At 40.9% G+C, this 72,089-nt stretch overlaps 1 protein-coding gene and 1 pseudogene across 1 annotated transcript; both read left to right on the top strand.

Annotated features, from left to right (window-relative positions):
* The first annotated feature begins 18,455 nt into the window (after positions 1-18,455).
* LOC143433967 (uncharacterized) lies at positions 18,456-30,670 on the top strand (annotated as a pseudogene).
* Positions 30,671-47,034: 16,364 nt separating this feature from the next.
* On the top strand, positions 47,035-50,364 carry LOC143433978 (uncharacterized). Its single transcript, XM_076928140.1, has 4 exons — positions 47,035-47,083; positions 47,282-47,342; positions 48,479-49,590; positions 49,670-50,364. The coding sequence occupies exons 1-4, from the start codon at positions 47,050-47,052 to the stop codon at positions 49,798-49,800; spliced, it is 1,338 nt and encodes a 445-aa protein (XP_076784255.1). The 5' UTR covers positions 47,035-47,049; the 3' UTR covers positions 49,801-50,364.
* Positions 50,365-72,089: the final 21,725 nt, after the last annotated feature.

Below are 72,089 nucleotides of genomic sequence, written 5' to 3'. Positions count from 1 at the left end.
ACTGGTGGGGGGAAGGGAGAGAGAACCACCTTTTGTTCTTTGCCTCTTGCTCCCGATGACAGTCCCTTCACATCACATCACCTGTGCCAGGTTGAACCTGGTTTTCCAAACAAGGATATACAAAAGTTCCAAGGGTTGTAGAGCGTAGTGAGAACACAATGAAAATAACCCAGAGCCCCTGTCTTGAAAACCAGCCATGCCCCTTGCTTAGCTGGGTGTCCTCCACTGGTCAGGGGCCTGAGAATGAACTCTACTACTTGTTCCAGACTCTGTTATGAGCTTTGGCATAGTGCCACTCAAGAGGTACTATGATCTCTTCACACCTAGTACAGGTAGAAACAGGGTGAAATTACCCCTCCTTGCACCCAGGGGATTCAAAGCTACTTAACACTTAGTGTATCCAATAGGAAGAATCTAGCTACTAATGAGGGCAGGAGTCATTCAAGCTTCACTACTCACAACTGACCAGGCTTCAGTTCCTCTCCTCCTTTGTGGATTGAGGGGTAGAAGGGGGAGCATTGTATGTCAACAATTGTTGCTTAGTCTTGTACTCAGAAGCACATAGCTCACTCCTACCTAACCCATTTATTTTTTTAACATCAGATCCCTGCTTGTTCCTGGGAAGAAGCTAGTTTAGAAGTGCCACTACTGGTCAGATCATAAAATAAAACATACTTGGGCTTTCTTACGTGAGTCATTTTAGAAACTGCAAGCTCTCCTTCCTCCCAAGCGCTTTCACACCTGTGACACATGCTCATCTGCCTCTGCCTCCCAAGTGCTGGGATTAAAGGCGTGCACCACCACTGCCCAGTTTACTATTACATTTTAAATATGTTGTTTTTTTATTGACTGCACTAGGGATGGAAACTATGCGTGCTAGATAAGTGATCTAAGGGTGAGTAACATCTCTAGAGACTGTAGGTTATTTCACCAAAAGTTTCGGGGCATTTTCTACATAGTGGTGGAAGTTTGAGTCCTGGATGGAATCCAGTAAACTTTGAAAAAGAAGCTAAAGGAGAAAATATCAGCAGCAGATTGCAAGGAAGCCAGAATAAAGGAGAGCTAAAACCAACAAGCTAAAATCAAAATGTTTTGCTATTTGAACCATGCCTAAAGTAGCAAGAAGTACATACAGCATGAGTCCACTGGCCTAGTGAGGGGGATGCAGCTCTAGGCCACTCCTTGTATCCATTTCCTCTTCCACTCGGTATCCTCCTGCTCCTTCATCTGTTAGAGACAACTGCCCATAGTTAGTTAATGAGCTGTGCGGGCACCCAACCCTCCTGCAGTACTTTGGTACTAGTTATTTGTTTTGGCAATAGGATCTCATTATGCAGGCCATATTGGCCTCAAACTCTGGAATCTCTTGCCCCAGCCTCTTGAGTGTTGTTTTGGGATTACCATGTTGGGACACTATTCTCCAGGTTTCATTCAGAGCTTCATCCAGGAATTTCCACTGTGTGATTCTAGGATGCAAATACTAGTCCTCATTCTCAGTTAAAACCCTGGGATTTTACTTGTTGCTGTTTGTCGGTTAGCTGGTTGGTTTTGTTGGTTGGGGGTTGGTTTTGGTTTTTTGAGAGACAGTTTCTCTGTGTAGCCTTGGCTGTCCTGGAACCTACTCTGTAGACCAGGCTGGCCTGGAATATAGAGATTCATCTGCCTCTGTCTGCCAAGTGCTGGAATTAAAGGTGTGCACAACCACTACCTATTGGGTATTGATTTGATTTTGTTTTGAGACAGTCTTGCATATCCCCAAATAGCCTTAAACTCACTGTGTAGGTGGAACAATAGGTTCAAACAACAGGGCCTTCTACCACCACCCAAGTGCTAAGATTATAATCGTGTACTACCAACCCTCCAAAAAATAATAAGCCCTGGAAATGATGCAGCCTAAGAAAAATTATCTTTTCTACCACTGCAAACCCAACCATCTTTTCTTTCTTTTTCCTCTTCTTCCTCTTCTTCTTCTAGATTTATTTCATGTGAGTACATTGTCACTATCTTCAGACACACCAGAAGAGGGCATTGGATCCCAATACTGATGGTTGTGAGCCACCATGTGGTTGCTGGGAATTGAACTCAGGACCTCTGAAAGAGCAGTCAGTGCTCCAGCCCCCCCCCCATCTTTTTAATCACAGATATACAAAGCCACTTCTGGATTAAGTCTGAAGCCATTCTTCCCTCAGATTTGATACAAACACTCACCACCTACCACAAACATGACAGCCTGTCAGCCTCAATGCCAATTTGGGGCTTCTCCTTGTGTCCTTGGAGATCACTTGTCTTAGTCATCAGATCAACTCCTTGAAGAATGGAACCTTATTGGTCTTGCTTAATAGTGCCTGACAAGAAAGTACAATTCACAATTCTGCAAACAGCTAAGTGAAGGGCTCTTTGATGGCTTGATGACTCAGACCTGAGCAAGGGGTGGAGTGGAAGCAAAGTTGTTTCAAGTTGCATAGCAAGAAAGGTTAAGGAAAGAGATGGGGGTACTAAGAGGAGAAGCTAAGGTGGGAGGAGAAAAGAGAAAAGCAGCTAAGAAGAGGAAAAGGAATGGTAGGAGCTAAGACAGAGATGGAGAACAAGAGAGGGGAGATGGAGGCTGATGTTTGATTGTCTGTGGCAGTCAAAGTTAGTTGGTATATCTAGTTGGATATGGGTTATACCTCTGATTGTAAGAGTATCTTGTTATTGGACATTACTAAATATATAAGCCTTTGGATAATCTAAGCATTAGAGTCTCATCTGTACCGAGCCCATGTAGTTGGCAGGATGGTTTGGACACTGCCCAGCATTGCAGAGACAGTGTGGAAGATTGGCAGAGCCATCTCCCACTTTGGCATCTTGTGGGTGGCAAGGCTAGTGTCTCTAGCTGGCCGTTTCTCTGCCTCTGGCCACGTGACTGAGCTAGGCAGACATGCTGCAGCCTAGATAGTTGGCTTCACTGGAGGCCACTTTTTAAATACTTACTACAACATACTGGCTGGTTTTCTATGACAACTTGACACAAACTGGAGTTATCATAGAGAAAGGAGCGGGGAAATACCTCCATGAGATCCAGCTGTAAGGCATTTTCTCAATTAACAATCAAGGGTATGGGAGGGCCCATTGTGGGTGGTGCCATCCTTGGGCTGGTAGTCCTGGGTTCTATAAGAAAGCAAGCTGAGAAAGTCAAGGGAAGCAAGCCAGTAAGTAACATCCCTCCATGGCCTCTCCATCAGCTCCTGCTTCCTGACCTGCTCGAGTTCCAGGCCTGACTTCCTTGGTGATGAACAGCAATGTGGAAATGGAGGCTGAATAAACCTTTTCCTCCCGAACTTGCTTCTTGGTCATGATGTTTTGTTCAAGAATAGAAACCCTGACTAAGACAGGAATCAAAGTGGCCAGCCATAGGTGAGTTAATGGACCAGTAGCTTTGTTTTGGTTGGTTGATATCTGGAGCCCTTTCTTAGCTGGATATGAAATATGACTGAACAAATGAAAAACAATATGTTCCCCCTCTTTAGGTAAGTATTCTTCCAGGTGGTGACATCACTGTCCAAGCTGTTCTCCTCACTTGGACTCCCACCACTCTCTTCCTTCACCAGATGCCATGTCTATCTTTATACAAACGACTGTTTAAACCTCTTCTCCCCACCGATACCCTCAATCCACATGAGATAAGGCCTCCCCATTTTGAAGCTCGGGCTGTCCTGGAGCTCACTATGCAGACCAGCCTTGTCTTGAACTTAGAGATATCTGTCTATATCTGTCTCAGGAGTACTGGGACTAAAGGCATGCACCACCATATTTTGTCCTGCTAGACTTCTTAAGAACAAGGAGTGAGCTGGGCAGTTGTGGCACACGCCTTTAGTCCCAGCACTTGAGAGGCAGAGGCAGGCAGGTTTCTGAGTTCGAGGCCAGCTTGGTCTACAGAGTGAGTTCCAGGACAGCCAGGATTACACAGAGAAACCCTGTCTAGAGAAAAAAAGAAGAAGAAAGAGTGTATGTCTTTGTCTTCCATTTTTGCATCATAAAGACCAGACCCGATGTTCCAACCCCAGCAAACAGCATAACTGAGTTAGCTCCAGTTAAGAAATTTGTGGTGATTAAGACAAGCATCGGAGATCAGAGATCAGATCGGGTCTGGGCCAGAGCACTGATCAGGATCACCAGCAGCAGCTCTGCACCCAACCTCACAAAACCTAGATAAAGCGGGGCTACCAGAAGCGCTAACCTGGGCAGTATCTAAGGTAAGGATTCAGCAACGCTCTCCCCAAAGATGGACTGACTGGGATACACAGGGACCCAGGAATTCACTCCTGGCCCAGAGCACTGGTACCTTCCGGTCTGGGCCTGAGCGCTCAGCAGATCCATGGAGATAGCTCTGCACCCAATCTCACAGCGCCCAGAGGAAATGAAGTTCTCAGGAGCTCTAACCTGGGCAGTGTCTTGGGTAAGGAGGCAGCAACACTCACACCAAATAGAAAGTAACTGGGACTCACTGAGACCCAGGAATTCACTCCTGGCCCAGAGCACTGGTTCCTTCCTGTTTCTGCCTGAGCACGGAGCAGATCTTGGACCTCAGCTCTAACCCCAGCAGCAACACCCATCCCAAACAGTTCTGACACAACCAAGATAATAGGAAAAACAAGTCTCCAGCCAGAGACAGCTCAGGTATCACCAAGAAGATCCAGATGGCTAAAGGCAAGCGCAAGAACACAAGCATAAGCAACCCAGGGTATTTGGTTTCATCAGAACCAAGTTCTCTCACATTAGAAAGTCCTGAATTACCCACATCACCAGGAAAGCAAGAGTCAGATCTAAAATCACTTCTAATGATGATGATAGAAAACTTTAAGAAAGACATAAATAACACCCTCAAAGAAATTGAGGAGAACACAGATAAACAGGTGAAAGCCCTTAAAGAAGAAACACAAAAAAATCCCTTAAAGAATTACAAGAGAACACAACCAAACAGGTGAAGGAATTGAACAAAACCATCCAGGACATAAAAATGGAAGTAGAGACAATCAAGAAATTATGAAGGGAGATTACCAGGGATATAGAAAACCTGGGAAAGAAATCAGGAGTCATAGATACAAGCACCACCAATAAAATACAAGAGATAGAAGAGAGAATCTCAGGTGTAATACCATAGAATATTTTAACACAACTGTCAAAGAAAACACAAAATGCATAAAGTTCTTAACACAAAACACCCAGGCAATTCAGGACACAATGAGAAGACAGAACTTAAGGATAATAGGTATAGAAGAAAGTGAAGATTCCCATCTTAAAGGGCCAATAAATATCTTCAACAAAATTATAGAAGAAAACTTCCCTAATCTAAAGAATGAGTTGCCTATAATCATACAAGAAGCCTACAGAACGCCAAATAGACTAGACCAGAAAAGAAATACCTCCCGTCACATAATAATCAAAACACAAAATGCGCAAGACCAGACACACTGGCATAAAATTTTTGTTTTGTTTTGTTTTATCTTTGAGACAGGGGTTTCTCCAAGTAACCCTGGCTGTCTTAGAAATTGCTTTGTGTACCTGACTGGCCACGAACTCCCGGATCCACCTGCCTTTGCCTCTTAAGTGCTGGGATTAAAGATGTGTGCCACTACTGCCCAGACTGACATGCAAAATATTGTTGAAGCCAGGTGTGAAAATGCACTCCTTTAATTCCAGAGACAGAGCCAAGGAGACTTCTGTGAGTTCTGGGCCAGCCAGAGCGTCATATGAAAAATAATAATCATAATTTTTGAATAAGTAAATGGGTGTATGAAAGACTAAATGTACACATGTTTCTGGCATCTGTTTTAAGATTCTACTTCCTTAGGCTATCAGTCATTCTTACCCCACTAAACCCTTTGCTCTGCGCTGTGCTTGACAAATCTTCTCTCCCTCTGGTGACTACCTAATTCATCCCAGACAGCAGCAGCCTGGGCAACAACTTCTCTATGCACGGACTGTAAGTTCCAGGCGACAGAAACTCTGTTCCAATTCACAAAATCAACAAGGAAAGGAGAGGAGACAGAGAGAATAGAGGAAAGGAGGAAAAGAAGGAAGGCAGGAAGGAAAGAAGGAAGGAAGGAAGGAAGGAAGGAAGGAAGGAAGGAAGGAAGGAAGGAAAGAAGAAGGTTTCCTCAAAGGTAGGCTCCAAAATATGCTGCATCAGTTACTCCTTGGCATGGAGAATTTGATGATTCACATGCTTTGCCTATAAAATACAGATTTGTGGGCCTGGTGGTGCAGACTCCCAGCTACTCTACTTGGGAGGCTGAGTTACACAGACTCCATATTCAAAGTCTGTCAGGACAACAGGGTGAGTGCTGGGGAAGCCTGCACAAATTAGTAAAACTTTCTAGAAATTAAAGCATTAAAAAAACAAACTAAGGTCCAGGGAACTGGGGAGATGGATCTGTGGTTAAGAGCACTTGCTGCTCTGCATAGGACCCAGGTTCAGTTCCTAGAACCCAGGTAGTAGCTTGCAACTTCAATTCTGGCCCCCTTTTCTGACCTTCTCAGGACCAGGTATGCACACCGTGCACATGTATACATGTTAGCAAAATACTCATACACATAAAATTAAAAGTAAAGCTTTGAGGGAAAACTGGCCTGGAATATAGCTCAGGGATAGAGTGTTTATATGGGATGCTAGCAGCCCTGATTTCCATTTTTAGTCCAGAAAGACAAATAAATCAGAAGTCTCTTTGAAGGGCTGAAGAGATGGCTCAGAGGTTAAGAGCATTGGCTGCTCTTCCACAGGACTCAGGTTCAATTACTAGAACCCTGTTCCAGGGGGATCTGACACTATCACACAGAGACTGTTCTTATTATCTGCACATGGCACAATCACATGCATGTCATCATTTCACATGTCGGGATTCTGAGATTGAGAGTCAGTGGGTAGGGCTGGAGAGATGGCACAGCGGTTAAGATCACTGACTGCTCTTCCAGTAGGTCCTGAGTTCAATTCCATGCATTCACATCCATCTGTAATGGGATCAGATGCCGTCTTCTGGTGTGTCTGAAGACAGCTACAGAACTCACATACATAAAATAAATAAATAAATCTTAAAAAGAGAGAGAGAGAGAGAGAGAGAGAGAGAGAGAGAGAGAGAGAGTGAGAGAGAGAGAGTAACTTTCTCAAATTCAACTAAGCAGGGCAGTTAGTTACCAGGGATGGAATCTGGATTCGTCCTCACTGCTCCCAGCTTCTCCACTTCCTGTTGCCTCTCTACAACTGCACCATATTGAAATTCTTCCCTCTCTTGCTTCCGCATTGAAACTGAGGCTTAATCTACCTGACCTGATTAGCTCTTATCAGATGAATGACTTGCTCTAATGCAATCTAATGACATCTCCAATGTTTAGCAAGACAGGATATAAAGTTAAATGAGTGTTAAATGAATCAGATTCTCCTATACCAGGGAGTGAGCTGAGCAGGCATATTTTGGAGACTACTTCTTTACACGTATAGTCAGAAGAGTCTGCACATAATCTATTCAAAGCAATTTTATCTGCCATTCTCATGAATATTGAGGCAAAGATCATGTTACATACAACTGTGCTGATCTTTGCCTCTGTGTTTGAAGTCTCTAGAAAAGCAGCAGTCTTCCTAGGAATATGATTAAGCAGTAGAACGCTCACATAATTCCATGAGGCTAACATATAGCTCTTCAGAGATCAGTCTATTTATTTATAGCACAATTGTTTTAAGACATAAAGTATTCCAGGAGATAAGAATTGTTCTCTTGCCTTCCTCAGAATAATCTCTTAAACCACAAGTAATTGGCACTGAGATGGATCTTCCAAACTGATCCAGAGCTACAAGATCTTGTCTTCACATCCAAGAAATCTCTAGTCAATGGTTTTTTGGGGAATTTCTTATGCACACAGACATCAGTGTGGAATAACCATACTCCAGCACGTAGCAGACAGGGCATACACTGTATTTACACAAACAATTAACCAGATTATTTTCAGGATACAATTTAGCAAAGTAAAGATTGCAGTATTGCACAAGCATCTGATAGCATCACGGTTTAGAGAAAGTTCTCTCAGCCAGAATATCGAGGATGGTTATGAAGAAAGCATCTCAATATCTTGAGGCCCTGCTATGAGAGAGAATGAAACTTTCTAGGGGAACTGAAAGCATACAAGGGTGTAAAGCATTGGAAGAGCAAAAGGACTTCTACCCTTGGATGTGACACAGGGTGATCCAATACCAGGTGACCCAAGGGTTTGCTGCAGGGACTCAGGCTCAGTGGCTATGATGGCAACCTACTCACAGTCATAAGTATGATGCAGTGGGAAGCCATAGTACTGGAAACCAGTACACTAGATTGCCTGTGCTGCTGGTACCTCCTGTAGCCGCCTGCAGCCACAAGTCAAGTGGATTCACCTGAAAGGGGGGCTGGAAATGAAAGGGGACGAAGGGTGAGAAGAGATGAAGCCAAGACAAAGTTCTCTGATCAAGGCTTGAAATTTAATAATTGGCTTTCACATATAAAGGAAAAGGGGAAGCCCCACCCCCAGAATCTCTTCTCGGTTCAGCCCAGGGGTTGGGCAAGGAGATAGCAGTCTGGGAGGTGTCAAGGATAGCTCAGCCGCGAGGGTGAGGGGTGTGCATCCTTAATCAGGGGCCAGAGGTGTAGGGAGCAAGCTCAGCAGGCAATCCATTCAGCTCAACTCTTGTGGCAGACTGCAGGTCTCCAATGGAGGCAGCTTCCCAGATCTTTTGTTATCTCTAGTGGTAAACTGCATGTTCCGGCCTGTTCAACCTAGGGGCTGCTCAACCTAGACAGGTTGGCAGCATGGGGGAAGGGCACAACCTCCATCAAATGAGGGTCAGGAAGCTCAAGTAGGATAATCACAAAGACTGAGGAGTTCCAAGAGGAGTACAACCATGAAAAATAAGTGTTGACATTTGCAGAATGTTTATGTTGCTAATGTTGTGCTGAGTGCTTCACCTGAATTTTCTCACCAATTCTCCTTCTCCCTCCTCCTCCTCCTCCTCACCCTCCTCCTCCTCCTCCTCCTCCTCCTTCTCTTCTTCTTCTTCTTCTTCTTCTTCTTCTTCTTCTTCTTCTTCTTCTTCTTCTTCTTCTTCTTCTTCTTCTTCTTCTTCTTCCCAAGGATTCATGTATATCAGAGGATTCTCAAATTCTCTATAAGTCAAGGATGGCCTTGTACTACTGTTCTTCCTGCCTCATCTAGTGAGTACCAGGGATACAGGTCAGCACTGGTATTGTAGGCACATACCATCTTTTCTGCAGTGCTGAACTTTGTATGGTATACGTAAGCACCCTACCAACTGAACTCTGTGCCTAGTCCTTCCTTTTGACATTTCCTCCTGCTCAGAGAGAGTGGGCTGGGGCAGCCTGAGAAAGCACCATGCTCTCCTTTAACGAGGAGTTAGTTGTCCAGTAGATGACAAGCTGACATGGATCTTCACTAGGGTGACTGAGTGCTGAGGGTGTTCCTCAATGTAGCAAGCTGTAGGTTCTGGATTCAAATCTCAACATTACAAAAAAAGCAAAAGTGTCCCTGGAGTGAGCCACAAGCCGTCCAAGCACATCCTTTCTGGTGGGTCCCTGGAGACATTAAGTTGTGTGGCACTCTGTAACATCTGGCTATACCCACTCCAAGCCTGTTTCTCCCTAGTTCTAGAAGCCACCAGTGCTTGTGAACAAACTTCTCCCAGTACTGAATGAGCCAAGAGGACCTTCTCTGTTCATTCTGACTGAAAATCCCTAAATGAGGTGGAACATTTCTCATAGTGTCTTGCTGTCTTGCTCTGGGGGCTAGACAAATTCTTTGACAAAGGCAGGTATTTTAAAGGTCACAGCAAAGCGCCACACATGGGTTCCTGGTCCAAGGCTTGTTTTCAGCTGGTGTTGTCCCTTAGCTGCACATTTTGTTCTTGGACTGTCTTCAGTTAGGTTAGTGTGTCCTGAGGGTCCTCCCACGGCTATAGCTGATGGTGGGTGGTCTGGGCTGTGTAGTGTCTTCTCCTGCAGATCTTCTGCTCCCACTGTCTAGAAGTTTACTTCAAGCCCAAATAAGCTTTGAACAGTTCAAGCACAATTCATAGAACTTTTTAGACTAGTGCTTGAGAAATCTGTGACTTGTGGCCAATATTGTGCTAAGGCACTTTTTGTTTCTTGGTTTGTTTGGTTTTGAGGACTTGAGGGAGTTTGCATGTATCACCATTGTCTCACCAATTCTATATATTAGACAATACAATTATTTTAATTGCATTCATGAGGGGAAAATGGTTATCACAAATGGAGTGGTTGTTCATTAGATGCCAAGGTTACATTGCTAATGTGACCTAGTTTTCCTCAGCTACAATCCCAGCCTTGTCTTACACCAGAGATCTACTTTCAAATCCCTAGCCTACACACACAGCCTGAAAATGTCTCAGTGACAACCAGTTTGGGTGGTTCTCAAATCACAGATCACTGTTCAGATGGAAAGTCTGAGTAGCTAAATCTTTGGGGGAAATTTTTCTTTGAAATATATAGTAAACATGATATAATTTCAACTCCAAAAAGTAACAAGTTGCCGGGCGGTGGTGGTGCACACCTTTAATCCCAGCACTTGGGAGGCAGAGGCAGGTCGATTTCTGAGTTCGAGGGCAACCTGGTCTACAGAGTGAGTTCCAGGACAGCCAGGGCTACACAGAGAATCCCTGTCTCAAAAAACCACAAAAAAGTAACAAGTAAAATACAATCTCACCTATGTTTGCTACAAATCAGAACACCTTTGAAAGTGCAAGAGGTGTGCTGGGCAGTGGTGGTGTACTCCTTTAATCCCAGCACTTGGGAGGCAGAGGCAGGCGGGTTTCTGAGTTCACAGCCAGCCTGGTCTACAGAGTGAGTTCCAGGACAGCCATGACTACACAGAGAAACCCTGTCTTGAAAAAAAAAGAAAAGAAAAGAAAAGAAAGAAAGAAAGAAAGAAGAAAAAAAGTGAAAGAGGTAATTGTAAACAATTAGGTCTTCATCTTCCTAGATTAACCAGGGTTTACATTCACTGATCCATAGGGTAAGGGACATGGGCTCAGGAATAAGCAAACCACACAGCAAGCACATGGAAGGTACTGACACCATAATAATTGTAGTAGTCACCCAATGTGACTTTTCTGACATTTAAATCTTTTAAAACCTTATTAAAGTTCATTTATAGTATGAATCTACCTTTTGAGTAACCATGGTCACCTTTATATCTGCTAAGTGGTTTTTGTGTGGTTTTGTTTTTTGTTTTTTGTTTTTTTCCAAGACAGGGTTTCTCTGTGTAGCCCTGGCTGTCCTGGAACTCACTCTGAAGATCAGGGTGGCCTCGAACTCAGAAATCTGCCTGCCTCTGCCTCCCAAGTGCTGGGATTAAAGGCATGTGCCACCACTGCCCATCGCATGTATGTTTTCTATACACATACAGGCCAGAGGACAGGCTCGGGTCATCCTCAGGAATGGCATCCACCTCATTTAAGACAGAATTGTTCCTTGGCTGGAGATCATCAATTAGGGTACAGTGCCTGGCTAGAAAGCTCCAGGGATCCTCCTATTTGTTCCTCCCAGTGCTGAGTTAGAAATTTATGGTAAGACACCTGACATTTTCACACATCTTGGGCATAGGAGTCAAGTCCTCATGGTGTAAAGTGTCAAGTACTTTACTTACTGAGCCATAGGATTTCCCTAGCTGAGACCCTCTCTTTTTACTGCAAGGACCCCAGTCATCAGACTTAATATCTGCCCTTATCCAACATGACCCCATTTGAATACTTACATCTGCAAAGATATGATTTCTTACAATGTAGTATTTTGAAGTTCCTAATAACCATAATTTGCAGTGAACAAATTCAGTCTTGTGTAGATGGCAGGGGCCCTGGGGCATACATTGGAGCTTAGAAGAACTCCATGATCAACTCTTAATGAGGAAATGCACATAATAGGTGTTCAGTAATCCAGGTTGGAAGCTGGAAATGCACACACACACACACAAACACACACACACACACACACAAACACCTATAATTCTCCCATTTAGAAGCTGGAAGCAAGAGAATTGCTGGGAGTTCAAGATCACCTAGGTTACAAAGTAAGTACCAAGCAGTTGGAACTTTGTAGCAAGACTCTGGATCCCAAGCAAATCATCATTGCCATCATCACCATCGTCACCATCGTTGTCGTCATCATCATCGTCGTCGTCATCATCATCATCTAGATTAGACTTCTTCATGAGGATAAATGAGCTCAGATTATTGGAAGAAGTTTTCTTCCTGCTTGAGGTCCTTTGTACATTAAACCACACCCAAGCTCCTTTCCTTCCCTTTTTGTCTTACCTTTCTCTTCCCACTCTCTACCCACCACCAACAACCCTTCTTTTGGTTCCTCCTAGTAGCCATGAATGTCAGGGCTTGACAACAGCTCAGGGAGCTCCACACTCCCATCCCCTGTGGTGTGTGTGTGTGTGTGTGTGTGTGTGTGTGTGTGTGTGTACATCCCAGCAGCTGGTATGTATACTTTTTCAACTTTCCCTAGCTCATTGCTCTGTGCTTTCAGGGTCTGCAACCCTTAGTCAAATATCTAAGCCACATACAGTTTAGATTGTGTTCTCCACAAGTCTCAAGTGCAAAGCTTCCTCATCTCAACTCCCTCTTGAGCCTTCCTCTTTTTTTAATTTAGCTTTTGGATGCCTGTTTACTTCTGATAAACAATTGACTTTCACAGATAGGATTCTCCAAGCATCTATGTCCCATATTCTTCTCACAACAATGTCTCTCTCTCTTTCTAGGATTCTCTTCAAAGGTCCCACGACTAATTCAAGGGGAAGTGAGGCATCAAAGCTGGGACCATCTGATTCTAGCCTTCACTCCCATCCCTCTGCCTCAGTGTTAAGAAATGGAGCCTCCAGACTTTTGGTTCTTCTACAGGCTCCCTGGTCAATCTTTCCCAAAACATGTAAGACTACTGAGTATGTTCTGCTTTTTTGTTTTGAAAAAAACATGTTTTTACAGGATTTCACTGTGGACTACATTCTGGTTTTGTATACCGGGTCTTTTGCCTGTCTCAGCTTCTCAAACTCAAGAAATCCTTGGGGTGGGTATATATAGGAACTGCTGGGAGAGAGCAAAGTATTATTGACCTACCAATCACTCAACAGATCACATTGGAATCTTTTTTTGCCCCCCTTCATGGTACCTTCTTTGAATTTCTAGCTGTAATAATTTAAGTTTGAAAATGCAAACTACTCAAAATTGCAAAATGCTCTTCGCTGGCAGATTTCCATGAAGCTTGATTCAGCATGTTTTGCATGGGGTGTGAGGAGGACAGGCTGCACAATATCCTCTGAGTGGAGCCGCTAGACACCCTCACTTACTGACCCTACTCATGGCAAACTTCTTGAACTTTCATCAACAAACCTGTTCTTCTCTGCTTCTTTGAAGCTGCTCCTTCTGCCAGACACCTCCTCTTGACCCCAAATCTTGGCCTAGTAGCTCATTCTCTAAAATATCACAACATCGAGGAAGGCACTGTATCCTACTCTGTCCCAGAGGGGCCCATCTGAACCCTAATGCAGTACTGGATAGCTCACATAAAAGCAAGGGAGGAACAGTAAAACTTGGGCCTTGCCCCAAATCTACTAGGTCAAATTCTCTAGAGTGGGGCCTGGGAAAGGCTCATCTTAACAAGTTCCCCAGGTGCTTGGGAAGATCCTGGGCTGAGCTTCCCAGAATTGAGTCATCGCTTCATCTTTACAACTTTTATCCTGCACTCAAAGCCAAGTGAACAAACACTTCAGGCATGCTTACTATATGCTCGACCCTTCGAGAGTGTCACACAATCAGCTCCTGCAGTGGTCATTGTAACTCGGACAATGTGGTGACTCTCCAACTATCCCTATCACTATGCTGTTGAAGGGGAAACTGAGGCATGGAAAGACTAAGAAAGTGGCACAAGGTCACTCATCAAATAAGAGCCGGCTCCAGATTATCATTGATATTTCTCTGCTTTGTGATGTTTGTGGCTTTCTTTTTTAAAATTGCTCTGCTTTAGCATGTATATAAATTATTTGAATCTAATTCAATATTTGTGAGAACAGAGACTTTGGGCTGACTATTTGCCCTGTATTGGATAGCCAGGAGCTAAAACAATGTGAGGCTGGGTCACAGCCAATATATATCTGTGAAATGAATAAACGGACAAATGAACATTCAACATAGATTTTTGATATTGGGTCTATTTATCCCCCCCACACACACACACTCACTAAAATTACACTGACATTAATATTTAAATCTGTGTGCTACCTGGTACCTGTATAACCCAGTTATGAAAACCTCTGAGCTGGACTTGGCATCTCATTGTGCTAACCATGATTAATTAGAAAGAAATTTTCTAGCAACAGTGTTAAGTTCTTGAGAACAGGGACTAGATGAATTCCTCTTGCCATTGGGTAAAAGCCAACTGAGTAGCATTGTTGGGGTCCACACTAGCCCAACGTTGGGGTGGCCAAAAAATATCACGACCCAAGCAAAATGTTGAGGCCCTGGCCGACCCACATTTGGGGGCCACTGTACTCCAGTCCAAGCTGCCGCTCTGGTCCGTGGGTAGGGGTTCAGCAAGAAAGAGAGAGTGAGGTCGGACTCGAAGAATGGAGACCAGACTGTGTGTAATTCAATCCCGTTTATTCTTTAGTCTAAGTCCTAAGTCTTGAGTTCCTAATGCCTAGTCCCTAGCTCCTAGTCCCTCCAAGTTCCAACTTACTCCCTCCAAGTTCTCTTCCAAGTGCCTACTACCTGTCTTCTCTCTGCTGTGTCTGGTCCTCTCCTCTGTGTCTCCATAATGTATCATTTAACTGACTCCAAGTTGTACTCCAAGTTGTACTCTCTGAAGTGTCTGATTCTCTCTAGAACCAAGTGTCTTCTACCTAATGTCTGATGTGTCTGATTCTCTCTGTTCTGTCTCTGCCTTTTATATGTCTCACTTCTAAGTCACACCTTTAAGTTACACCTTTAATCATGCCCTTAGGTCTTGTCTCTAAATCTGATCTCTACACTTCTAAGTCATACTCTTAAGTCACACACCTTTAATCTCACACACCTTTAATCTCAAGGTATCTAAACCAAGATTATCGGAGTGTGCTCAGCTGTTGTAGGCTATTGTAATCCAAGTCACATGTCAGGGTATATGGCTCAAGATGGCTGCAAAGCTGATAGCCGCTTTCTGCTAAAAGTCGGCCCCCAACAGGTCCCCCTTTTAAAATTTTTTTTCAAAAGGGAAGGCTGGGAAAATTTACGGAAACCGTGCCTGTCCTAGGTTGGAGCAAAGGACCCCAGCCTCCCTTTCCCATCCTTGGATACTCAACAGCCATTGGTTGAGCTCCTGTCTTAGGATGGTGAGGCCTCCCTTCTTTTAGGGGCAAGGGTCTCGGTATGCTCTCTTACCCGTCTTTGACTATCCAGCTTAGCGAGTAAGTTAGGGGATATACCTCATTAGTCTTGATGACAGAGGCTTTACAATCCCCTACTTCCAGCCTGTAATAATGGACCTGTATGCGTTGCCATACAAAAGCCATCAGCTTGTTGAACCACATGGACCCAACAGACAAGAGACTTAACAACGCCTGAATAGTTAGTATGACAGCAACACTCTTTTTAAGGGCAACACATAACTCCCTCTATCAGAGGAGTAAAAAGTGTAAGCTTCTTCTATTCTGTTTAAAAATGTCTTATGTCAGAATCTAAATCTATAGAAACACAAAACTGATCATAGCTTTGATCTAAAGAAAACAAGTAAGGAAATTTCTGTTCCTGCTCTAGTCAATCTCAAACCCAAAAAACAACTATAGTAACTGGTACCTGTTGTAGTGTGTTTTCTCCTGGGTCTAAACAATCTAATTTCCCACTAAATCTAAAACAATCTAGTTCCCCACTAAATCATAAGTCAGGGAATCAAGAGTCCAATAGAGCCACCCTGGAGATATGGGTGGTGATGTCTTCTTCAGCACTGATAACTTCTCAGGTCAGGTTTACTCGTTGATCTGTTCCAGTTTGAAGGCAATTGTGAAGCATCTTCATGTTTCCTGTGAAGAAAAAATAAGCTTCTCAGGGGGTTTCTCCTCCCTAGATTTGTTATTGTTGTCTATTTGTTTAATCAGTCTCTCTGGCAGCCATCTGCAGTTTGGGAATATATGCAAACAGAACCTCATCCCCAGATAAGCACTGGATCTGGCCCATTCCAGGTTCCAGTTAATGGGTCTTCCCAGAGGACTGTTGCAAAATTCTTTTTGGTATCAGGATGCCAGAATCTATCTGCAGCAGATTTTCCTTCAGAATCCAAATTTAAAAAATTTAAAATAAAGAGTGCATGATGAAAGATATTTCTGGGGATCCCTTGGTAGGGTACCATTCCCCCCCCTTTTTTTTTCAAATTGACATATAATGGTTTGGTGTGCCCTTTCTACAATATTTTGGCACTGTAGATTATATGGAATACCCATTTTATGTAGTATTCCCAATTTTTCACAAAATTGGTGGAAACTGGAGCTTGTATAATCTGGGCCATTGTCAGTTTTTATCTGTTTAGGCACACCCAATACAGCGATTGTAGCAAGCATATGAGTGATCACATGCTAGCTTGCTTGTCCAGGTTGTAATGTTGCATAAATAAAACCACTGTATGTGTCTACACATACATGTAGATATTTTTGCTTGCCAAATTCATTATAATGAGTAACATCCATTTGCCAGATACTGTTTAGTATCATTCCCTTTGGATTTACACCCAAATGAGGAACTGGTAAAAGTTTAACACATGATTGACATTGTCTTTTTCCTGTAGGGTCTAATGGCCGCTTGGCAGGCAGTATTAGCATTTTCATATGCAAGTTGTTTCACATAGTCTACACCTGACTCTGCATTACCAAAATCTTCCCTGCTGTTGTTATTAATCAATGAACAAAGTCAGAAAATCTCTCATCAGGCCCTTGCCTGACTGTTGTTAAAGATGCACCAGGGTATCTCTTTACTGGAAGTTTATGCCAAGCCTTCATGGCTGCATTTTGAATTTGAGCATATAAACCTGGGTCATATTGCATCTGGTTATCACTAGAAGCAAATTGCCCTTCTCCTACTAAGGCATCAAAGGACCAACCATTGCCTGCCTGAATGTTTCTCCTAGCTGTCTCTTTACAATTCTCATGATACTCTGATTTCCAATTAAGATAGTCTCCACCACTAAGAACTACTCTCACTAATGTATTCCAATCACTAGGAGTCAGCCACTCCTCTGCAACAAATTCTAAAATTGAAAGAGTAAAGGGAGCAGTGGCACCATATTGAGATACTGCATATTTTAATTCTTTAATAATTTGAAAATTAAACCCTGTGTGATGTCTCCAACAACCCTTAAGCATCTCTGGCCTCTGATACAGGGAAAGCCTTAGCGTCTCTCTCCTCTGGCTGATCTGTAGCTGAACTAAAGCTAGAAGATAGGGACTGCCTTTGGACACCAGGTTGAGGAATGTGAAAATCCGGGGGATTTTCACAGTTAGTCTCTTGTGACCTCTTCCCTGTTCTTAATTTCTGTAAACTGATTACTTAAGTCCTGATACTCTTTTTCTAACTCTATCAGTTGTTTAACGGTAGAAATTTTTTCCTGTAACTGCTTTTTGGGATCTACAACCATTGTCTCCATTGTGGGAGTACTTGGAGGTGAAGGTAATTAGGGAGAGGGCATTTCAGTGTCATAAAATTTGACTTCCTCTTCCTCTTTGTCAGCACAATCTGACTCTGACAAATTGTCATCAACCTGTGGTTGTATTTTGGATTCTAACTTACGCTTCCTTTTATTTTGAACAAAAAAAGACAGCATGCAAGAACAAAAGCAGAAAATTAACACATGTGAGCAGCAAACAAAACCAAAACAGAGAATTGAATTCAGGCTGACTAATTTTTTGTCCCATTTCTGTTAGGAGCTGACTCTTAGCAGAAAGCAGCTATCAGCTTTACAGCCATCTTGAGCCATATACCCTGACATGAGATTTGTATTACAATAGCCTACAACAGCTGAGCACACTCTGGTAACATCTTGCTTTGGATACCCAGGACTTTCCTTGGGTGTGTGAGATTAAAGGTGTGTGAGATTAAAGGTGTGTGACTTAGAGATCAGATTTAGAGACAAGACCTAAGGGCATGATTAAAGGTGTGACTTAGAGGCGTGACTTAGAAGTTAGACATATAAAAGGCAGAGGCAGACGGCAGAGAATCAGACACTTCAGAGAGCAGAACTTGGAGTACAAATTGGAGTAGGAATTAGGCATTAGGTAGCAGGCACTTGGAAGAGAATTTGGAAGAAGTAACTTGAACTTGGAGGCACTAGGGACTAGGAACTTAGGACTTGGGACTTGAAGAGAAGAAGAGAGACCCAGTGAGGGATTTTGCTGGAAGAATGATCTGGCAAAAATTCAGAAGTGAAATGAAGGTGATCACCACTGGAATCTCTTGCATCGAGAAGGTAAGTCATGTTAATGAAACTGTGGCAAGAAATAAGTGAGCCTGAACTCAACTCTGTTTTTATTTTGTTGCTTGCTTCTCATGTGTGTTAATTGTCTGCTTTGTTTCGTTGTTTGAATGCTGTCTTTCATGGTCAAAAGCACACTTTAACCTTGAGGAGTGATAAGACTCACTGGTCAATCAAGCTTTCAAGCAGACCTGCCAATCAGAGAAGGAGGCAGATTGTTCTGGATGCCAGTCTGCAAGTTCATTGTTCCTGTGCAGTCTTAAGTGGCTTTCTGTGTCCTGCTCTGAGCCCTGCTGTCAGGTGCTGTGAAATTGAGGGAAGCTCTGAAATTGAGTCATGGTGAGCACAGGATCACTTCCCACAATGGGTAAGGGCAGGCGGCTGAGCAGTGGGTGCTGGGGTGCTGGGTCCTCTCTGGGGCTGCATGGGAAGCATCAGCCAGATGTGACCACCTGTGAGGTCCCTGGTGATGCTCCTCACTAGTTAGATCAGCAGGTGTCCTCTGAGTAACTTCACTGTCATGGCTGATTCTGAATCTGCCCAAAACATTTGGACCAGTTACTTTCTTGTAGAAATGAGTGATTTCTCTGACTCTGCAGCACATGTGTCCAAACCCTTTTGTCTTTTATAGAATACATTGGGAAGACAGGCATAGCTGGACAGTGGTGGCACATGCCTTTAATCCCAGCACTTGGGAGGCAGAGCCAGGCAGATTTCTGAGTTTGAACCCAGCCTGGTCTATAGAGTGAGTTCCAGGACAGCCAGGGCTACACAGAGAAACCCTGTCTCAAAAAAAACATAAAAACAAAACAAAACAAAACATACATTATTAATATTTCACATGTCCATTTTAACTGTTTAAACATGCATTTTTAAGGTAAAATTTAATTAAGGTTGCTGTTTAAACTGGTTAACTTTATGTTTATGCAAGATGAATACAGAACTGCAGTGAATGTATAATTCTTTGCAAGAACTTCAGTAAAGAACTGTGAGTTCATTCTATCATTTTTTCCTGGTTTATTTTTGTAGCAGAGTGAGGTTCTTAACATGTAACTTTTGCTGTCCTGAAACTCACTGCATAGACTGTGCTGGTATCCCAGCTCAATGACATACACCTGCCTGTACCTCTGTGATTAAAGACATGAGCAAATACACACAGCTTGCCCATCACATTTGTAGTTAGTAATTGTTCATACAGCTTTTCAGATGTGTGCTCAGTACAGTTGATCTGTTTCCCCTGCATACCTCTCTCAATTGTCATTTGTGTTGCAAGGCTATATCCCATTCAAGGGTTCAGGAGTGACACAGGTGAACCCTGTGTCAAGGGTTCTAGTGTCAATATTTCAAGTTCCTTCTAAACTGACATGGTGATTATAATTTGTGTGTCAGCAAATAAGTGGAGGAATCACGTGAATTATATGATTATATTGTCTAGGAAGCATACCTTTAGTTTGTAGTGATGTCAGTATCAGGCTTTGTGTTGTACACATGTATGTGATATTTTAGGAAGCTGTGAGTTTCGATGATGTGCATGTGAACTTCACTGAAGAAGAGTGGAATTTGTTGGATCCTTCCCAGAAGAATCTTTACAAAGATGTGATGCTTGAGACCTACTGGAACCTCACTGCTATAGGTAAGACTGTGAATTTTCTTTTGCTTTTCAATGTAAAAGAAAAAATGTTTCTGGGTTACTGATGATAATTTCTTATTTCAGTAGAGAACAAGTAATATTGAGTTGAATATATCAGGTTCATTGCTGTGAAAATTCAGTGTAACTTGAATTTTTCCTAATTTCAATACCATATCATTCATTTTCTGGTACCTTGGTTTCAGGCTATAATTTGGAAGACCATCATACTTAAAACAAAAACTTCAAACTTCTAGAAGTCATGAAAGGTAATTTTAATATTTAAGCTAATACAAATATGCCTGTGAGATAATTTTACTATGATCTGGAAGTTTTAAAGGAAGGCAAGTGTGTAAAATATTAGTCCATTTATTGTAGCTATAATTATAATATTCTCCAAAAACTATGTACCTCAATGTCAGTTATCTGATTGGTGTTTGCAAGGCAATTCCATAAGAAAGAGGAGAAAAAAAAACAATGCCTTAAGTGATTCCTTTATTTGATTTGTATCTCCATTAAAACCATATTGTGGAACTACCAATTTGTATAGTCTCATAATATTTAGATGTTGCACATTGAATAGTGATAAACATGTATCCATAACCTTCTAATAAGCAAATACTCTGTGATAAATTTGGTGATACTCATATTCTTGTAGTGAAACTTTTAAGTTTGTTGTGCGGTCAGTTTATGGGAGTCAAGAATGTTGTCGTGGAGGAACATTAATCATGTCTACAATGAACAAAAAGTCAATGTGTGTGAATTCGATGTGGAAAACCCTTCATTTGTTCTTCCTTTTTAATGGGTTTATCAATTGTCAGAATGGATGAAACCATGTGAGCTTAGAGATACTAAAAGGGACAATTTACCTCTATCTACTTCAGAACAATGAGAAGATATGTAGTATTCTGCCTTTGGTAGACTTTCTGAATATGATAGACATTTGCAATTAATTGGTTTTCTGACTTTACTAGGAATATCCTGAAAGTCACACTGCAGAAAATCTCTATGGGTACTAGAACATGTAAATTCTTTTGTTAAACCTTGGTTCACAGTGCTGCTGTTGTGTGATGTACACTGCAGGAAAAACTCAGAATGCAATCCGTGTTTTAATGCTCTGAGTTATCCCATATTTCTTATACCATGTTAAAAACATCATATAGAAATCTCATATAGATAAAGTATTCTATAAATGTGAGCCATGTAATAAATATTCTTACCATCACAGGATTTTCAAAGAGGTAAACAACCCACAGTGAGGAAGTACAACAATGAACATCAAAGTGATAAAACCTTAAGATTTAAGTGTTCTTCATTATTAGACCAACTGTAAAATTTATTCATATTGATAAAATGATTGATCAGGCTAATGAAATGTAAACCTTTCACATGTGCCCATTACTGTTGCAGGCATGAAAAAAGTTATACTTGAGAGAAACCTTATGAATGCAATCAATGTGCTAAAGCCTTTTCAAGTCACAGTAATCTCCAAATACATAAAAGAACACATACAGGAGAGAAACCTTATGAATGTAGTCAGAGTGGTAAAGCCTTTCAAGTAACAGTAATATCCAACATCATAAAAGAACACATACTGGAGAGAAACCATATGAATGTAATTAATGTGGTAAAGCCTTTTCATGTCACAGTGCTCTCCAATATCATAAAAGAACACATACTGGAGAGAAACCTTATGAATGTAGTCAATGTGGTAAAGCCTTTGCAAGACCCCATCATCTCCAATATCATAAAAGAACACATACTGGAGAGAAACCTTATGAATGTAGTCAATGTGGTAAAGCCTTTTCATGTCACAGTGGTCTCCAAAGACATAAAAGAATACATATTGGAGAGAAACCTTATGAATGTCATCAATGTGGTAAAGACTTTTCACATCAGAGTGGTCTTCAATATTATAATAGAACATATACTGGAGAGAAAATGAATGTCATGAATGAGGTAAAGCCTTTCCAGGACACAGTCATCTCTGAATACACAAAAGAAAATGTGCAGAGTGAAACCTTATGAATGTAGTCAATGTGGTAAAGCCTTTGCATGTCACTGTACTCTCCAAACACTTAAACACACACTTTAGAGAAACCTTAACAAATGTAATGAATGTGGTAAAGCCTGTGCATATCTCTGTAAAGTTTGAAATGATTGTCACATTTGTTTTCTCATAATAAATAACCTTGAGAAACTCAATGTTGGTGTGTTGGGTAAGATCATACAACTTATTTGCAGTCACAGATTACTTTTGATATCTTTGAAGGTGCTCAAAGACTATTGTAATATACAAAGGCCTTAATAGATTGATTACTTACTAAAGACTTTAGTCTTCTATCAAGATACCAGAAAGTATAATAGAAATAAACTCTGGTGATTTAAATATGCTTGACCCTAAGAAGTGTCAATATTAAGAGATGTGCCTTGTGGGAGATGTTTCCTTTTGAAGGAATTGAACTCCTAGGGTGTTGGCCCTTGGAGCTCAGGCAGTAAAAATCAGACCCTCCTACAACTTGGCTGGAAGACAGTCTTTTCCTGGATGCCTTCACATGAGGATGCAGAACTCTCAGCTCCTTCTCCAGCATCATGGCTGCCTGCATGCTGACATTCCTGCTATGATGACAATGGACTAAACATTTGAAAGTGTAAGCCAGGCCCAATTAAATATTTGCCTTTAACACGGTTGCCTTGGTTACAGTGTTTCTTCGTAGCAATGGAAATTCTATCTAAGACAGGAGTTGGTACCCCAGACTTAAATATTGCTTTGATAGGCCTGACCATGGTTTTTTGTTTTGTTTTATGGTGCAATGTGGGTTTTTAGACTTTGGATTTGTATATGCAATAAGTAGAACTTAATGGGCCATCCTAGTAGGAATATGAAACACATATATACTGAGGGTGATTTGAACTCTGTGTATAGTTTTTATGATGGTTTGCAGAAGAAGGTTGCTGCTTTTGCCCTTGTCTGTAGAGTGTCCTTGAAGATAAGGTAAAGAGGTTGATGTTCATTGCATTGACTAAGGAAGTCACAGTGAAGCCAGCAAAGCCTTTGACCTATGTTTAGTCTCATGATGATTTGAGCAAGCATAGTAATATTAGAAAGAAAAAATATATAAAATGTTAGGTCAAAAGAGAAAATCTAACCAGGAAGTTGAATGAAGCTAAATTCTGTGATCAATGATATTAAATGGTATTTAACGAATGGTGACATTAGTGCAAGATTCCATCCACCGAAACTTATGGATGTAGAGTTGTATGAAGGAGAACTGTATTGTGTTAGGCATTATTATTACCTAGTTGTTGTTTTCATGTGGACACAAAAGTTACCAGTATGTGTGTAATTGACAATTGATGGATTGTGATTAGTATTCTGAGTTATCATTTTTAGATCTAAAATAAAATACTTAAGGACAGGCATGGAGGTATATTCCTTAAATCCCAGATAAACATCAAGCAGATTTCTGATTCAAGTCTTCCTGGTACAGAACATGTTTTAAGTAAGGAAAAGTTTAGGTATGGGCAAAGTGTTACACATGTATTTCCCAGCATTCAGGAGACAGAGCCATGCAGATCTGAGTCAAGGTTAATCTACAGAGCAAGTTCAAGGACAGCCAAGCTTAGGCAGTGAAGTTGTTGAAAAATAGAAAGCTGGTGATGATGTAATAGAAGGGGCCATGTTCCAGCCCAGGCAGCCAGAGGAACTCAGGAGCTTTGTCCATGTGTCCATTTTTAAAAAATAATTTTTACACTTTTTAAAAACTCCTACTTATTATTTATTTCTGTTCATAGGAATGTTGCCTGTAGCTGAGTCTGGCCTCTGTATGTGATTGAAAATTGCTTTTAGCACCCAATCCCTTTCTCTGATGCTCAGTGCTGCAAAAAAATGTTGTTTGGAGCCTTTGGCAGGTGTTTATTAGTGAATCACAGATTTTGAAGTATTAGAGCAAGGCTCTATCATCAACTCTATCCATCTATCTTCTCTTGAAAGAATTATCTTGGCCTGCTATTTTATCTTTTTAGAAATTGAACATATCGTGCCAGGGAAATGTTAGTGATCCCCAAAATGACACACACAGGAGCCAATCTGATGGCAACTCCCAGCAGGGTCTTTATTCTATTTGAGCTAGCTTGTCCCCATGCACAATGCACCAGCATCAGCCAAGACTGTTTTGGTGGTGGTGGAGCCCCAAATGTCTGTGGGGAAAGGCTGTATTGTAAGCAGCAAGTGGGGAGGATGTGTGCAAGCATCTAATTGAAAAGCTACTGTGGCCTTTAACATAATTGACTGGTACTGGGAGTCACATCATAAACTTAACTTGACCTCCCCTCTGCATTATTGGTTGTTAGGCATGGTCTTGTAACCTGAGGTGCAGGATTTGTTGGGGAATGAACCTGGAGACCGTGGTATTGTTGAGGGTGTAACTTGGAACCTCTAATCTTGTTTGGGATTAGCCTAGAGCAGTAAAGCTAGGCTTGGGTTTTGCTGGGAAGCGGGGCACCATGAAAAATAATCCTAGGTACCTGACTTGCCTAGAAGCCTATAGTTTCTATTCCTGTACAATGGCCCCTAGGTATTGTACATGCACCTAGGACTTCCTGGTACAGGCCCTATCATCAAATGACTGAGGAAGAAATTAACTAGGCCGTGCTTACTAAGGGTTCTGCCTGTTATGCAGGCCCAATCCAAATGTGAACAACTGCAGCATGAAAACATGCTTCTTGGACAATCCTGAAAGACATCAAGTAAAGGGAAATCACCACAGTTCAGAGCTTCATGCAGTAGTCATGCTCATGTATTTGTCTGGAAATGTGTGATTATTCATTGAATCATCAGCTATACACAGTGGGATGGCTTAACTGTCAGAGACTTGGAAACAGAAAAATTAGAATATTGTTGAGAAAGACATAAAAGTAAGAAGTATGTGGATACATCTCTCAAAATGGTCAAAGGATGTAAAGGTACTTATGTCCCATGTAAATGCTGATCAAAAGGTAAGTTCAGCTGAAGTATACAGTCAGTAACTCAAGTAGTTAGGGTGATCTAATTCTGTGTGAAGTCAGCATGTGTCCTCAGCCATATCTGTCATTTTCCAATGGGACCATGAACATAGTAGACATGGTGGATGACAGTGAGGTTTATGCATGGATACAACAGTAGTGTCGTCCTCTCACCAAGCCTGACATGGCCACATCTGCTGGTGAGTTCCAGATCTACCAGCAGTAGAGACCAACACTGAGCCCTAGATATGGAACTATATCCTGGGTTGTCCAGCCAGTGACTGGGTGGCAGGTTGACTACATCGGATCATTCCTCTTGGGCAAAGGACAAAGCTTTCTCCTTCCTGGAATAGATACATATTCTGCTTATGATTTTGCCTTTCATGCACATATTGCTTCTGCCAAATCCACGATCCATGGACACTACTGAGTGCCTCATTCACCACAATCGCATTCCACACAGTATTGTTTCTGATCGAAGGAACTCATTTCACAGCAGAGAAGTGAGACAGTGGGCCAATGATCATGGATTCTAATGGTATTAATTACCATTAATACCATAGTCCTTTGTTACCATAACGGTGGCTGAACTGATAGTAAAATAGAATGACCTCTAGAAGACACTTTTACACAGCCAATTATGGGACAGCCACCTGGAGAGATGGGAAGGGTCCTAGGCTGTATGCATTTTGTATCAGCTTCCAGTATTTGGTACAGTTCCTCTCACAGCCAAGATCCATGGTTTCAGGAATCAAGGTTTTGGAAAACCTGTGTGAAGGTTGCAGGCCACAAGTCTCAGTGGAACTCAGCTCAAAATGCAGGGCTTCCTTTATCAGCAGGGCTTCCATTGCTCTGCCTGACTTTGTCTGGATAATGTCCCTGAACACAGGTGGCTGTCCTTATCTAATAAATATCTTTTGCAGAGCTGCTTATACTCAGTACACAAGTCTCATTCTGGATTCTCTGTGCACATGAAGCACAAGTATCTGCTGCATTAAAAGAAAAGACAGTTGAGGCCGGGTGGCTGTGGCACACACCTTTAATCCCAGCACTTGGGAGGCAGAGGCAGGCGGATTTCTGAGTTCGAGGCCAGCCTGGTCTACAGAGTGAGGTTTCAGGACAGCCAGGGCTACACAGAGAAACCCTGTCTCGAAAACAAACAAACAAACAACAACAAAAAAAAAAAACACAGAACAAGAAGTTGAAGTTCAAGAGCGTGAGATAGGATACTTGAATAAGCCTATAATCTGGTCATTTGATGGTAGAAACTCCTGCCATCATATAAATCAGGGAGCATGTATGGTTTGTGTAACAAAGAACACAATCTATTATTGAGAAGTTCTCTTTGATAATGAGATGGTCTTTCATATTTGCTAAGTATAGGTTTTAGATTTGACCTCAGTATTTAATAAGGTTGTTCAGTTTTTCTCAGCTGTATATAGACCCTGTCATGCTGACGTATTTCATGGACTTTTCTTTCATCTGGGATATTGAGATGCATCTATATATGACAAAGAGAATCGGGAGTGACAATTTATTTTCTAAATAACATTTCACAAGATCAAACAAAATTTTTTTAGGACTCTTGTCCCTTCATCCTTTACCTATGCCTGCTTAAGATTACACGTTTAGCAAAATCAACTTCTGTTGACCTTTTGTTAAGGTCTGTTGAAATTTCTTGTCTAGGTTATCACTTGATCTTCTGAAGAATCTCTGTATCTTCAAGCTTTTCTTTGTACTATTTCTCTCTTAGTGAACATTACTCCATATCTTTCTCAGATTGGGTGTAACTTTCCTTGGAAGCTCTGAGGGAATCATCTCTGTATTTTGACTTTCTTCAATGTAGACTGGACACAGGATAGGATAAAACTTAGATGACAGCCAGTTTGTCATAAATGTTCATCTGAATACAGATACTTTAATCCCATAAGTATCTCCCAAAAACTTTATGATCTAAGTGCCTTAAATACTTCATTTATTCCTTCAGAACTTCCACCAGCTTTGTAGGTTAGCTTTTCTTATCATTTTGGAAATTTCCATCATAATCTATGCATAACTTCTTCTTTATTGACACCATTTACATCTTTAGATCATTCTAATATTTTATGAACAAAAAAAATTCACAATCTATTGTGAGAATATTTATTCAGGGGCAGAAAGTAAGCAGTTAATATCCTCTTTTTCTACATTCTCAGTGACACCACATTTCAAAATTATCATAGTTCACCCTGGAATAACAATGAAATAATTGGTTTTTTTATACAGCCATTGACAAAGTATTTCTTATGAGACTGTAGACATCCTACAATCAGTCACATTAAAAATACTTTACTCAGTATATCTGGAGACAAATATATGTTACCTAAATAGTTATTCCCCTGTCAAGTTGTACAAATACTGGCCAGATATGTCATGCTTTTTTGTTAGAAGTTTAGTAACATTTAAAAAGCCCTGCTGTGATTTGTACTCTCCCCCCAAGCCTTGAGCAGGCCTGAGAGACCTTACTTACCACAACAGACCAAGTGATAGGATTTAGGTGGAGTTACCCACCTTAGCTGCACAGAACACAGAAGCAGAACTGCCCCTGGGCTTGCCTTGAGATATCTCCAGCCATGACCAAGAATGGATTATGGATTATCCCACCCATCTCCGGCTGAAACCAGGAAGGGTTTTGGGTTGGGTCTTCGAGAGCTGAACATTAAAGCTTGAGCCTTGATCAGAGAACTTTGTCTTGGCTTCATCTCTTCTCTTCCTCAGTGCCCTTTCATTCCCAGCCCCCCTTTCATGTGAACCCAGTTGATTCATGACCATAGGTGGCTACAGTGATTATTTTAATTCAACAAACCTGAAGGTATGAAAATGGTTGTGGTTTAATTTAGAAGACAAGATAAGCCCTGTGCTAGATCTTCTTACCTTTGTATATTTATCTGATTTTAAAAATAAAAACTAGCCAGGCAGTGGTGGTGCACACCTTTAATCCCAGCACTTGGGAGGCAGAGGCAGGCAGATTTCAGAGTTCCAGGCCAGCCTGGTCTACAGAGTGATTTCCAGGACAGCCAGGGCTACACAGAAACCCTTTCTCAAAAAACAAACAAACAAAACATTAATTATGCATACATCATAATTAAAACATAGATATGCTATTTTATATGAAGGAGGACAATGTATAATATTAATAACATCTTCTAGTCTAGAAGTAGTAAACTCTTTAAAAGTAACTAATGATCTTAAGGGATAGACACCAGGTTGTGTACTAGAAATAGGATGGGGTTCAAAGAGATATCACTGTCTCCAGAACTGTATGTTTACATGTATCATATTTTTAAAAGTAGATGTTAAATTTTAATTATATCATGTTACATATGCCAATTAAAGAGTCAGTCCCATATTATCATTTTATATTTATTCTACCTGTGTGGATATATGGAGTAAATATATTTTTTGTCCTTTCATATCAATTTTTAAGTTTATTATCATCAGGAACAAAATGAACTAGTGTAAAGTTAACAAATTTAATTTACTTGTAATTAATTTGCTATTAAGTACATGATGTGAATAACAAACCATGTCTCATGTGTATTTTCTACATGTAATTAATAAAAAGTCAATTTTTAATAAGCCATGAATTTGTGTCTATTTCTTGCTGGGATTTCTGTTATAGAATTTTCATTGTCAAGTGAAAACTTCACATAGAAATGTTTAATAAGCATATTTTTAGTTTGGGCAGAAAGTAAACCAGACATATCTAGAGCAGAAGAGTACTGAACGTCATTTTATCTCAGAGGAAAATTAACTGCAGAAATAGCTGACAGTGAGACCCAGCATAGAGAAGCATAAATGTTCTTTGCTGGCAGCAGTGTGCCTGGCTCTTGGCAACTTATCCTTTGATCATCTGTAGAGTTCTATGAATATCAAAATCTTTGATTCTTTAGCTAGCATGCTAGTTTTGGGGGCAAATGGCTGGAAAGACTTTAGGTTCATTTTAGAAGCCTTTCTCTAAGTAAGAGAGAAGCTATCAGAATAAGAATAAAACAAACCATTAAGACATAAAATGAATACCTTGTAGGCCTGATATTTCTTCTTTGTGTAATAGGGATAATATTGACACAGTGGGACCAGCAAGAATAATGGTGGTCACCTAAACCTTAACCCTGAGCCTAACCCTATCCTAACACTCACCTGTGAATTTCCTAACCTCCTAAACCTAATTCTAAGAACACTTATCCTAATCCTATCCATGACTGTCTAATCCCCTAACCCTAACTCAAACCCTGCTTGCTGTGGGGCATATTTCTTAATTATAACTTTTGAAGTGAGAAACCCTTTATTAATCTTGTTCTTTTGAGATATTCAGATCCACCTTTAATCTGGAGTATAGATTCTTTTGACAAACTACATATATAAAGGACTTTGAATAGGGTGGTGTTTTTGTTTTTTGTACTTGCCCTACTTTTTTTTTACTAAACAAAGGTGAATTGTTTGTTTATTTGTGTTTTAAAACTGTTATTAGTAAGTACTTATTTCGGCCTGGTGGTGGTAGCACACACCTTTAATCCCAGCACTTGGGAGGCAGAGGCAGGGCGATTTTTGAGTTTGAGGCCAGCCTGGTTTACAGAGTGATTTTCAGGACAGCCAGGGCTATGCAGAGAAACCCTGTCTCAAAAAACCAATAATAATAATAATAATAATAATAATAATAATAATAATAATAATAATAACAACAACAACAATTACTCTTTGGTGCCAGGTGTGGTGGTGCGTGAATTCCAATGCTCCAATGCTTGGGAAGAAGAGGCAGGAGAGCTTGAGGTCAGTGACCTTGAGGTCAGCCTGGGCTTATAATTAGTTTTAGGGTAACCTACATTTCAGCAGTCAATGCTAACCAATAATCAGTAATCAATTCTAATCAACAGCCAATAATGATTAATAATTGATGGCGCACGCCTTTAATCCCAGCACTTGGGAGGCAGAGGCAGGGAGATTTCTAAGTTCAAGGCCTGCCTGGTCTACAGAGTGAGTTCCAGGACAGCCAGGGCTACACAGAGATGGCGGCCGGCCTGAGACTACATTTCCCATGAGAACTAGTGCCAAGATGATTGTCAGAGAACTAACTGCTTATGCGTAGCAAACTCAATCCAAGATGGCGGCTGGCCTTCAAACTACATATCCCATAATGTCGTGAGAAAAAAGCAAGATGGCATCAGGTCGGAGACTACATTTCCCATGAAGACTTGGGGCCGGCACACAGGCCAGGTGTTTGGAGATCCCCTCAGAGCCTATTGCCTTCACCCCCAGCCTGGAGACCTCTGCTGCTGCTGCTGCTGCTGTGATCCAGGAGGAGCACTGCGGTCCTCGTGGCATCAGCGAGCTCCTTCTGACATCACAAACCATGCAACTCGATCCGATTGCCTCTGCCAAAGAACGGGGAGATGACCAGTGCTTCCAGGTACAGTGTCAGGCGGGTGGAAGCAGAGGTTCCGGGCTACCTGTGAGTGTGTGGAGGCACCTGTGAATCTGAAGCAGGGGCATGACTGGAGCTGCCTCCAGTTACTGGCTGGCGGACCTATGAACATGCCCTCAGGAGAACTGTATCGTGCATAAAGGAGAACTGTATCGTGTTGGGCCTTATTGAAAGACCCCCAGAAGGGGAGACCCTCACTCTAGTCTTGGGAGATCGAGGCCAGCAAACAGAAAGAGGCTTTATTTCAGGAATCAGCCGGGCTGAGGTCGAGACTCATAATGAGGGGTGTGGACTCCAAGGCCAGGGGGAGAAGGGTATTCAAAGGTAAAAGCACAAACGGGGGGGGGTGGTCGAATGGGAAACCAAGGAAGAACCTCATAAAAATAGTGGAAAGTCCCAGCCCATCATTCAGTTGGTCATGTTGGAAACATCTTGTACATGTTTTTCTCAGGAATTGAATCTTGCTCAACCATCTATGTAGCCGCCCGAGGCCACAAGTCAACTGGGTTCACCTGAAAGGGGGGCTGGGAATGAGAGGGGACGGAGGGCGAGAAGAGATGAGGCCAAGACAGAGTTCTCTGATCAAGGCCCCAAGCTTTAATGTTCAGCTCTCAATTTAAAGGGGAAGACCCAACCCACAACCCCTCCTGGTTTCAAATGGGTGGGATAATCCATAGTCCGTTCCAGGTCACGGTGGAGATGTCTCAAGGCAAGCCCAGGGGCAGTTCTGCTTCTGTGTTCTGGGCAGCCAAGGTGGGTAACTCCACCTATATTCTGTCACTTGACCTTGTTGTGGTAAACAAGGTCTCTTCAGGCTTGCTCATGGTGGGGGGAAGGTACACAGCTACTTTGTGGTCAGCCAGTTCCCAGAAAGACCCACCTGACCTGTAGTTTTAGTTCTGCTTTCTTTGTGGTCAGCCAGTTCCTGGAACCTGGAGCTAGTGAACCAGTTGGCCTAAATTCTTGGCTCAGCTCTAGAGGGCCATGCAAACTTTCCATACCCTTTATAAATTTTTATATCTTTCAATTGTCACCTGGTCATTGTTTTCATGAGGACACAAGGGTTACCAGTATGTGTGAAACTGACCATAGATGGACTGTGATTACTATTCTGGGCTTACATTTTAAGACTCAAAATAAAATACTTAAGTACAAGCATGGAGGTACAGCCTTAAATCCCAAAAGATGAGCATCAAGCAGATCTCTGATTCAAGTCTTCCTGGTACAGAACAAGTTTTAGGTAAAGAAAAGCTTAGGTACATATAAAGTGTTACACATGTATTACCCAGCATTCAAGAGACAGAGCCATGCAGATCTGAGTTCAAGGTTCATCTACAGAGCAAGTTCAAGCACAGCGGAGCTTAGGCAGTGAAGTTGTTGAAAAATAGAAAGCTGGTGATGATGTAATAGAAGGGGCCATGTTCCAGCCTCAGCAAGCAGAGGAACTCAGCAGCTTTGTCCATGTGGCTCTGCTTTAGAGGGAAGAATAGAAGGGACGACTGAGACAATTGATGCTGGTTGGCTGTAGTTAGAAAATTAGTGATGATGTTGAAGAAACCAGCACTACTGAGGTGACATCTTCTGGTAAGTGTTTTCTTAGAGGAACAGATGTTGTGTTCCAGAGATAGCCAAGGTTGTACCTTGTGCACCTGGAGTTGATCATGTGTGAGAATCACCCAGGTGGTATTGGTTTTTAAGGCATGAATGAATCTCATGCAGAGCAGCTAAGGCTTGGCCCAGTGAAGGGAGTGTATGACAGGAACAGAGTGAATCCTAGTCGAAGGGGAGGAACCCATTATATTGAAGATGTCAGTCCCATGGGATGAGCAGAAAGAACAGCAGCAGCAGTAGAGTAACCAGAAACTAGAGTGCTATAGAGGGAAGAGCTGGAGAAGTGACCCAATCTCTTTTGAGCAGCACAGAGGATCATGTGTGGATCCCAGATACTGGAACAAGAAGCCGTAATATTGAAGTTAACTTTGAAACCCTAATATTTTGAGATTCCAGAGCTGTGGGGTACCTGCTCAGGAAAACAGTTCCAGAGAGTGCAGTAACAGATAGTGAGGTAGGTCTTTGGACAAAGTACCTTTTCGACTGCTAAGCATGGCTTGTGCTTGAACAGGAGCATCTTTCAATAATCAGGACCTCAGACACAAAGATGAGTTTGTAAAGCCCAATCAGTTTTGTTTTAGAGAGTGCACAAAATCCACTTGAGCAAACATACTATGACAAACCTCCCTTGTCAACAGCCAGTCAAGGTACAACATCAAGATCAAGCTACAAATAGATAACTAATACACCTTACAGAAAAAAATTTAGCCTACCCATCATGGTTGTCAGATGATTTTGCCCCCTTCGTTGGTTCCTGCAGATTATGCCAGTCATGCAGCTTTTAAAATATTAAATTGCTGGCCTGCATGTTAATGTCCCAATCTTGCTGTAACTGCAATAAATACCCAGCACCCCTAGACCTGGTCGGTCAGTTTCAATCTCATGTGAGGCTGACTGGTGAGAATTTTTATTACAGAGCTCATAATAAAGACCTCCATGTGTTTTCATTGCAATAGATTGTTGGTCATTGGGGTCTCTGTGACTTGGACATAACATCTTAGTGCATTGACTGGAACCCCAATACCCTCAGGACTCCCAACTTAAGGATTGAAAGACTGGTTTTTAATATCCACCATTGTTTCTGTGTCAGTGGCTTGTCTGCCAGATTTGTATGTGTGCTTTGGTTTTCAGGTTTTTTTGAGTATCTGTGAAGGGAGATGACTAAATTGAACATGGAACCCTGCTACAGTGGATACACTGGAGAGTCGCAACCCCAAAGTCCTTTGAAGATGTTCCAGAGTCTGGTATAGTGGACAATGTTTCTCTGGTCTTAGTTTCTGGGAAGGTTAGAGCAGACATGGAGCCCTGATACAGGGCTCACAGTTGCCATCCTGTCTTCATTTTCTCCTCTGTCCAAGTGGAGGAATTTTCTGTATAGCCTCTACTGCCACCTTGTGGCTGTCTATTTTGTGTGTTGCAATTTGTTTTTCTCTGACTGAGGAAAAGATACAGACTCCAACCTAGTCAATTTAGTTTCGAGCCACACACCTTGGGTTAAATCCTTAACAGCAGGACCTAGACCCATTGACTAGTCCATGACAGAGAGCTCTTTGAGACAGCATCCAGGGCAAAATCAGGCTCTGCCTACCTTATTTTAAAGGGTAGAAATACAAAGACCTCATTTTCCACCTCTTGAACTACCCTCTGCCCAGTTCATATGTGACTCTAGTTTTGAACTTGGAGCTGTCATAAGATGGAAGGTCATTCTTCATCAAGTCTAACAAAATTAGCATATCTTCCTTGGACAAGAGGTCTTGTCTTGTTGGTGGCCATTTCCAGTTGTGTGGGACAATCTGCTTTTCTGTCCACCTTCCAGCTGTTTTAGCCTCCTCTTTGTTAGCACTCGCCTGGGAACCCAGGGTTAAAGAAACTCACCCCAGGTCAGCACAGCCTCTGAGCTCCCCATTCCAGTGTATCCTTCCCTGCTCTGAGTCAGGTGCCCTCCCTATTTTGTTCTTGCTCAGCCACAACTCCAACTACCTCTTGTGGTGGCAGGGCTCTTGTAATTGATATGGTTAGGTCATTGGTTTTTGGTTGTTATAACTTCCTCATTTATTATTGTGTCTGTGTCATAGTTGTCTTAAGTTCTCAGCATTTCAGAGCTACAGTCATCTGAAGGAACTTCAATCGAGGGCATGCCCTCATCAGAATGGCTGGTTTCTATGTCTGTGAGAGATAGTGTTGATGATTGATTAGGAAGGCTCTTCCACTGAGGATGGCAATATCCCTAAGCAAGTGGTCCTGGGCTGGATGAGAGAGCAGGCTGAGCATGAGATAGTGAGCAAGCAAGAGAGCAAGCCAGGAGACACTGTGTGTCCATGGTTTTGCCTTCAGTTTCTAATCTAATCTCCCAAAATGAGGGACTGTGATCTGACAGAACCATGTACAACAAACATTTATTACCTGAGATGGTTTTGCATAAGGGAGTCAATCACAGCAGCAGGATAGCAAGTTAGAACAAGAACAACATTATTTTAATGCTGGACAGAATCTATGTTGTAGATTGTATTCTTGTGGACAGGACAAATTTTGGGTAGAAAGATTTTTTGATTGGTTGGTGTTTTTAACTCTCCATTAAGGGTCCTGCCTGATGCAGGATGTGGCCTCTTCAGCATCCATATCTAACTGCTATACATCTCAGCTAAGATCAACCTTAGAATCCTTGGTACTTATTTCTGGTCTCTGGCACATCCTAAGTGTACCCCCATCCCCCAGCCAGCTGCAGATTATGATTCATTTCCCCACTCTGGTCCTATCTTGTCTCTCGCCATACCTGTTGCTGGTTCTCCTCAATTCCCCTTTCCTATCTCCTTCTCCTTCTCCTTCTCCTTCTCCTTCTATTTCTCCTTCTCCTTCTCCTTCTCCTTCTCCTTCTCCTTCTCCTTCTCCTCTTTGTCCTCCTCCTCCTCCTCCTCCTCCTCCTCCTCCTCCTCCTCCTCCTCCTCCTCCTCCTCTTCCTTCTTCTGTTGTTTGAGGCAGGTTTTCTTTGTGTAGCCCTGTCATTCCTGGAATTCTGTAGACCAGGCTCGTCTAGAACTCAGAAATCCCCCTGCCACTGCCTCCCAAGTGCTGGTATTAAAGGTGTGTGCCACCACTGCACGGCGTGGGGCATGTTTCTTAATTACAACTTTTGAAGTGAAAAACCATTTATTAATCTTGATGTTTCGAGATGTTCAGATCCACCTTTAATCTAGGCTACAGATTCTTTTGACAACCTACATATATAAAGGACATTGAACAGGGTAGTGTTTTTGTTTTTTATATTGGCCTTACCTTTTTTTTTTTTTTACAAAACAAAGATGACTTGTTTGTTTATTTGCATTTTAAAACTGGTATTATTAAGTACTTATTTCTTCAGAATTCTGGTATTCATTGAAGATCAGCTGTAATATTTTGCAGCATGAAAAGCACCAGTCCTTGTTTTTCTAATTTACCTTGTCCAACAGCCTTTATTGGGACATTTTATTAAATAACCTTTTTATATACAAAGATTCATTCTCTCTATGATTTGAGCTATGTTTATCTACAGAACCTGTACTAATACAACTGTTGTTTTTCTCCACTTTGCCACTAATGAAGGTGTGCTGGCTACCAATAGTGCTCCACTGTGTTTCCCTTATGATTCTGGATTTTCTCCAGGGTTGATTGATATCTGTCATCTGGTGAAAGGGAGCCATAGTTTCTCTGAGTCCAGCATGAAGCTTGTTTCCTAAAACCCCTCTTTAATGTTAATGCAGTTAGCATTCTGTCTAAAATTCTACCCCACAGTTACCTTTTGACAGCCAGGTATCCTCCTCCCCATAGTTACTTCTCTTCAAAAACAGATGGAATATGTTCTATGGGTGTGTGGGAAGGTGTTGGGGAAGGGCATGTCTCAGCAGGCTCATGTCTCCTGCTGAGATATTTCTCCCCCGGGAGGGACCATGCCTCATGCTGAGACAGCTATTACCCCTGAGGAGCCTGCCACAAGATAGTATAGTATAGAATACAGTTTATTCAGGACATGTGAAGGAGAGTTTAGAGGGTAGTAGAGACAGAGAAATGCAGAGAGAGGCAGAGAGTAGAGAAGTAGAGGCTGGGCATAAGCATGTGCAGAGAGAAGGGGGAAGGGAAGAGCCCAAGAGGGCAAGAGAAAGACAGAGCAATAGATCAAGAGATCAAAAGAGAGGGAGGGGTAAGCAGCCACCTTTACAGGGGGTCAGCTCTGGAAAAGGTCGGAACTTGGTCTGGAAGCACACTTTAACCTTAAGGAGTGGTAAGGCTCACTGGCCAATCAAGTATCCCAGGCAGACCTGCCAATCAGACAGGGAGGCGGGTTCTTCCAGGTGCCATTCTGCAAGTTTGCTGTTCCTGTGCAGGCTTGAATGGTCATCTGTGCTCTGCTCTGAGCTCTGCTGTGGGTGCTGTGTGGAGACCTCAGGGAAGCTCTGAAATCGAGTCATGGTGAGCACAGGATCATTGCCCACAATGGGTAGGGGCAGGCAGCTGAGCAGTGGGAGTTGGGGTGCTGGGTCCTCTCTGGAACTGCATGGGAAGCATCAGCTAGATGTGACCACCTGTGAGGTCCCTGGTGATGCTCCTCACCTGTTAGGTCAGGAGCTGACCTCTGAGTAACCTCAGTGTCATGGCTGATTCTGAATCTGCCCAAAACATTTGGACCAGTTGCTTTCCTGTTAAAACTCGGGTGGTTTCCCTGACTCTGCAGCACATGTGTCCAAACCGTTTTGTCTTTTATAGTATACATTAAGAAGACAGGTATAGCTGGGCAGTGGTGGCTCACACCTTTAATACCAGCACTTGGGAGACAGAGGCAGGTGGATTTCTGAGTTTGAACCCAGCTTTGTCTACAGAGTGAGTTCCAGGACAGCCAGGGCTACACAGAGATACCCTGTCTTGAAAACAAACAAACAAAACCTTTTTTTAAGAACACAGGCATAAATCTAACAGATCTGCTTTCATACATTACTTGTTTTTCTTTGGTTTAGTTTTTATTAATTTTTTTCTGTTGCAGTTCTTTATGTTGCTTTATTTTTTATGTTTAGTGTTTGATTATTATTAGGTAAAGGGACTTTTTCCCCTCCAATCTCTTGGGTGTTTTGGATGCTTCTTGTACATTCACATGCATGTTCTTTGGTTTAGAAAAATTTCCATTATTATTTCATTAAAAATAGTTTCTAGATCTTTGGGCTGATATTCTTCTTCCTCTATTCCAATCATCTGTAGTTTTCCCTTCTCATATGTTGAAGAATTCCTAGTTGTTTAGGGTTAGGAAACTTCTACAATCCACATTTTTTTACCCAGTGTCTTCATTTTGTTTTATTCATCCTTAATATCTGAAACTCTCCCTTCGTTTCCTGTTCCCTGGGTGAGCCTTGCCTCTGTAGTTGTCAGTGCACAGGCAGTTTCAATGCTCTGCTCTCAGAGACTTAGCAACTGCTTAAGTCATTCCCTGCCTCCATCACCTGCTGCTGTTGTCAGGTGTTCTTTAAATACATGGACCACCAGCTACACAGCTCTCTCTGTTTGTTCCCTGACTCAGTTCATGCCTTCTCTCTATTTTCTTTTTTTACTCTCAGGGCTCTCTCTCTGCTGTCTGTCTGTCTGTCTGTCTGTCTGTCTGCAGGTCCTCTTTTGTGCCTCATTCCCTTCCCCAGATTCTCACTCATCTCCCTGCCCCCCAAACAACTTCTTTTGTACCATATCTGTTGCATGTTTTAATTTCTCAGGACCTGCTGTGGTAGGATGGGTCGGAGATTTTGGTGACTTATTTTTTCTGGCTCTTGTTTATTATATTTCTATGCTGGTGTCTAGGCCTCTGGGTTTGAAGTGATTATTATCTCAGTACTGGTTTCTGGATTTGTCTTGCTTGGGTGGGAGTTTTGTTCCTTCGTTGCTGTTTGATGTCTGGATTTACAGAGAAAGTTGCCTGAGTGTTGCCTCTTTTACTGACATGTTTGGTGGGTATGCTCAAGAGGGAATGCTTGCTAATGTTGGTAGCAGGGAGAAGAGTTGGGCAGGAAGAGATGATCTTAGCATCCACAGGCAGACATAGTCAGGACAGAGGTAAAGCTGCCTCTGGTGTTAGTGCAACTGATATTAGGATCTGCAGTAACAGATAGTGAGGCAGGTCTTTGGACAAAGTACCTTTTCTACTGCCATGCATGGCTTGTGGTTGAACAGGAGCATCTTTCAATAATCAGGACCTCAGGCACAACGATGAGTTTGTAAAGCCCAATCAGTTCTGTTTCTGAGAGTGCACAAAGTCCACTTGAGCAAACATCCTATGACAAGCCCTCCTTGTCAACAGCCAGTCAAGGTACAACTGCAAGGTTAAGCTACATATAGATAATTAATATACCTTACAGAGACAAAGTTAGTCTACCCATCATGCTTGTCATATGGTTTTACTCCCTTGATTGGTTCCTACAGATTATGCCAGACATGTAGTTTTTAAAATATTAAGTTGCTGACCTGTGTATTAATGTCTTAATCTTGCTGTAACTGCAATAAATACCCAGCACCTCTAGACTCTCAGTTTTGATCTCATGTGAGGCTGACTGGTGAGAATCCTTATTACAGAGCTCATAATAAAGACCTCCATGTGATTGCATTGCAATAGGCTCCTTGTTGGTCATTGTGGTCTCTGTGGCTTGGACATAACATCTTGGTGCATTGACCCAAGACCCTCAGGACTCCCAACTAAAGGACTGAAAGGCCAGTTGTTAAGATCCACCATTGTTTTTGTGTCAGTGGCTTGTCTGCCAGGGCTACACAGAGAAACCCTGTCTCAAAACAAACAAACCAACAAAATACCAAACAAAGAAGACAGGTGTAGCTGGGCAGTGGTGGCTTTTAATCCCAGCACTCGGGAGGCAGAGGCAGGGGGATGGTGATGAAATAATGATCAATAATCATGTTAATCAATAATCAATACTAATTGATTGCCAATATTCAATACTAATCAATAACCAAAAGTGATCAATAATCTTGATAATCAATAATGATAATCAGCAGAAAGTGCTAATCAATAATCAATATTAATCAATAGTCAATAATGATCAATAATTGATGGTGCATGCCTTTAATCCCAGCACTTGGGAGGTAGAGGCAGGCAGATTTCTGAGTTTAAGGCCAGCCTGAGCAACAGAGTGAGTTCAGGGACTGCCAGGGTTACTCAGAGTTAGCAGCCGGAGACTACATTTCCCATAAGGACTCCTGCCAAAATGGTGGTCAAAGAAATAAATGCGCACGCACATCAAACTCAATCCAATATGGCGGCTGGCCTTCGAACTACATATCCCATGAGGCCACGAGGAAAAAGAAAGATGGCGGCCAGTGGGAGACTACATTTCCCACGAAGGCGCTGTACCGTCGCACAGGCATGATGTATGGAAATCCCGACCAGAGCCCTGTGACCACACCACAAGACAACCACTGCCACCATCACAGTCAGAGAAAAGCACCTCTGTCCCGGTGGTATCCATGGCCTCCTTCTGATGTCACAGACCAAGCGATGCAATCTGATCGCCTGCTGCAGGGCTGCTGCAGATTGGGGAGATGACTGGAGCCTCCAGGTACCCTGACAGGCGGGTGGAAGCAGAGGCCCCAGCTTGCCCATGAATCTGAGGCAGGGGCATGACTGGAGTTGCTTATAGATACTGGCTGGCGGACCTATGGACACACCCCCAGACTTGTATAAAGGAGAACTGTATCGTGTTGGACGTTATTATTGAAATACCCCCAGGAGGGGAGACCCTCACTCTAGTCTCAGGATATCGAAATCACTCAGTAACTCAAAAGACACAAGAGGGTTTATTTCAGGAATCAACCTGGCTGAGGTCGAGACTCATAATGAGGAATGTTGACTGTGAGGCCAGAAGGAGAAAGGTATTTAAAGGAAAAAAACACAAACCAGGGGGCTGAGGGGGAAACCAAGGAAGGACATCATAAAAATAGTGCAAAGTTCCAGCCCATCATTCAGTTGGTCATGTGGGAAACATCGTGTATATGTTTTTCTCAGGAATTGAATCTTGCTCAACCACCTACTTTGTGGTCAGCCAGTTCCCGGAATGACCCAGCTGACCTGTAGTTTTAGTTCTGCTTTCTTTGTGGTCAGCCAGTTCCTGGAAACTGGAGCTAGTGAACCTGCTGGCCTACATTCTTGGCTCAGCTCTAGGGGCTCATACAAACTTTCCATAACCTTTATAAATTTTTATATCTTTCCATTGTCACCTGGTCATTGTTTTCATGAGGACACAAGGGTCACCAGTGTGTGTGAAACTGACCATTGATGGATTGTGATTTCTATTCTGGGCTTTCATTTTAAAATCTAAAATAAAGTATTTAAGTACAAGCATGGAGGTACAAGCCTTAAATCCCAGGAGATGAGTGCCAAGCAGATCTCTGATTCAAGTCTTCCTGGTACAGAACAAGTTTTAGGTAAAGAAAAGCTTAGATACACACAAAGTGTTACACACATATTACCCAGCATTCAGGAGACAGAGCCATGCAGATCTCTGAGTTCAAGGTTCATAAACTGGGTAAGATCCAGGACAGCCAAGCTTGGACAGTGAAGTTATTGAAAAATATAACACTGGAGATGATGTAATAGAATGGGCCATGTTCCAGCCCCAGCAAGCAGAAGAACTCAGCAGCTTTGTCCATGTGGTTTTGGGAGGAAAGAATAGAAGGAATGACTGACACAATTGATGCTGGTTGGCTGTAGTTAGAAAATTAGTGGTGATGAAGAAGAAGAAACCAGCACCACTGAGGTGACATCTTCTGGTGAGTGTTTTCTGAGAGGACAAAGAAGCTGTGTTCCAGAGATAGCCAAGGTTGTCCCTTATTGTGCACCTGGAGTTGATCATGTGTGAGAATCACCCAGGTGGTATTGGTTTTTAGGCATAAATGAATCTCATGCAGAGCAGCTAAGGCTTGGCCCAGTGAAGGGAGTGCAATAGATGAATACAGTGAATCCTAGTTGCAGGAGAAGAACCCAGCATATTGAAGATGTCAGTCCCATGGGATGAGCAGAAAGAACAGCAGCAGCAGGAAAGTGGAGTCAAGCAGAACCTAGAGTGAAATAGATGGAAGAGCTGGAGAAGTGACCCAATCTCTTTTGAGGAGTGCAATTGATTGTGTGTGGATCCCAGATACTGGAACAAGAAGCTGTAATACTGAAGGTACCTTTGAAACCCTAATATTTTGAAATTCCAGAGCTGTGGGGTACCTGCTCAGGAAAACTGTTCCAGACAGTGCAGTAACAGATAGTGAGGTAGGTCTTTGGACAAACTACTTTTTCTACAGCCATGCATGGCTTGGGGTTGAACAGGAGCATCTTTCAATAATCAGGACCTCAGGCACAAAGATGAGTTTGTAATGCCCAATCAATTCTGTTTCTGAGAGTGCACAAAGTCCACTTGAGCAAATATCCTATGACAAGCCCCTCTTGTCAACAGCCAGTCAAGGTACAACTGCAGGGTTAAGCTACATATCGATAACTAATACACCTTACAGAGAAAAAGTTAGCCTACCCATCATGGTTGACAGTTGATTTTGCCCCCTTGATTGGTTCCTGCAGATTATGCCAGTCATGTAGTTTTTAAAATATTAAGCTGCTGACCTGTATGTTAATGTCCCAATCTTTCTATAACTGCAATAAATACCCAGCACCCCTAGACTTGGTCTCTCAGATTCGAGCTTATGTGAGGCTGACTGGTGAGAATCCTTATTACAGAGCTCATAATAAAGACCTCCATGTGTTTGCATTACAATAGGCTCCTTGTTGGTCATTGGGGTCTCTCTAACTTGGACATAACATCTTAGTGCATTGACTGGAATCCCAAGACCCTCAGGACTCCCAAGTTAAGGATTGAAAGGCCAATTTTTAATATCCACCATTGTTTCTGTGTCAGTGGCTTTTCTTCCAGAATTGTGTGTGTGTGCCTTGGTTTTCAGATTTTTCTTGAGTATCTGTGTAGGGAGATGACTAAATTCAACGTGGAACCCTGCTACAGTGGATACACTGGAAAGTCTGAGCCCGAAGTGCTTCAAAGATGTTCCAGAGCCTGGTATAGTAGACAGTGTTTTTCTGGTCTTAATTTCTGAGAACGTTAGAGCAAACTTGGAGCCCTGCTACAGGGCTCACAGTTGCCATCCTGTCTTCATTTTCTCCTTTGTCCAAGTGGAGGAATCTTCTGGGTAGCTTTTACTGCCCCCTTGTGGCTGTCTGTATTGTGTGTGGCACTTTGTCATTCTCTCCCTGAGGAAATGAGACAGACTCCACCCTAATTTATTTAGTTACCAGCCCCACACCTTGGGTTAAATCCTTCTTAACAACAGAACCTAGGCCCATTGACTAGTCCATGACAGAGAGCTCTTAAAGACAGCATCCAGGGCAAAATCAGGCTCTGCCTACCTTTTTTGCAGGGTAGAAAGACAAAGACCTCATTTCCCACCTCCTGAACTACCCTCTGCCCAGTTCATCTGTGACTCTGTAATTTTGAACTTGAAGCTGTCATAAGATGGGAGGTGGTTCTTCATTGATTGTCACAAATTTAGCATATCTTCCTTGGACCAGAGATCCTGTCCTTTGTGGTGATCGTTTGTGTTGTGTGAGACAATCTGCTTTTCTGTCCACCTTTCAGCTGTTTTAGCCTCCTCTTTGGTAGCACTGGCCTGAGAACCCAGGGTTAAAGATGCTCACCCCAGGTCAGCACAGGCTCTGAGCTTCCCATTCCAGTGTATCCTTCCCTGCTCTGAGCCAGGTGCCCTCCCTATTTTGTCCTGGCTCAGCCACAGCTCCAACTCCCTCTTGTGGTGGCAGGGGATCCTGTAATTGATATGGTTAAATTTTTGGGGTTTTGTTGTAACAACTTCCTCATTTATTATTGTGTCTGTGTTATTGTTGTTTTCAGTTCTCAGCATTTCAGAGCTACAGTCATCTGAAGGAGCCACAGTTGAGGGCGTGCCCTCATCAGAAGGACTGGGTGCTATGTCTGTGAAAGATAGTGTTGATGATTGATTAGGAAGGCTCTTCCACTGAGTATTGCAATATCCCAAAGCAAGTGAGTGGTCCTGAGCTGGATGAGAGAGCATGCTGAGCATGAGACATTGACCATGCAAGAGAGCAAGACAGGAGACAGTGTTTGTCCATGCTTTTTTATGGTATATTTTATTTACATTTCAGATGCCATCCCTTTTCCCCACCCCCCACCCCCAATAAAATACCTATCCCATGCCCCTTTTTCCTTTTATACTCTTTTTAAAAATATTAACTAAAGGCATTATAATTTTGTTAATGCTGAATCAGAAGTGTAACCCAATACCCAACCTAGATATATAAACTATCTTTGACTGGTGGAGACACGTGAACATTTGCCTCCATGCCCCCCCTTTTCTCTCTCTTTCTCTCTCTCATCACCTAGCTTCTCCTTTCCTTTTTCTCCTCCTCTCCTTACTCCTTCTCTTCCTCTTGGTACACCTTCCGACCTTAGTTCTTCTTACATATCACCCTTCCTGTTAAAATAAAAATTTCCGTCAAAATACAATTAGAGCATAATTATGCCAATTTGTACAAGTGAGGTACAAGATAGTCCAAATACCCAGTCCATCATTTTGTTGACTAACCAGAACCTCTGTCATCTATCCTAACTAAAACTCTTAATTCTGAACCTGGATGTTTCCTTGGCTTTAGAATGAGTGTCAGCTGAAAACCATCCACTCAAAAATTTTCTCTCAAAGTAAATAGCCAGGATTGGCTATGAGACCATATATCATACAACCCCGTCAGAAATCCAGAATGGCTGAGTTAATTGTCCATGCTTTTTGCTTTCAGTTTCTAATCTAAGCTCCCAAAATGATGGACTGTGATCTGACAGAACCATGTACAATAACCATTTAAAACCTGAGATGCTTTTGCTTAGAGGATTCAATCACAGCAGCAGAGTAGCAAGTTACAACCAAATGGTATCAAAGGGTTATTTGGCTGCTGTACAGAATCTATGTTGTAGATTGTATTCTTGTGGACAGGACAAATTTTGGGTAGAAAGATTTTTGGATTGGTTGGGGTCTTTAACTCTCCATTAAGGGTCCAACCTGACTGCAGGATGTGGCCTCTTCAGCATCCATATCTCACTGGTATGCATCTCAGCTAAGATCAACCTTAGAATCCTTGGTACCTATTTTTGGTGTCTGGCACATTTTAAATGTACCTCCTCACCCCCAGCCAGCTGCAGATTTTGATTCATTTTCCCCCCTGGCCTTCTCTTGTTTCTCGCCACACCTGTTGCTGGTTCTCCCCGATTCCCCCTTCTTATCTGTTCTCCCATTCAGTTCTCTTTCTTCCATCTGCCTCCTATGATAGCTTTATTCCCCCTTCTGAGTGAGAGTAAACTGTGCTCATTTCGGCCTTCCTTGTTGTTTAGTTTTTTGTGTCTATGAAATGTAGTGTGGGTTTCCTGTATTTTATGATTATTATTAACTTGTAATTGAGTACACACATGCATGTGCTTTTAGATCTGGGTTACCTCACTGAGATAATAATATCTAGTTGTATTTGCCCACAAAATTCATGATGTCATTGTATTTGATAACTAAATAATGTTTTATTTTGTAAATGAATCACATTTTCTATGGTTCTCACATTTTGGTTGAGCAGCATCTGGATTCTCTCCAGTTTCAAGTTGTTATAAGTAAAATGGCTCTGAACTTAGTGGAGTTCCTACTCTAGGTCACCTGCCTTCACAGAGTTCCTCCTGTATCTTCTGTTTGTCCTTTGAGAGGGTGTGGGACCGTGGGTATCCATGATGGTGTATCAAGTCTCTATTGGGTGAGATGCATCCTCTCCACTGAGGCCAGATGTGGCAGCCCAGTTATGGGAACATATTCCAATGATAGACAGCAGCTTTAGGGACAGCTCTTGCTACAGGTGTTGGAGCACCATCATGAAGACTGAGCTGCACATCTGCTACTTACAGCCCATCAGTCCTTTGTCCAGCCTGTGTGTGTTATTATTTTTGTCTCAGTTTCCTAATGTCCCCAAGGGTCAAGGTTAGTTGAGTCTGCTGGTCTTTCTATGGAGTTCCTGTCCTCTTGAGGGCCTTCAATCCTTTCCCCAACTTTTCCATCAGAGTTACCAAGATACATGCAATTTTTGACTGTGGATCTCTGATTCTGCTTCAGTCAGCTTCTGGGTGGAGCCTCTCAATGGACAATTATGCAAGAATCCTGTGTGGGAGCATCACAGATTATCCTTAATAATGTCATAAATTCAAACTTGTCCATGTTTGTCTCCAATTGAGTGAGTTTTCATTGTCCACTCCTTCAGTCTCTGCTCCAGCTTTCCTTCTGCATTTTTTTAGACAGGATAAATTTTGTTCTGGGTGTCTCCAGTGTTGTGGTTGAATCTGATCCTTCAGCTTTCTTCTCATGCTCCCATACATTCCCCATTTGGACTCTGTCCCTCAATCACATAAGATACTGTGCACACATTTGCTATTCAATGCTATGCTATTTTGTAAACCTGGTGGTTTTATATTTTTAACTTTATTCATTCTGTTTTTGGTTTTCTAGAACAAAATTCTCTGTTAAGCAACTCCTGTTCTGATTGTAGATATAGAAACCACATAAGCCCCCTGACATATTTTTGTTCAATAAACACATGATTTTGTGCTGGTCTTCATCCACATATTTAATTTTGAAATTCAGCCTAATATATAGATTATATTCTATTTCTCCGGATGGCTTCTGCTCATGTCATCAATATTATCTGATCCTTCAGATTCATTGAATTGCAGGTGTATGATGTTCTGACTAACCCTTATGTTTGTTGTGAAATCTTTGAATAAATAAGTGTATTATGGCTGGGTACATGAATATGAATATCATGTGTGCCTCATCTTTACTGTTGTCAGAAGATGGCCTCAGAACTCCTGATGGTGAAGAAATGGACAGGTGTTGGTCCACATGTGTATGCTTGAAATTGACCACCATTATGTGGAAGACTAGCAAGACCATTCAATATATCTCTTGAACTACGTTCTTTATTTCTGATCAACATATATATTACCAATATTTTCATCTGTCTATTTTTAACTGTTTAAACATGCATTCCCTTCTTGTATAATTTAATTAATGTTGCTGTTTGAACTGGTTCACTTTATGTTTATGCAAGATGAACACAGAACTGCAGTGAATTTATAATTCTTTGCAGAAACTTCAGTAATGAACTGTGAGTTCATTCTATCATTTTTCCCTGGTTTATTTTTGTAGCAGAGTGAGGTTCCTAACATTTAACTTTTGCTGTCATGAAACTCATTGCATGGCCCTTGCTGGCATACAGCTCAATGACATACCTGTACCTTTGTGATTAAAGACATGAGCAAATACACACAGCTTGCCCATCACATTTGTAGTTAGTAATTGTTCATACATCTTTTCAGATGTGTGCTCAGTACAGTTGATCTGTTTCCCCCTGCATATCCCTCTCAGTTGCCATTTGTGTTGCAAAGCTATATCCTATTCAAAGGGTTCAGAAGTGACACAGGTGAACCTTATATTTCAACTTTTTTCTAAACTGACATGGTGATTATATTATAATTTGTGTGTTAGAAAATAAGTGGAGGAATCACCTGAATTATATGATTATATTGTCTAGGAAGCATAATTTACTTTGTAGTGATGTCAGTATCAGGCTTTATGTTGTACACATGTATGTGATATTTTAGGAAGCATTGAGTTTCGACGATGTGCATGTGAACTTCACTGCAGAAGAGTGGAATTTGCTGGATCTTTCCCAGAAGAATCTCTACAAAGATGTGATGCTTGAAACCTACTGGAACCTCACTGCTATAGGTAAGACTGTGAATTTATTTTTGCTTCTCAATATAAGGGAAAAATGTTTCTGGGTTACTGATGATCATATCTTATTTCAATAGAGAACAAGTAATATTGAGTTGAATAAATCAGGTTCATTGCTGTGAAAATTCAGAGTAACTTGAATGTTGCCTAATTCCAATCCCATATCTTTCATTTTCTGGTACCATGTTTTAGGCTATAATTTGGAAGACCATCATACTGAAGAACAACGTCAAATGTCAAGAAGTCATGAAAGGTAATTTTAATGTATAAGCTGATACAAATATGCCTGTGAGGAAAGTTTAATATGATCTGGAACCTCTAGTGGAAAGCAAGTGTGTAAAATATCAGTCCTTTTATTGTAGCTGTGATTATAAATTCACCCAAAATTATGTACCTCAATGTCAGTTATGTGATTGGTGTTTGCAAGGCATTTCTCTAAGCAAGAAGAGAAGGAAACAATGTCTTACGTGATCAGTTTATTTGATTTGGATCTCCATTAGAGCTATGTTGTGGAACTACCAATTTGTATACTCTCATAATATTTAGATGTTGCACATTGAATAGTGATAAACATGTATCCATAACCTACTAATAAGCAAATAGTTCATGATAAAGTTGGTGATACTCATATACTTGTAGTGAAAATTTTAAGTTTAGTGATTTGTCAGTTTTTGAGAGTCAAGAATGACATCCTGGAAAAACATTAATCATGTCTACAATGAACAAAAAGTCAATGCATGTGAATTCAATGTGGAAACCTTTCATTTGTTCTTCTTTTTTAATGGGTGTATCAATTGTCAGAATGGATGAAACCTGGTGAGCATAGAGATACTAAAAGGAACAACGTAAATCTATCTACTTCAGAACAATGAGAAGACATGTAGTATTCTGTCTTTGGTAGACTTTCTGAATATGATAGCCATTTGCAATTAATTAGTTTTCTGACTTTACTGGGAACATCCCCAAAGTCACACTGCAGAAAATCTCTATGGGTACTAGAAGTTTGTAAATTCTTTTGTCATCCTGGTTCACAGTGCTGCTGTTGTATGATGCACACTACAGGACAAACTAAGAATGCAATCATTGTTTTAATGCTCTGATTTATCCCATATTTCTTATGACATGTTAAAAACATCATATATAAATCTCATATAGAAAAAGAATTCTGTAAATGTGAGACATGTAATAAATGCTCTTACCTTCACAGGTATTTTCAAAGAGGTAAAGCAACCCACAATGAGCAAGTACAACCATGAACATCAAAGTGATAAAACCTTAAGATCTGAGTGTTCTTTATTAGACCAATTGTAAAACTTATACATATTTGTAAAATGATTGATCAGGCTATGAATGTGGTAAAGTTTTCACATGTGCCCATTATTGTTGCAGGCATGAAAGAAGTCATGCTGGACAGAAACCACATGAATGTAATCAATGTGGTAAAGCCTTTTCATATCACAGCCATCTCCAATCTCATAAAAGAACACATACTGGAGAGAAACCTTATAAATGTAATCAGTGTGGTAAAACCTTTTCACAACACAGTGGTCTCAAATATCATAAAAGAACACATACTGGAGAGAAACCTTATGAATGTAATCAATGTGGTAAAGCCTTCTCATGTCACAGTGGTCTCCGATATCATAAAATAACCCATACTGGAGAGAAACCTTATGAATGTAATCAATGTGGTAAAGCCTTTCCATCTAACAGTGGTCTCCGATATCATAAAAGAACACATACTGGAGAGAAACCTTATAAATGTAATCAATGTGGTAAAACCTTTTCAGACCACAGTCATCTCCAATCTCATAAAAGAACACATACTGGAGAGAAACCTTATGAATGTAATCAATGTGGTAAAGGCTTTAGACAACAAAGTCATCTCCAAAGACATAAAAGAACACATACTGGAGAGAAACCTTATGAATGTAATCAATGTTGTAAAGCCTTTTCACGTCACAGTACTCTCCAAATCCATAAGAGAACACATACTGGAGACAAACCTTATGAATGTAATCAATGTGGTAAAGACTTTGCAAGATTCAGTCATCTCGGATATCATAAAAGAACACACACTGGAGAGAAACCTTATAAATGTAATCAATGTGGTAAAACCTTTTCACATCACAGTAGTCTTCAAATACATAAAAGAACACATACTGGAGAGAAACCTTATGAATGTAATCAATGTGGTAACGTCTTTTCAAGTCACAGTACTCTTCAAATCCATAAGAGAACACACGCTGGAGAGAAACCCTATGAATGTACTCAATGTGGTAAAGCCTTTTCCTGTCAAAGTAATCTCCCAAGTCATAAGAGAACACATACTGGAGAGAAACCCTATGAATGTAATCAATGTGGTAAAGCCTTTGCAAGTTCAAGTCACCTCCAATATCATAAAAGAACACATACTGGAGAGAAACCTTATGAATGTAATCAATGTGGTAAAGCCTTTTCATGTTACAGTGGTCTCCAAAAACATAATAGAACACATACTGGAGAGAAACTGAATGTCATGAATGAGCCAAAGCCTTTCCAGGACACAGTCATCTCTGAATACACAAAATAAAATGTGCAGAGTGAAACCTTATGAATGTAGTCAATGTGATAAAGTCTTTGCATGTCACTGTACTCTCCAAACACTTAAAGGAACATATGCTTTAGATAAACCTTACAGAACATGGTACAGCCTGTGCCTATCTCTGTAGTCTCCAATGACATAAAAGAACACAAACTGAGTAGAAACCTTTTGATTGTTCTAAAGTTGTAAAATGGTTTATGTGTCACAGTGGCTTCTGAATACAGAAATGAACACATATGAGAGAGAAACCATCTGAAAGTAATCAACATGTTAAAGACTCTGCATGTCCTAATCATCTTTAAAAGCATGAAAGAATTTATAGTAGAAATAAACTGTGGTAATCTAAATTTGTTTGACCCTAAGAAGTGGGAATATTAAGAGATGTGCATTGTGGGAGATGTTACCTTTTTGAAGGAATTTAATTACTATGGTGGTGATCTTTGGAGCTCAGGCCAGTACAAAACAGACTCTCCTACCACTTGTCTGGAAGACAGCCTCTTCCTGGATGCCTTCTCATGAGGATGCAGAACTCTCAGCTCCTTCTCTAGCATCATGGCTCCCAGCATGCTGACATTCCTGCTATGATGGTAATGGACTAAACATTTGAAACTCTAAGCCAGGCCCAATTAAATATTTGCCTTTAACACAGTTGCCTTGGTTACAATGTCTCTTCTTAGCAATGGAAGTTCTATCTAAGACAGAAGTTGCTGCCCCAGATTTAAGCATTGCTATGATAGTCCTGACTGTGTTTTTTTTGTTTTGTTTTGTTTTGTTTTATTTTATGGAGCAATGTAGATTTTTATACTTTGTATCTGTATATGCATTAAGTGGAACTTAATGGGCAGTCCTAGTATGAATATGGAACACATATGTACTGAGGGTGATTTGAACTTTGTATATAGTTTTTATGATGTTTTGCTGAAGAATGTTGCTGACTTTTGCCCTTGTCTGTAGAGTGTCCTTGAAGATAAGGTAAAGAGGTTGATGTTCATTGCATTGACAATGGAAGTCTCAGTGAAGCCAGCAAAGCCTTTGACCTGTGTTTAGTCTCATGATGATTTGAGCAACCATAGTAATCTTACAGAGAAAAATTATAAAATGTTAGGTCAAAAGAGAAAATCTAACCAGGAAGTTGAATGAAGCTAAATTCTGTGATCAATGATATTAAATGGAATTTAAAAAATGGTGACATTAGGGCAAAATTCCATCCACGTAAACTTATGGATGTGAAGTTGTATGAAGGAGAACTATATCATGTTAGGCATTATTATTACCTAGTTGTTGTTTTCATGTGGACACAAGAGTTACCAGTATGTGTGAAGTTGACAATTAATGGATTGTGATTACTATTCTGGGTTATCATTTTTAGATCTAAAATAAAATACTTAAGTACAGGCATGGAGGTATATTCCTTAAATTCCAGATAAACATCAAGCAGATCTCTGATTCAAGTCTTCCTGGTACAGAACATGTTTTAAGTAAGGAAAAGTTTAGGTATGGGCAAAGTGTTACACACATATTACCCAGCATTCAGAACACAGAGCCATGCAGATCTCTGAGTTCAAGGTTCATCTACAAAGCAAGTTCAAGGACAGCCAAGCTTAGGCAGTGAATTTGTTGAAAAATAGAAAGCTGGTGATGAAGTAATAGAAGGGGCCATGTTTGGGCCGCAGCAAGCAGAGGAACTCAGCAGCTTTGTCCATGTGGCTCTGCTTTTAGAGGAAAGAATAGAAGGGATGACTGAGACAATTGATGCTTGTTGGCTGTAGTTAGAAAATTAGTGGTGACAAAGAAGAAACCAGCATCACTGAGGTGACATCTTCTGGTTAGTGTTTTCTGAGAGAAGAAAGAAGTTGACATGTGGCCTCAGAGGAAGTGCATCACTGAAGGCTTTTAAGTTCCACATGGTACAGAAGGGGCCCTCCTATTAGCTCCATTGCAGACAGTCTCTTCCTGGCTGCCTTTGGATCAAGATGCAGAACTCTCAGCTTCTTTGCCAGCATCATGTTTTCTTGCATGCCTGCCTTGCTTCCTGCTATGACAAAAAAGGTTTAAATCTCTGAAACTGTAAGCCTGTCCCAATAAAACTGTTGCTTTTTTACAAGTTGCCTTGGACATGGTTTTTCTTCATAACAATGAAAATACAAAGACAGAAGCCCTGTGAGTGTATTTAATACAGTCAAGCCTTTGCACAATTCTCTAGTCTTCATTATCATGAAAGAATACATGCTAGAATTTAATCACACCCCCTGTGACTCAGAACATGCCTCCTGTGACTAAGGACACACCCCCTGAGTCTTAAACTCACCCACTGGGACTCTGGACAGAGTTCTAAACATGCTCCTTGTATCACAAAACATGCCCCCTGAGTCTTATGCACACCCCTTGTTTAAGTTTGTTTCCTGTATCCTTAATCACTTCACATATTTTGTGATAAAGTGAGATTAAATATTGTAACAGAATTATTCATCATCTAATGAGATGACCACTTGTTTTATTTTCTTACACATTAAGTACATTATATTAAACCATTCCTAGATCTCTTTAATGGAGCCTGCCTCACTGATCATGGAGGATGACCTTTTGACGTGTTTTCCATTTTATTTAATTTATTTTATTTTATTAAATATTTTTGCATCGGTGGTGTTAAGGGAAAATGGTCTGTAATTCTTTTTTTTTTTTAGCTGAGTGTTTATATTGATTGGATACTTATGTAACCATGGGTTCACAAAATAAAATCAGCTAAGGTTTCTTCCTTTTCTATATTTTTGAATACTTTGAGGAATATTCTCATGAACTCCTCTTTGGAAGTCTGGTAAGATTCTACCCTAAAACTCATGGCCCTGGCCTCTATTTGTTCGCAGACTTGTAATGACTTCTCTTTTTCTAGGTGTTTATGTCTGTTTAAGTTATGTATCTTAGTTTTATTTAACTTTGATAAGTGGAACTTATTGAGGAGATTAGCTTTTTCTTTTAGAATGTATAATTTAGTGGTGTACAGAAACTGTGTCTTTACCATTCTTTGGCTTTCTTCATTGTCTGTTATTTTTTTAATTCATTATTTTATTTTATTTTTATTTTTTATATTTATTTTATTTATTTATTATTTTATTTTATTTTTATTTTTTTGCCATTTTGTCTAATAAAAGGTTCAAAGGACCAACTCCATGTTTCATTAATTTTTTGTATTCTTTTCTTTCTATTGTATGGATTTCAGCTCCCGATTTGATGATATCTTGATTTCTACTTCTGTTCTCCATTGCTCACTCCCTTCTTTCTGTTCTAGACATTAAAGCAAGCTGTTAAATTGCCAGTGTTGTCATGTAGGGATTTTGTGCTATGAACCTTCATCTTAGAGACAGTTTCATTTTCTTTTTATTCCATAAGATGTGCTCACAACAGTCTGTAGCTCCAGTTCCTGGAGTCTTAAATCCTCTTCTAGTCTCTATGAGCACCAGGCACACACATGGTACAGATATGCATGTAAAAATTACTCTCATAAACTAAAAGTAATAAAGTCTTGACTCAACCCTTAAAAGTACTTGTCACTCCTGCCATAGACCCAGGTTCAGTTCCCAACAACCACATGGCAGATAATAATCATCTGTACCTCCAGTTTAAAAAGATCCACTCAATGCCCTTTTCTGACACCCGTGGCACTGCTTACACATGCTGCACAGATAGATATACATGCAGGCAAAACACACACACACATAAAAAAGTAAATAAACCAATTTTTAAATAGTAAAATGAGCCAGACATAGTGGCACACACGTTCAATTCCAGAACTCAGGTGGCAAAGTCAGTCTAGCCAACATACTGAGCCCTAGGACAGCCAAAGCTTCATAGTGAGACCCTGTCTTAGAAACGGATAGATAGATAGATAGATAGATAGATAGATAGATAGATAGATAGATAGCACTTGTTCAGGCCATACACAATCTTGTGTTCAGTCATCCACATACATGTGAGTATAAATAAATGTTCATTTCCACCCTTCACTTTCTCTTCTTTTTAAATTATTTTTATTTACTCTTTGTTCTAGAGACCAACCTGAGGACCTTAGACAAGTTTGCTCATAGTGAGCTCCATTCTTAGTGCAAGCCCTGGTTTTTCCCTTTTCATTTTTTATATGATTTAAAACAAATGCAAAATCAACTTTTATGGAGAGGCGTGATAGCTCAGTTGGTAAAGTGTTTGCCCTGCAAGTATGAGGACCTGAGCAGTATCCTCAGGACACATGGTAGTAGGCACACACCTGTATCCCAGAAGTGTGGAGACTAATACAAACAGTTCCCTGGGGCTCACTAAGCAGCCAGCCTGTCCTACATGATGAGTTCCAGGCCACTGAGAGACCTTCTCCCATTAATAAATATAGGGAAGAAAGAAAGAAAGAAAGAAAGAAAGAAAGAAAGAAAGAAAGAAAGGAAGAAAGAAAGAAGGAAAGAGGGGAGGGGGCCACCGAGAGACCTTCTCAAATACATAAATAAGTATATAAATAAATAAATAAATGAATAAAGTGGATGGCCACTGGGGAACAATGCCAAGGTTGACCTCTGGCCACATGTATATGTGTACATAAATGTTTACACGTACACACACCTAAACAAAACAAGCAGAACAAAACCAGCATTTATGGGAGAAGTAATGTTTTGTGTATATATCATAAAACCCTAAAAAATGCTAACTGGCCAGTAAATGGACTTTTTAAATGTTTTATTGGCATGTATTAGTTAAGCATGATGACTGGTTTCATTGTGACTTTTTATGTGTTAATATAGTGTGTTTTGTTCATATTTGTCATTCATCACCCTCTCTCTCCCCTCTCCCGCTGACCCTTTCCTCTTCTCAATAGTTTCTCTTCTACTTTCACACTGCTCTTTCAAAGATTTACTTACTTTGTATGTATGTATGTATGGGCGCGTGAGCTTAGATAATGTATAAAATATGTATATACACACACACATATACAACACACACACACTTTGTGTATGTGCAGATGCAGGAGACAACAGCATTAGTTCCCCTTGAATTGGAGTGACAGGCAATTGTGAGCTGTCCAATGTGAGTGCTGAGCCCTTGGGACCTCTGGAGGATCAGCAAGTGCTCTAACTGCTGAGCCATCTCTCCAACTGCCTTATCTTCTTGGGTCTTTGGGGTTGTTTACTGAGGAATGGGCAATTTACCAATGACTATAGGGCTGAAAAAAGCGATCCTCTCCCAGCAACTAACAACTGCCTATAGATCCTCAAATAGGGGCAGGTCTTTGTGAGTGCCTCCTCCTCTTGCTTTTTTCCCCAGCATGTTTGTTTTTGTGCTTTGCATGTGCCTGGTGCTGACAGAGGTCAAAAAAGGGCATTAGATTCCCTGGCACTGCGGTTACAGACAATTGTCAGCTACCATGTGGGTGTTTGAGCTGATCTCAGGTCCTCTGCAAGTGCTCTAACTGCTGAGCCATCTCTCCAATCCCCTTCAGATATTTTAAATATTTAAATCTTGGGAATCTGAACACTGTTGTAGCACACACCTGAAGCAAGGGCATCATGAGTTTGAGGCCAACCTGGAGTTACATAATGAGACCTAATTCTACATAATAGTGTAAGAAGTTGAATACTCTATTTAAACTTTACTAAATTAGTTGTATATCTTCTAATGTTAGAAAAACATTGACATGGTATTTACTCACTGATAAGCGGATGTTAGCCAAAAGCTTGACATAGCCAAGATTCGACTAACTGACCACATGAAGCTCATGAAGAAGAACGACCAAGTGTGGATGCCTCGGTCCTTCTTGGAAGGAGTGACAGAATGCTCAAGAGAGCAAATATGGTGACAAAGTGTGGGAAAGTCAAGGAGGGGCCATTGGGAGACCACTCTACCTTGATATCCATCCCATGTGCAGTCACCAAAGATAGACATCAATATGGATGTTAGGAAGTGCATTCTGACAGGAGCCTGATGCAGCTGTCTCCTGGAAGGTCTGCCAGAGTCTGACATATCCAGAGGCGGATGCTCACAGCTACCCATTGATCTGATCATGGGTTCCCATTGAAGAAGTTACAGGACTGAAGGAGCTGAAAGTGTTTGTGGCCCCATGAGGAGAGCAACAGTGCCAGCCAACCAGAGCTCCCCAGAGTCTAAACCACCAGCCTGGGAGCACAAAGGGAGGCACCCATCACTTTAGCTGAATACCTAGGGGAGGATGGCCTTGTCAGGCATAGGTGGGAGAGGAGATCCCTGGTTCCATGAAGGCTGATCGGTGAGGAATTCGAGGGTGGGGAGGGGGAAGTTGAAGATAGGTGGGGGCACACCCTTGTGGAGGCAGGAGGGGAGATATGATAGGGGGTTCCTCGGTAGTGGGGGGAATAAGGTGGGATAAAATCTGAAATGTATTTTAAAGAAATAAAAATAAATAAATAAAGAAAGAAATAGATAAATAAATAAAAGAAAAACATTGATTCAATTGTCTAGGCATCTGATAATGTCACTGGGTTTATAACATGGTATAATTTTGTTATTAGCCACAGTCTTATTTTGGAAAACTTACCATGTGAATATCTATCAACAGAAATCATTGGAAGGGAAACATCAAAGTAGTGTATCCTCTAATCCCAACCACACAGGTCACTGGTGGGGTGATGGTATGCCAATTCAAGATCAACCTAAGCAGCTTACAAAACCCCACAGGGAAGGAATATTTATCATTGTTTCAACTCTCTTGTGGTGCTGTTAGCATGAAACCCAGCCTCACTTGTAGAAATTACATAGCAAGCAAGTTACTACAGCTACCTCCTTATTGAGCCTCTTCATCCCCAAAGGAAATAACAGCAAATCTGACAAGCATCTTTTACAGTACTGCCATTATCTATGTGACCTCACAGTCTGTTAATAATGACAAGTAAATTGTAGATTTATAGGAAATGTCTGTTAAGTCACTTACTAATGAACTTTAAACAGTTCTTACCAATGAAATCCTTAGAGGGAAATAGTCAGCATGAAGCCTTAAGCTGTAGAATACACATTTATAGTCAGCAGCATTTCTGAGATAAGTTCCTTACCTAGTATCCATGGAGAGGAGCAATACTCTATTCCAACCCCTGCTGTTACTGATATTAGCAGCAATCAAAACTTTGATTACTAATCCCTCATTACTTCCTCTCAAACTGCTCAGTTTTTATATTTTAAAGCTTTAGGACTGTTGTCCAGCTGGGAGACCTGATGGCAGTACCTCCTCAGCCATCTGGCTCAGGGCAGAAGGTACCTAATACAGACTACAGAACAAAAAGTCACACATAAGTCAGGGCAGACTAGTATGAGACATTAAACAAGAAACAGGTAAAGAAGACATGAGGACAGCCTGAATGGCAGCAAAAATATAAACAGTATGAAGAGTTTTAACTTTTTTGAAATCCTATTTTTGCTGAATAAATATCTGCCTTTTGCTTTCTAAAACAGAAAGTAAATTAGTAAATTGTTTCTAATTCCAAATTAAATACTATTGGCTCAAGGAATCAGAAGCTTTATGTTTGTTTTTGTGTCCTTACTTGTTCTTGCATTGAGTCTCTTTTAAAAACATATTTTGGGGGCTAGAGAGGTGGCTTCAGTGGTGAACAGAACTGGCTGCTCTTCCAAAAGACCTAGATTCAGTTTTCAGGATCCACATAGTGACTCACAACCATTTGTAACTCCAGTTCCAGTATATCTAACACCTTCTTCTGATCTTCATAGTCACATGGTACACATACATACATGTAGGCAAAGCACTTATACATATAAAACAAATCTACAATCCCATAACCACAACCAACCCATGTGAGAAAACAACTACCAACAACAAACCAATCCTTCCCCTGCCTCTCAGGCCTTGGCATTTCTATACCCTCAGAAAAGTTCCCAGTTTTCCAAACATCATACAACTGAAGAAGGAGACAGAAGGCTCAGAAGATGTGAAAGCACACCATTTTTAAGCTTCATTTGTTATTTTTAGTTCAGGATGCTTCAGAGTTCAAAGAGAAAGTTTCTCTTTCTTGAAGAAACATATTTAAAACCACATATAATGGCTTTTAGTTGAGCCAAGTGCCTCGCTTCCTTTACCACACACAGAATTATTAGATCCTCCTTAAAATTGACTTCAGAGCTTTTTTGAGGAGGCCTGAGGAGCCCAAGACCTCTGATGAAATACTTTGTACAAAAGAGCCTGCGTGCTTTTTCATTATTTCCACAACAGCAGAGTGTGTGCAATTTTTTTGCAACCTACTTTTAATAAGCATTCAACCTCTCCTCCAGCCCGCCACCCAGCAGAGGTAGTGGAAGACAAAATTTACTAGGATATAGGGAAAGAGGACCTGTTCAGGGAATGATCTTGATTTTTTTGTCAGCAGTTCAGTACAGTAGCAAACAGCAAACAAAGTGCAGCAGGGGCTTCACAGGCGAGAAAAGCAGGAGCATAGTGGAAACCTTGTGGCAGTGGCTGTGCGGACTCAGGAACTCCTGCTCAGGCTGCAACAATGCTCCCTGGCTCTGATGCACAGCAGCTTATCCTGCTGGCTGGAGACCTGGCTCTCCCACTGCCTGCCTTGCCTGGTTACAAGAGGAGGGACAACTATGCCCAAGCTGAGCCAGCAGGGGAAAGTGCCTGTGGAGGACCTGCAGGGAAAAACTCAGTCAACCTCATTAGAGCAAAGGGTCCAAAGTGTTTTCTTCCTGCAAGTGTGGCACCCTGAGCCCATTTGCTTTCATTCCGTGACTTAATTTGAATGACTTGTATTTCCCTTCATAATTTTTTTAGTTTTTTCTCTCTGTTTGTTTTCTTTCTTTCTTTCTCTCTTTCTCTCTTTCTTTCTTTCTTTCTTTCTTTCTTTCAACTAAGCTAAAGAACCAGCAATTTGATGTTTTTAACCTAATATTTGTTGTGGTTTGTGCCATGCATACTTGCACATTAAATTTTTTTTCTTAAATGTGTCATACTTTAATAAGATAAATTAGTTTAGCCCAATCTGTGATCTGGGGTTTTTAAGGCAGGTTAATGTTGGGTTAGGGAGAGGGGCTTATCTCCAACTCCTGAAGCTTGTGCTTCAAACTTCAAATGCTTATTAATTTCCAAAGTTTTGTCAGTGTATGTGCATGTGTCTGTGCAATATGTGTTACAATTTTCAGTTCTATGTTTCTACCATGGGTTCTAGGGGTTGAACTCAGGTAATCATACTAGTCCAGCAAGTTCTTTTACCTGCTGAGTACCTTGCTACTATTGCACAAGTGTGTGTGTGTGTGAGAGAGAGAGAGAGAAAGAGAGAGAGACAGAGACAGACAGAGAGAGAGAGAGAGAGATCTTGAACGCACATGTGTAATTTTCATATGTGTATTTACTGTATATCAGGCCTATTTCTGCCTCTCAATAGCATTATCCATCCTTTTCTCACCTCTTCTCACCATTTCTTTTCATGTCTCAGGACAGTTTTACTGTGTTCATGTCATAGAGACATTCATATTTTTATACATCTGTATAAAATGGAGGAATACATACACACACACACACCCCGAGTGAAACAAACTTAAAAGTAAAAAATAAAAACATGCAGTCTTTTTGTTCAGTAATCAGTATTCATTAGCATATGCTTTTCTTTAATTTTTAATAAAATTTATATATAAAATTAATGGGCAATCACCTTGAAATTTTTCCGTAATGCTGATAATAGATTTCTTGATGATATCCTTGGGGTTTTCTTTAATCTTACTATACTATCTGCAGATAAAAATGGGTTACTGTGCCTTTTTTATTCTTATACCTTTATAAGTATCAACAAAAGCCTTCAATAGAGTATTGTACAATAGACTATGGCCCAATGTCAACTTTTAATTCCTACTAGTGACAGGTCTTAAAATATCACATTTCTCCATTCTGACCACAGCAGAATGCTGTCTCTAAGGGTGAGCTCCACATAGGAGGTTCAGTGGTCACACTCAACAAATAGAGAAACAGAAGAGTGGTGTTGTTGCGACCCCTGCTGGCCAAAGGTAGTTATATACTTTTCCTTAAGAAATGGAAATATGGATACCAAGTATGGCGTGCCACCTTGTGGAAGTAAGAAGTTAGTGCACCTGACCTGTGTCTTCCCACTGTTGCCTTCAAGTCCAAGAGTTGGAGGAGACCTGAATCACCCTCACCACAAGCACTCCTCTCTCAAAAGAAACCCAGCCTTGGTTTTAAGGAAATGGACCCTTGATTTCTCGTGAGAATTGTGTGCAACCCTCAATCTGGCAAAAGTTCAAAGGACTTTCAGACTCATAAAAATGCTGAAGGCACTGAACACCGTTAAAAAATTCAGGTTGGTGTCTTCGGTATAGTCCAATGGAAGAAAGCCTCAAAATACCCAGGTAAAAATTCTTAACCTATAAGTCATGTCAGATGTCGTGAATCATCTAAGCTAATAGCATGTTTTATAAAATGCCATAGTAGGCGCTTAATTGTTTGCGATTGTAGGACACGAAGAAGAAAGTGCCTGTCATGGTGGTGGCCCACTGTTAGTTCAAGAGCCCAAGCAGGAGGGCAGAAGCAGGTAAATGTCAGGAAGTAGAACATCCTAGTTTACATACAGAGTTCCAGGCTAAACACACAGAGAAACAAACCTTCCATTACCAAATGCAATTTTCAGTAATTGACACCAAAATGACAATGTCATTGCAGATGTGTGTCCATTCTGAGTGTAAAAACATAAGATCAAACTTTATCATGCCAACATTTGTGAAAAAATAAACTGGATACACCAGGCAGACTAGAACAGTAGTAATGGTGCTGGAGAGATAGCTCAGCAGTTAAGAGTACTGACAGCTGTACCAGAGGTCCTGAGTTCAATTCCCAGGAACCACATGGCAGCTCACAACCATCTACAGTGAGACCTGGCGCCCTCTTCTGGCCTGCCTGCATGCATGCAGACAGAATGCTGTATATGTAATAAATCCTAAATAAAATAAAACAGGGCTAAGAAATGGCTTGGTGACTGCTCTTGCAGAGGTCCTGAGTCCCAGCAGTCACGTGGTGGCTCACAACCATTTGTAGTGGGATCTGATGCCCTCTTCTGGTGTGTCTGAGACAGCTACCGTGTACTCACATACATAAAACAAGTAAACAATTGAAAAATAAATAAAGTAAAAATAGATTTGGAAAGCTATCTGTATCTAACTTAAGAAGTACAACTACGCCGGGCAGTGTTGGCACATGCCTATAATCCCAGCACTTGGGAGGCAGAGGCAGGGGGATTTGTGAGTTCGAGGGTGGCCTGGTCTACAGATTGAGTTCCAGGACAGCCAGGACTACACAGAGAATCCCTGTCTCAGGGGGAAAAAAAGAAAGTACAACTACTGCTATCCTACATAGATATCCAGGGTGGGTCCTACAGTGTCCTTCTATTTCTGATAGTCTACCTCTTCAATAGCTGAGATCAGTCTCACTTATAAAATAACTTCAAGTCAGTTATATATGTAACAGTGTCATTTAAGCCTAGAATGAATAACATGTTTAAGGACTTCATAGAGATTTTTTAGTCAGTATGTAGCTTTTGGCAAGAAGTGCTATTTCTCTTCCTACTTTGCATTTTTTAAGATAGGATGTCTTGTGTGTTGGAGAGATGAATCAGTAGTTGAGACTACTGACTGACTCCTTGTTCAGAGGTACTGTGTTTGATTTCCTGCAACCTTAGGGTGGCTTACCACCATCTGTAATGGGATCTAATACTCTCTCCTGGTGTGTATGAAAACAGTTATAGTATCCTCATATAAGTGAAAAAATAAGCCTCTAAAAAAAGAAAGTTTCGCTTCTCTATCCGACCAGCAGACATGAGCAAGTTCTTCAACACAGTTTATTCAGGATCCTTTACCATCCTCTCTCTCTAGAAGCCCCTCTCCTCCAGCCCCTTAACAGCCATCCTTTTATGCACCTGCCATGTGGACTGGACATGCCTCATTGGTGAACATTAAACAGCCTGATTCTGTGTGGCAGGGACTCTGCACAATAGTTCTGCAGTTGTGGCTCTGTTGGGGGAAGGCAGGCAGCTCACAAACTACCAAGAAGTGGTGCTTGAGACTTTGCAGGCACCATTCACCATGGAACCAGCTCCTCACAGGGAAGATCTCAGTGTAAACTGGTGCACATGAATATCACAGACTTACTATATGAACAAAACTAACATTGAGCACACAGGGACCAATCTACATTTTTACCCAAAATTTTGAAGGCAATATTTCTCATCACTGTGCCCAGCTGTGAAGAGTCATTTCATGGTTGTGGTGAGCAACTTTGTTTATAACTTCCCATGAGTCAGTTCTTTCTATGTAAATGAGAACATTTCTATAGTATCTGGTTACAGTTAATTCTGATTGGCTCTGTGATTCTGACATCTTTGTTGCTCCAGTTTTCTAGTCTCTGAGTGTTTTGCCTGTTGATTGGGTGCTTATCTGAGTGAGGACAATGTCCAATCTTTTTTTTTTTTTTTTTTTTTTGGTTTTTTGAGACAGGGTTTCTATGTGTAGCCCTGGCTGTCCTGGAACTCACTCTGTAGACCAGGCTGGCCTTGAACTCAGAAATCCACCTGCCTCTGCCTCCCAAGTGCTGGGATTAAAGGCGTGTGCCACCACTGCCCGGCTGACAATGTCCAATCTTAATAACATCTTCTGGTCCCGGAGTAGTAAACTCTTTCAAAGTAACTTAGAATGTTAAGAGATAGAGACCACGTTGTGTACTAGAAATAGGATAGGGTTCAAAGAGATAGCACTGTACCCAGAACTGTATGTTTACATGTATCATATTTTTGAAATTAGACCATAAAATTTAATTATACATCCTCATGTTACTATTTCAAGAAAAGATTCAGACCCATATTATCAGTTTATATTTATTCTACCTGTGTAGATATAAGAATTAAATATATTTTTGTCCTTTCATATCAATTTTTAAGTTTATTTTCATTAGGAACAAAATGAATTAGGGTCAAGTTAACAAATTTAATTTACTTGTAATTTATTTGCTATTAAGTACATGATGTAAATAACAAACCATGTCTCATGTGTATATTCTACATGTAATTAATAAAAAGTCAATTTTAATAAGCCATGAATTTGTGTCTATTTCTTGTCTGGGATTCCTGTTTCAGAATTTTCATTGTCAAGTGAAAACTTCACATAGAAATCATTAATAAGTATATTTTCAGATAGGGAAGAAAGTAAACCAGACATGTCTAGAGCAGAAGAGTACTGAAGGCATTTTATCTCAGAGGAAAATTAACTGCAGCAATAGCTGACTGTGAGACCCAGCATAGGGTAGCATAAATGTTCTGTGCTGGCAGCAGGCTGTCTGGCTCTTGGCAACTTATCCTTTGATTATCTGTGGGGTTCTGTGAATATCAAAGTCTTTGCTTCCTTTGTTAGTATGCTAGTTTTGGAGGCAAATGGCTGGAAAAACTTTTAGGTTCTTTTGAGAAGCCTTTCTCTAAGTAAGAGAGAAGCTCTCAGAATAAGAATAAAACAAACCATTAAGATATAAAATGAATATCTTGTAGGCCTGATATTTCTTCTTTGTGTAATAGGGATAATATTGACACAGTGGGAGCATCAAGAATAATGGTGGTCACCTTAACCTTAACCCTGAGCCTAACCCTATCCTAACCCTCACCTTTGAATTTCCTAACCTCCTAAACCTAATTCTAAAATCCCTTATCCTAATCCTAACTATGACTGTCTAATCCCCTAATCCTAAATCAAATCCTGCTTGCTGTGGGGCATATTTCTTAATTACAACTTTTGAAGTGAGAAACCCTTTATTAATCTTGCTCTTTTGAGATGTTCAGATCCACCTTTAATCTGGGCAACAGATTCTTTTGACAACCTACATATATAAAAGACATTGAACAGGGTGGTGTTTTGTTTTTTGTACTTGCTCTATTTTTGACAAAACAAAAGTGTTTTGTTTGTTTATTTGCTTTTTAAAACTGGTATTAGTAAGTACTTAATTCTTCAGAATTGTGGTATACACTGAAAGTCAGGTGTAATATCCTGCTGCATGAAATCAACCATCCCTTGATTTTTCTAATTTACTTTGTCTAAAAGCCTTTATTGGGACATTCTATTAAATAACATTTTTTGTATACAAAGATTCATTCTCTTTGTGATTTGAGCTTTGTTTGTCTAGAGAACATGTACCAATCCAACTGTTGTTTTTCTTCACTTTGCCACTGATGAAGATGTGCTGGCTGCCAATAGTGCTCAACTGTGTTTCCCTTAGGATTCTGGATTTTCTCCAGGGTTGATTGATACCTGTCATCTGGTGAAAGGAAGCTGCAGTTTCCCTGAGCCTAGCATGAAGCCACAAAACTAGACTCTTGTATACCAAAATTCCTCTTTAATGTTAATGGTGTTAGCATTCTGTCTAAAACTCCACCCCTGAGTTATCTGGTGACAGCCAGGTATGCTACTCCCCATAGTTACCTCTCTTTAAGGACAGATGGAATGGATTCTACTGCTGTTTGGGAAGCTGTGGGGGAAGGGGATGGCTCAGCAGGCTCATGCCTCCTGCTGAGATATTTTTGCCCTGGAGGGACCATGCCTCATGCTGAGACAGCTCTTCCCCAGGAGCAACCAGACACAAGACATTATAGGAGCGCACACCTTTAATCTCAGCACTTGGGAGGCAGAGGCAGGTGGATTTCTGAGTTCAAGACCAGCTTGGTCTACAAAGTGAGTTCCAGGACAGCCAGGACTACACAGAGAAACCCTGTCTTGAAAAACCAAAAAAAAAAAAAGACATTATAGCATAGAATATAGTTTATTCAGGACATGGGGAGGGGGGTTAAGAGGGTAGTAGAGGCAGGGAAAAGCAGAGAGGGGAAGAGAGTAGAGAAGTAGAGGCCAGGCATGAGCATGTGGAGAGAGAGGGGGGAGGGAAGGGAAGAGCCTAAGAGGGCCAGAGTAAGAGAGAGCAAGAGATCAAAAGATCAAAAGAGAGGAAGTAGCAAGCAGCCACTTTTACAGGCGGTCAGTCCTACCCAGCTGTTGCCAGGTAACTGTGGGGAGGAGCATACCTGGCAGTTGCCATGTAACTGGTGTGGAGTTTAGACAGAATGCTAAGAAATAACCAGGGCATCCTTCCACTTGTGGGTCAGAATGATACCTCCACTGCACCTTGAGTAATGGGCTATGGAATCTATTCACCTGGATTACAGGAAGAAGAAGGCAAGTGCTGTAAGGAAAGCTCAGGTAAGGTCTGGAGTCAGGTCCTGGTAACTGCAGGATCATTTCTCTCAGAGGGGAGGAGCAGGCAGCTGAACAGCCAGAGCTGGAATGCTGGGTTCTCCCCCAGGGCTGGGTGGGGTGAGATTCCTCTTTGAAGACACAAACAAATGCTAATGGAGTACAAACCCCTCCTGAGCTCTGGAAAAGGTCTGACCCTGGTCTGGAAGCACACTTTAACCTTGAGGAGTGGTAAGACTCACTGGCCAATCAAGGCTCCCAGGCAGATCTGCCAATCAGAGAAGGAGGCGGGTTCTTCTGGGTGCCATTCTGCAAGTTTGCAGTGGCTGTGCAGGCTTGAATGGTCATCTGTGCCCTGATCTGAGCTCTGCTGTGGGTGCTGTGTGGAGACCTCAGGGAAGCTCTGAAATCAAGTCATGGTGAGCACAGGATCACTGCCCACAATGGGTAGGGGCAGGCAGCTGAGCAGTGGGAGGTGGGGTGCTGGGTCCTCTCTGGGGCTGTATGGGAAGCATCAACCAGATGTGACCACCTGTGAGGTCCCTGGTGATGTCCCTCACGTGTTAGATCAGGAGGTGACCTCTGAGTAATATCACTGTCATGGCTGATTCTGAATCTGCATAAAACATTTGGACCAGTTGCTTTCTTTCTTTTTTCTTTTTGATTTTTGGAGACTGTTTCTCTGTGTAGTCCTGGCTGTCCTGGAACTCACTCTATAGACCAGGCTGGCCTCGAACTCAGAAATCTGCCTGTCTCTCTGTCTGAAGTGCTGGGATTAAAGGCATGTGCCACCATCGCCCAGCTAGACCAGTTGCTTTCTTTTAGAAACAAGGGTGGTTTCTGACTCTGCAGCACATGTGTCCAAACCATTTTGTCTTTTATACATTAGGAAGACAGGCATAGCTGGGAAGTGGTGGCTCACGCCTTTAATCCCAGCACTTGGGAGTCAGAGGCAGGCAGATTTCTGAGTTTGAGGCCTGCCTGGTCTACAGAGTGAGTTCCAGGACAGCCAGGGCTACACAGAGAAACCCTGTCTCAAAAAAACAAACAAAAAAACCTGTTTTTAATGAAGACAGGCATAAATCTAACAGATCTGCTTTCATACATTACTTGTTTTTGTTTTGTTTAGTTTTTGTTAATCTTTTTCTGTTACAGTTTTTTATATTGCTTTATTTTTTACATTTAGTGTTTGATTATTATGTGGTAAAGGGACTTTTTTTTCTCCAATCTGTTGGGTGTTTAGCATGCTTCTTGTACATTAACAGGCATCTTCTTTGGTTTAAGAAAAGTTTCCTTTATGATTTCATTGAAAATATTTTCTAGATCTTTGGGCTGATATTCTTCTTCCTCTATTCCAGTCATCTGTAGTTTTCCCTTCTTATATGTTGCAGAATTCCTGGTTGTTTACTGACAGAAAACTTTTAGTATCCACATTTTTTGACCAATGTATCTGTTTTGTTTTATTCATCTTTAATGTTTGAGACTCCCTCTTCCTTTCTTGTTCCCTGGGTGAACCTTGCCTCTGCAGTTGTCAGTGCACAGATAATTTCAATGCTCTGCTCTCAGGGACTTAGCAACTGCTTAAGTCATTCCCTGCCTCCATCACCTGCTGCTGTTGTCAGGTGTGCTTTATATACATGGACCACCAGCTACACAGCTCTCTCTGTCTGTTTCCTGTCTCTGTTCTCTGCACATGCCCTTCTCTATTCTCTTTCTCTATTCTCAGGTCTCTCTCTCTGCTCCCTGTCTGTCTGCCTGTCTGCAGGTCCTCTTGTGCATCTCTATCCCTTCCCCTAAACAACCTCTTTTGTACCATATCTGTTGCATTTTTTAATTTCTCAGGACCTGCTGTCATAGGATAGCTTAGATTTCTTGGTGACAAATGTTCCTGATTGTTATTTATTATATTCCAATGGTGGTGTCTAGGCCTCTGGGTCTGAAGTGATTATTGATTTAGGTAATTATTTTTGGATTTGTCTTGTTTTGGTGGGAGTTTGGCTCCTTGGTTACTGTTTAATGTATGGATTTGCAGAGAGCATTGGCTGAGTCTGGCCTCTTTTACTGACCTGTTTGTTATGTTCAAGAGGGTACATTGCTTGCTAATGTTGAAAGCTGGGAGAAGAGGTTTGCAGGAAGAGATGATCTTAGTAATCTACAAGGAGACTTTGTCATTAGCAAGGTTAGCCTGCTTCTGTTGTTTAGTACAGTAAAACTGTGAAAATTGCACTCAGGATAACCAATATTGTGGTAGGTATATAGAAAGTTTACCTTGTGTCTTTTCAGACATGGCATGTAGGTGAACAGGAACTGTCTGTGCAAGTGGGGACTATGATACAGGGGTGAGGCAGGAAAGGAAAGGCAAGTGGGGATGGTCTGCAGTATCTTTAGGAGGCATGCACATTTTTTGAGATTGCACAAAGTCCACTTGAGCAGACATCCTATGACAAGACCCACTTATCAACAGCAAGTAAAGGTACAACAGCAGGGTTTCAGTACATATAGATAACAAATAAACCTTAAAGAGAAAAAAAACTTAGCCTACCCATGATAGTTGTCAGATGGTTTTGACCCTTTGTTTGATTCCTGCAAATTTTGCCAGACATGCTGTTTCTAAAAAATTGCTGACCTGTATGTTAATGCCCCAAGCTTCCTGTAACTACAATTCATATCCAGCAACCCTAGACTCAGTCTCTCAGTTTGGACCTGATGTGAGATTGACTGTGGAGAATCCTTGTTACTGAGCTCATAGTACAGACCTTTGTGTATTTGCATTGCAATAGGTTCTTGGTGGTCTTTGGGGTGCCAGTGACTTGGGAACAACATCTTGGTGCATAGACTGGAATCCTGAAACCTGTTGCAGTAAATCTCTCGCCCATTGGTAGTCCATAGAAGAAAAGACACAAGTCAATAAGTATCAAATGAATGCTGCATACCTAGATTGGGCATATTTACCATTAAACTACACTATTCCCCAGCTATGAGAGCTCTTAACAACTTGCGGTTTCCTAGGTCTTCTTCGTCTTCTCTCTCTCCACCAACTGTCCTCTGCTTTGACCAACTCCCAACTCCCTCGCTTCTCCTCCAACAGCCCCTGGTCTCTTCTTTTCCTCCTCTGGCTCCTCCCACTCCTCTTCTACTGCCCAATCACTGGCTGTAGCCTTTATTTAACAAATTTGATTGGACAGAAGGTTTACAAGATTCACTCCTCCTTCACAGCCCCTCCCAGGAGTGGAGTTACCATGACAACAAGAGGCTAGGGCTGTCTACCTCATTTCCCCCTTTTTGTCCAATAATAAAATTTTTTTTTCTTTTCACATATTAATTGAACACTAACTATATTACCATGTTGTGATTGTTAAAGTACAAGATAAAGCTAACACCCAGTCCATCATTTTTGTTAACTAAATAGAACCTTTGCCATCTCTCTCAATTAAAAAACTTAGTTCTGAACCTGGCTTATGTCCTGTCTTCAAAATGAATAGCATCTGAAAATCATCTTCTCAAAGTAAATAGCCTGGGGTGGCTGTGAGATTATAAATCTTCAACGCCCATCAGAAATCCAGGATGACTAGTTAATTAAAGATATGGGAAGCACAAAGTGTGGCTTCTAAAACTCAGCCAATTTAAATAGACCACTGAACATCTAGACAGTTCCTTATTTCAAAACGTTGGAGCATCTGGTCTTCAGCCTTCTGGCCCAGGAATCATCTGACAGACCTAGTAATGCAGAATTACTAAGGGCTGATTACTCTGTCTTAGCAGATATAATCAGTCGACTATTCTGCAAGTGTTTCTTTTTTGCACACTATTTCGTCTGTAGATTAAAAGATGCAATTCTTGCCTAGTGGCTGTCACACCACAACTGGTGTAACTCCAAAGATGCTCAGTTTCTTCTTAGAATCCAAGACTGGGAAGCTGTCAGGATCAGATAGGTCTCCAATAAAATAAATGTTTATATCTGAATGTTTATAATGTCAATTCTATGGATTTCTGACGTTTTTGAAAATCAATTATGTAAGGCAATCTGAACAGTTGTCTGTTAATTCCTTTCCAGTAATTTTTTTTTTTTGATTAAAAAGGACTGGGTCTAAGCCTTGTATTTCTAAATAAGATATATAGCTACAATGCCTACATGAGAGTAATTTATTAATCCAACTTTTGTATTAATAAGAAACTTATGCCAGTGAAAACCCTAAAATTGTATAAAATAAATTCCATATCAATGTAAGAGATTATAATTTCAACCTTGTAACTATAATAAAGATTTCTTACCAATGTAAGTTATACCTATTTTTTTAAAACTGTGTCTAAGCTTTGTATTTCTAAATGAGTTATACAGGCACAATGCCTATATAAGAGTAAAATATTAATCCCACTTAATTCCTGAGATTTAGCTCTCTAATTCCCTTCCTGTCTGAAGCTACATTTGTAAAGTATTTCTTAAATTACAACACATGTATAATTTACAAAGTAACCAGAACCATCTACCCCAACATAAGGAACTGGGGCGATGATCTTCTTTTGTCTGTTTCCAGATGACTTGGGGCAAAGAATTCCCATCTTGGGGCCCAAAGGGAAACAGGAAAATTGGCTTAGTCAAAGGAGAGCTACCTGTCATCATTTGCCTTGAAGTCACTGTGTACTGAGAAAGTTCATAGCAAAGCTGACACCATAACTGTTACAGTCAGAAAGGCTGGACAGGCAAGCTAACTGTTCTGGAAAAGTTCTGGAAGCAAGTCCTTAAAAGAAGCGGCTTCGATGCAGTTGCAGTAGAATCAAGCAGGAAGCTGGAATAGGAGATCCTAGAGACTCAGAATCCCCGAAAATAAATCATGCTAGGGCTGAGTTTCTCTTCTTTCATCCTGTAACATATAAAACTTAAAAGCAACAGGTAGTTTTATAAAAACATTCACGTGGAACATGTAGGGTACACAGCTTTGTCAATGAAGATCAATAAAGAAAGGCCACTGCCCTCTTCAGGTTAGTTTGATTACTTAATCAAACTATATATAACTTATATACATGCCCTCATAAAGGATGGCATGTATTAAGTCATGAGAAATTATTACCCAATTAAATGTTCTTGGCTTTGTATTGACATTTTAGTCCCAGCCAGTTAAGTCCATATAAGAGACATAACACCATATATACATTACCCATTTGGTTGGTTGACTTAGTCTCCCTTTTCTTCTGTGTCGACTAGTGCTTCAGGGGGTCTCCCTTTGTCATTTCTGATCTTTATCATTTTGGAAGGAACCCACAGCTTTTCTTTTCCTGTGGAAACATAAACATAACCTCTCCCCAGCGTAATATATTTCCCACTTTCCATTCTGACGTCATATTATCCTTAATATAAACAGGTTGATTTAGTTCAGAAGTTTTTTTCTACAATCCAATGTCTCTCAGCAGCTGTGGAGTTTTGTTCATTAGCATTTAAAAAATTTAGAGTTAATAAAGCACTATGTAATCTATCTTTGGGGGTTCTTATTGATCCCTTTTGCCTATTAAGCATCTCCTTTAGAGTTCGATTGGATCTCTCCACAACTGCTTGTCCCGTAGGATTATGTGATATGCCTGTAACATGTTTTATAGTATAATATGTAAAAAAACTTCTCCATCTTATTAGAGGTATATGCTGGACCATTGTCTGTTTTAATTTGTATGGGTATTCCCATAATGGCCATGACTTCTAACAAATGTGTAATTACAGAATCAGCCTTTTCTGATGCTAATGCAGTTGCCCATTGAAATCCTGAATATGTGTCTATAGTATGGTGCACATATTTCAGTTTACCAAACTCTGTAAAATGAAAGACATCCATTTGCCAAATGTCATTTCTTTGAGTACCCTTAGGGTTAGTTCCTGTAGGCAATGGAGTTTGGTTATATAATGAGCAAGTAGGGCATTGCCTCACAATTTCCTTGGCTTGTTGCCAAGTAATAGAGAACTCTTTCTTTAAACCTTTGCTATTAACATGATGTTTTTTTATGAAATTCTGAAGCCTCTAGCATGCTTCCTATCAATAGCTGGTCGATATCATTATTACCTTGTGCTAGAGGGCCTGGCAGACCTGTATGGGATCTTATTAAGGGATTCTTGAAAATCTGACAATACCATGATTATTGCGTATAATTCAGATTTTTGAACTGACTTATAGGGACTCTCAGCCACCTTACTTATGTCTTCTGATTTATATCCTGCCTTTCCTGATTTACTAGCATCAGTGTAAAATGTAGGGGCTCCAGATATCGGAGTTCCTTTTAAAATACGAGGGATAATTCAATTAGTTCTTTTTATGAACTGAAGCCGCTTGCTTTTAGGATATTTGTTGGTAATCTCTGCCAAAAAAATTACTAATGCTCTTTGCCAATGTTCATCTTGTGCCCATAACGAGGTAATTTCTGCATTAGTAAAAGGTACAACAATTTCAGCCAGGTCCATTCCAACTAATTGTCTAAGTCTCATTTTTCTTTTCAGTATTAACTCAGAAACCTTCTCAACATAGGTTTTTAACTTTTTACTCTGTTTATGAGCTAAAAATATCCACTCTAGGATATAATCTTCTCTCTGCATAAGAATTCCAGTAGGAGAGTGAGTAGAAGGTAAAATAACTAAGATGCAGGCCATTTTTGGATCAATACGATCTAGATGTGTATCCTGCAGTTTTCTTTCTACCAAGGCTAACTCCTTCTCAGCATCAGGAGTCAATTTCCTAGGACTATTTAAATCTTTATCACCTTGTAAGGTTTGAAATAAATTACTTAGTTCTTGAGTGGTCAAGCCAATTGCTGGTCGCAGCCAGTTTATATCTCCAAGTAGCTTCTGAAAATCATTTAGGGTTCTTAATTGGTTTCTTCTAATTTGTACCTTTTGTGGCTTAACCGTTTGTAGACTTATCTTATACCCTAGATAATTAATAGAATCTCCTCTTTGTATTTTTTCAGCAGCTATTTGCAATCCCCAGCAAGGCAAAATTTTCTTTACTTCATCAAACATTTTTCCAAGATATTAATATCTGAATCAGCCAACAAAATATCATCCATATAATGATAAATAATTGATTTGGGAAACCTTTTGCGAATTATCTCCAATGGCTGTTGTACAAAGTATTGACACAAGGTAGAACTATTTACCATTCCTTGTGGTAAGACTTTCCAATGATATCTCTTTACTGGGCA

Source organism: Arvicanthis niloticus (genome assembly GCF_011762505.2).
Source record: "Arvicanthis niloticus isolate mArvNil1 chromosome Y unlocalized genomic scaffold, mArvNil1.pat.X SUPER_Y_unloc_2, whole genome shotgun sequence".
Classification (NCBI taxonomy): Eukaryota; Metazoa; Chordata; class Mammalia; order Rodentia; family Muridae; genus Arvicanthis; species Arvicanthis niloticus.
Note: the sequence above shows the minus strand (reverse complement) of the source record. Positions and strands in the feature narration are given on the sequence as shown.

Excerpts from the sequence above, each read along its gene's own strand:
- LOC143433978 (XM_076928140.1), top strand. The coding sequence starts at position 47,050 with ATGCTTGAAACCTACTGGAACCTCACTGCTATAG. Across the intron at positions 47,343-48,478 it reads ATGTCAAGAAGTCATGAAAG|GCATGAAAGAAGTCATGCTG; the intron begins GTAATTTTAATG and ends TTATTGTTGCAG. Across the intron at positions 49,591-49,669 it reads ACATAATAGAACACATACTG|GAGTGAAACCTTATGAATGT; the intron begins GAGAGAAACTGA and ends ATAAAATGTGCA.